The sequence below is a fragment of the Lolium rigidum genome, chromosome 3 (genome assembly GCF_022539505.1).
Source record: "Lolium rigidum isolate FL_2022 chromosome 3, APGP_CSIRO_Lrig_0.1, whole genome shotgun sequence".
Taxonomy (NCBI): Eukaryota; Viridiplantae; Streptophyta; class Magnoliopsida; order Poales; family Poaceae; genus Lolium; species Lolium rigidum.
This window is the reverse complement of record NC_061510.1, coordinates 278,578,217-278,650,305: the sequence shown is the minus strand read 5'-3', so window position 1 is coordinate 278,650,305 and position 72,089 is coordinate 278,578,217. Positions and strand designations below refer to the sequence as shown.

Here is a 72,089-nt window from a genome sequence, read left to right as displayed (position 1 = left end):
GGAAGGAGATAGCCGATGCAGCAGAGGAGGAGGATGAGTCCATGGTGGGGGAGGGCTTTTCGGTGTCTGATACTGAGGGAGAGGATGAAGAAGCAAATTACTCGATGCGGTTAAATAAAAGGGGTATAGTAGAGATTTAATGCCACGACGGTTCTCGAGGACATGGTGCCGAATCTATCAATTCACGCAGAGAAGCCGAGAAGGCGAGGCGACATGATGAAAGATTCTGCGGCAGTTCTGCTCTGCCACGACATGACCCGATGAAGAAAAGCAGAGTGATTCTGGAATTGTCATTTCCAAAACCAGGGGGGCATGTGTTATCACCAGAATTTGACCGGATCAGAGGTGGGCCGCGATTAAAGATGGGCTTGGAGAATATACGTAGAAGAAATAATGAATCGGCCTTGTATACAAAGTTTGGGCTAGTTTGCCCGTGTATCTGTAATATAGTAGGATACATGTCGGTTAGATAGAGTTTGGCTCGTGTACGGTTGGGATTATTCCCACGTTAGAAAGTCTACGGACTATAAATATGTATCTAGGGTTTCTGGAATAAACAACAATCACGTTCACCACAAACCAATCTAGGCGCATCGCCAACTCCCTTGTCTCGAGGGTTTCTTCCGGGTAAGCATCATGCTGCCTAGGTCGCATCTTGCAATCTAGGCAGTACAAGTTTATTCGTTGTTCATGCGTTGCTCGTACAGAAGCCTTGTTGATGGCGAGCAACGTAGTTATCATCGATGTGTTAGGGTTAGCATTGCTTCATCGTATCATATGCTTTCGTCCATGCAACCCTTAGACGTCTAGCCGCCCTTACTCCTATCTTAGGTGTAAGGGCGGCACCCCTCTTGATCATTATTTAGTAGATCCGATCCGTTATGATTGCTCCTTGTTCTTCAAGGATTAGTTTAATATCTGCATAGTTAGGCCTTACAAACGGGTTGAAGGATCCAGTGGCACGTAGGGTGTAGTTTGCTAGCCCTAGACGAGGATGTTCGGGGATCAACTTCATGTTGGTTTTTAGGCCTTGTCTAGGGTCGGCTTACGATCACCGTGCGTGGCCGCCGAGCTCAATCACGCGTAGGATGTTCCGATTATGTGGTGAAAACCCTAAATCGTAGTAGGTCGTTTTAGCTTTATCTTGATCAAGCAGGACCACCATGTGATCGTACACCTCGTACGAATCATGGGTGAATCGGCTCCTTGAGCCGATTCACAGGACAACCTGAGAGCCGATCGAGGCTCGTATTTAATGTTTACGTGTATGCCATGCAGGAAACTAAGCGAGGCAAATCCAACACCTTCCCGACCAGGTATAGGTCGGGTGGCACGCCCTGCACCAGCATCGGACGTGCGTGCCGAGTCTTTGCGGGCCGTCGCTCGAGGGACCAGGGCCAGCCGCAGTCCTGGGAGCCTCCCGGCTCTACTGTGTTGCCCGTCGCTGCTCGCCGGTGGGTTTCTGACCGCAACACCACTGCACGTGCTCTTGCTCACGCTCACTCGTCCTTACACTACTTCACACGCACTCTCTTCAAATAAACACAAACATACTCCGAATCAAAATAAGTTGTACATGAAAAAATGCATGTCGATTATATGAATCAATTCCGACAATGGGTTTCGAGTTTCGTTGGTCAGAAATCGTAAATTTTGTGTATGAATTTTTAAGCGAATTTTGCCAAATTCATCGCACACACTCAATCGTTTGAAATTTCCTTTGAGGAATAGGTTCATATCACCATTCCGCATGACTTTCATGTTGATAGGTATTTGTTTCGGTGCACATACACTAATAGATAAATGATTCGCTAGTATATTGTAATGTGTACATATGTGTGAGTATACTTTGGAGTACTCTTCCTCAACTTCTCGCTTTCCATCTTCATGGACGGCAACGTGATATGTGAGAAATGAGATGTGATAATCCATGGTGGTGGCGGCATGGTGATGTTTGTATTCGTGGTCGGCGACGTGGTGATGCTTGTGACCGGCGGTGTCATGGTGGTATTAACCTTCGTGGTCGGCAAGATGGTGATGCTTGTGATGGGCGTGAACAATGGCGTCATGGTGGTGTTTGTCTTTGTGGTCGGCGACATGGTGATGCTTGTGACTGGCGTGAACGACGGTGCCATGGTGGTTTTCATCTTTGTGGTCGACGACGTGCCCATTCTTGTGACTGACGTGACCGGCGGTGTTATGGTGGTCTTCGTCTTCGTGGTCGGCGACATGGTGATGCTTGTGACCGGTGCGACCGGCGGTGCCATTGTGGTGTCTGCCTTCGTGATCACCGACGTGCCAAAGCTTGTGAACAACGGTGCCATGGTGGTGTCTACGTGCTCATGCGTTTGATGGGTGAGGTAAGGTCACCATGTTGCCATATATATGAGGCTAAGAAAAGCATGGAACCACCAAACAAAGTGGCACTTAGGTACTAACTGATGCAACTCAGACAATCAAACGAAATGCCTTTTTTTAGACCGAAACGCGTCTAAAACACGAAACACGCAGGGTGTTCCACCTCACTGGCACAGACATCCCCGAATCGTATGGAAGCTACCAAACGTGCCTCTATCGACTTGTAGGCGCAGCCAATTTTTTGGCGAGCGAATCGGCCGCCCGCATATCAAGCAAGAGTTCGCTAGAATTAAAATTATGGGAGAACCTTCGTTGGTATTTACAGGTTTATGGTTTGTTATCTATCTTTGGTTGCCTTCAAAAAAGTACAAGATTATGCTTTGGGAGAAGAAAGAGTTTGAAGACCTCGAAGATTTGCTAGTATCTTTTAGACTTTATATTGTAATCGCTGAAGATAGCTCGTGTATCTCTACCATGTACTATTTGTTATTATGAATATATGTGGTATTGATTGTCAAAAAAAAAAAAAGTTCGCCGCACCATCTGGGCTGGACTACCAAAATATTGGAGCCAAATAAAACACAGCCGTGGGTCGTGGGCTTGCCACATATTTGGTCTGGCCAGCTTTGGATGAAAAACAAATGCACTCTTTAGTTCTATGCTTCTACTGCTGATGGCTTACAAGTAGTGCCAGGCCGAGGCTCCCAGAGAGGCCCAGTGGATCTCCCCGCAAGGAAATTTCTACACTAACCAAAATAATCACCCAGCTGGCAATATCCAGGGATGGTGCAGGTCAGGCATGAAACTTCCATGATACCAAGCAGATTTCATCACGACATGATCAGGTGCAGTCTTCCAAGGAAAGATGGTCGCCGCTACTGTACCCACTGCACGAAGTTTTTTCTTGATGTCTGCCATTCCCATATCTTCAGTATTATCATGTTACCGGCTTGGTGACACTGACAACCTAGAGATGGGTGCTCGGGTTTCTAAATTTCTAAGCTGGCACCGTTACTCCGCTTTCACTGGATATTATTATCGGTGCTTCAGAAAACTATATATGCTTTGAATACCACGCTCTTCCTACATCTCTCGAAAGGATACAACATTTTCCCACTCCACATATGTATGCATAAGGGTTCAACTACATATGGATTTGCAGTTGAAGGTACATGTTGATAGATGAGGTAAAATATGTTGAGTTTTATGGTTGGTATTTATTTTTCATCACTAATATCCTGGAAAAAATCATCGGCATAACTATGAGTTACTTCCTCCTTTCAGGTCCTAGCCAGCTGTGAATTTTGGTTATGAGTTTGTGACCATTTTTTAACTAGTTTAAAAAATTGACACAGTTTATCATAGATCCGAGCCACTGGAGTTAAGTTACAGAAGTTATACCAGCAAATTAAAGGCTAGAGGTTTTACGGTGGTTGGCATTTTTAATAACCATCCATTCATCCTGATCTGACGGTAAAAATTAGACGGAACCAAACGGACGGAACTAAAAATATGGGACCGGAACCAAAATTTGTGGGACCGGAACCTCTAATATGTTTTACAAACATTATAAAAAACGGGCGTCCTTTTGAGCGGCCAAATCATCCGATGAGATTGCACGAATCTTAAAGTCATTGCACGAATCTTAAAGTCACCGGTGATTTTACAACTAGTAGAACAAAATCATCGTCAACAATTCAACATGATTCCTCTCTCACTCATCCTCTCTCAATGCCGGCGCTCGTCATGGAGGGGAACCTGGGCTGGCCGCCGGCGCTAGGCGAGAAGAACCCATCGAGGATTGGGAGGATCCGCGGAGGAAGTAGGAGAGGCGGTGGGAACCTAGGATGGCCGCTGGCGCAAGGTGAGGAAGGAGCGTCCAGGATTTGGAGGATCCGTGGCGGGGGAGAAGGAGGGGTGGCTGGGAAAGACAGGGCTGCGACGGAGGGGACATGGCCAGCGAGGGGAGGAGCGGCGGCGGCGGTCGCTCGGGAAGGAAGGAGGAGGGGCGGCGCAACGAATCCGGCCACCGGAGCTAGGCGAGGAAGGAGTGGGCGGCGGCCACGCAACTTGAAATCTCTGATAAGGTCCTCCTCCTCCACTATGGGGATTGTGGTCAAGAAGTATAATAGAGGCACTGATGTGTGATACTGCGGCCAGGAGCTCGCACTTCGTCGGCGCGGTCACATGGCGTTGTAGTAGTGCCATCACTCCCGCTGGTCTCCATGTTCCTAACCATTTTCATCTTTCTCCTCTTCCGTTAATTCTCCCAGTAGTTAACTTGATTGCTTTATTGCCTGCCTGCTTGAAGAACGTGTTCACTGAATGATGATGATGCATGTATCTGAATTCTGAAACACTTCAGTATATATTGTCATTTGAGTTGAGCTCTGATGAAGTCCAATTCTGTGTCCACAAGAATGCTGATTTGAACTTTCTTATGTATTTCTGTATTCCGTCAATATAGTGATATCTATTAGACACACACATATGCTACAGTTATAAATTCATATTTATAAACTCACAAGTATATGCTTATAGTTGAGAAGATCTACTTGTTCATTACATATTTCCGTTCTTAGTCTTTTTTTCTTGACAAACGTAGTACATAGTCTACTATTTTGTATGTAGAAATTAATGCAATTAATCAGTTTCTCGTTAACTAGTGTCTTACTTGCTGCAAATTTTAAGTTACTAATCCAGGGTTGAAGATCTGCATCTTGAAGAACAAGTGCAAGTGCAAGCCAAAGTATGGTTGTATCACCCTCAGCTAGAAGTGAAGGAGAGGGCCTGCATGGTGAAGAAGAGCCACTGAATTCAGGCACCGGCAAGTTGAAAATGAAGTAATTTCCCCTCAAAGAAAGAAAAAAATGGAGTTATTAACATGGAGGATGAGGAGGATGCTAGAGTAGATGAGCCTTCAGGGAAGAGACAGAAGAAGCCACATCAGAATGTTGGCACATCATTTTTGTTATGTGATGGAGAAGGGTCATCTGTTGTCTCAGCTGCGTTTTTTGAAGCTGGTGTTTTCATGAGAACCAAAATGAATGATACCAAACTGCATCTGTCACAACAACATTACAACAAGATTATCGCCTCCTTAATGCACCAACACAGTAATGGAGATGCATTCTGCACATATTATATTGTTGAAAGCCTGAAACTAATCTACTGTTGTACATCACGTTTCCCACCCAGACCAACATCACTAATGTTTTTATGTGCATGTTTTCTGCCTGCCTGTCAGTGACCTCTGTATAATGATGGTGGTATACCGTTACTCTCAAATTGCAAATTTACACTTACAATGATTAAATGAGATGTCCTGTCCCAGAACACAAATGTCTCGCAAACCTGACAGCAACGGCTGTCATACATATGATCTTAACCAGATGTTAGAGCCTTACAGGGAGAAACACTTCAGCACACAAGTAATCTAAGTCAGAGATCACTTGACATACTCGAGAACGGCATAGAAAGGGTCCAGTAGAGTGCCCTTAGCCTGTTCATCTCCAAAGAGCTGATATTTTGCAGAGATCTGAGGCAACAATTAACATCCGTGTTTGTACTTCTTACAGACTACTCATCAAAATTCAGAAACGCACACTAAAAGCAGCTGCAACAGTTAAGAATAGAAACCTCTAGTGAACAAAGCAATCCAGTAAGCATTTCATAACCACACATAAAAGATCACTCCTACATCATCAACATGCCACAGTTGGCCAACCAGCACTCCTACATCATCACTCAGTGTGTCGCTGGCTGCTGTGCTCCTGCTAGGCCAGTGCGTTGTTGGCATGTGATCTTGCTTGCCTAGCACGTCGCCGGCCCCTGTGATCCTCCTAAGATTATAAGAACAACCGAAATAGAACTAAGATCATTAGGATGCCAAATCCAGACTCAAATCATAAAAATAAACGGGTTCATTATGTTTGTCATGAATATGGTTTATCACAAGAACTCGTGTACATTCATAAAGAAAAACTGTTTAGGAGTGCATTCAACCAAGAAATGCCACCATCACCTCATCTTGCAATGAACGGAGCGATAGCTCAAGCCTAGATTCCTAATAATCTGCATACATCCTCGTGTCAAAATCCGTCCATTCTGTGCTGCTACGGCATAAACCTGTTTTACATGATGATGGCTGACGCAGGACGAGCCCCGGTAGTAGAAAAATCCTCGTGCTCGGTGCTCAGTCTTCAGTTGCTCACCATGTGCACAACACAATGCATGAGTCATCAAGAGCTAGAAAAAAGAAAAAAGAACATAGGTTGCATAAGAAGCAGGAGCATTACCCATGAAGTGAACAAATTGGTTAACTGAATGGTAAACATACTAAATGGTTATCTGGCGCATGACATGAAAGACTTGGTACATTTTCTATCATGGTATTTAACAGACATACGCGTACAGGAGTATAGGCAACCATATAACAAGAATTAGAGAATCAGTATTGTGACACCATTGGTAGAAATAGCACTCAAACAACCATCCAACCAAAAGCTACAGACCACTTGTCCACTTCTAGATACTAATCGCTCTATAGAAATCAAGGCACTAAAAGCAGTCCTATAACTAGATGTCTGCCAGGAAGCAACATGGTACAACCAATAATTATCTCAAAATACTAGATTGTAAAAGGATAGTTCACTAACATATGAGGATCGCAACTAAAATCTGAAATTGCTAAAGATCTGCATATACATCTGCAACCCACCATAGCCCAGCGTTACTAGCAGTCTAGCAGCTAAATCAGACTCCTCTTTCCTTATCTCTTTTCTTTAAACTACATATCAGATACTCGTCGTATGGCTGCATCTATACTCAGATAGCCAACGACACATACCTGGAAGCCTCGAATTTCTTGAAGCAATTGACTGACCTTGACGAGTGGCTTCCGATCCCGTGGGCAAGGAAGGCGGCGGCCGCTGACTCCGATTCCGCTGTGGTGGCTGGCGGTCCGATCCAGCTGGTGAAGAGAGCGGTAACGCAGCAGACTTGGTCGCGGAGGAGAAGTCCTCGGTTAGGCATCGGTCGTGATCTCGCACATGAGGAGGAGGGGGCCTCCTAGCTGGCTGTGCTAGGGGATCGAAGGACTGTGGTTGATGGGAGGCGTGGGGTGGTATTCATGAGGCGCGCCTTCGATGGGAAGCACCACTCCACGGCGGTGCTCGTCGGAAGAGGTGGCGACGGTGCTATGAGGAGGCTAGTGGCGGCGACGCTAATTTGGGCATTAAACGAGATGTTTGACCTACTGACCGCTAGGATTAAAAAAATTCGACCGCTCGGTTCGGTTTAACGAAGTAAACTAAAAATTAGAAGCTGTTTTAATCAACGGCCACGAAAAATCAGATTAGATGGAACCTAAATCAGATTAGACGGAACCAAAGTTCCGTGCCAATCACCGTAAAAGAGCTCTTACTTTTTATGAGATTTGTATTGTATTAATGATTTTGTTAGAGCCCATCATTTATTTTCAATATATAATACTCCATCAGTTCTTGAAAATAAGCCCAAGTTTTGTTGGAAGTCAAACGATGTAAAGCTTGACTAAGTTTATGAAACATTGTCAACTTCTACAATTCCACAAAAAAGTATCACCAGATACATCATAAAAATATATTGTCATATTATATTTACATAGTGTTTTTTTCATTCGCAAAAAAAAATAGTGTTATCTTTTTCAAACTGGAGGTTATACCCCCAGCCTCTGCAGATCATGCACACAATTTTTTTATTAAAATTATAAGAAAAATATAAAGATCAAACCAAAGTTACCTCACTAACGACAGATATCGTAACACCTACAAGCTTAATGAGGGGGTGGCCATGTCGGGGCCTCATGTCCAAACCTCACACCAACGCAAATCATCAAAAAAACTAGAGGCCTCTCCAAAATACCCAAGAACAAGTTAGGAACACAAACCGGTCCAACAAACCCTGAAAGCACACCATTCCACACGCTTGATAAGTCCCTGCACCATCTTCCTCCGACCCATATTCAGGAAGGATCGAGGTATTGACCTTGTCGGACCATCCGTCGATGCCGCCATGGCGCCAGACAACGTTGCCACCCTGCACGCATCCATCATCACACACATGCCGCGAGACCCCGCAGTGCTACGTTGCCGATACCTTCCACAGTCGACACGGTAGATGTAACACCGTGCTTGTGACGATAAAGCACACGTCCGTTGGGAACCCCAAGAGGAAGGTATGATGAGTACAGCAGCGAGTTTTCCCTCAGTAAGAAACCAAGGTTATCGAACCATTAGGAGATGAAGATCACGTGAAGGTTGTTGGTGAAGGAGTGTAGTGCGGCGCAACACCAGGGATTCCGGTGCCAACGTGGAACCTGCACAACACAATCAAACTACTTTGCCTCAACTTAACAGTGAGGTTGTCAATCTCACCGGCTTGCTGAAAACAAAGGATTAAACGTATGGTGTGGAAAATGATGTTTGCTTGCAGAAAACAAAAGAGAACATGTTATCACCAGGATTTAACCGCGATCAGGAGGTGGGCCGCGATCAAGATGGGCTTGGAAGATTACATATGGAAGATCTATGAAGCGGCCTTGCACGGAGAATTTGGGCTAGTTAGCCCGTGTATCTTAGCATAATAGATTGTGTATCGATTTAGAAGTTAGAGTTTATCTCGTGCACGGTTTAGTGCACGCCCACATTAGAAAGTCCCCTGAACTATAAATATGTACCTAGGGTTTATGGAATAAACAACAACTCACGTTCAACCCCAAAACAAACCAATCTCGGCGCATCGCCAACTCCTTCGTCTCGAGGGTTTCTATCAGGTAAGCGACATGCTGCCTAGATCGCATCTTGCGATCTAGGCAGCACAAGCCCCACGTTGTTCATGCGTTGCTCGTATCGAAGCGCTTTTGATGGCGAGCAACGTAGTTATCATTAGATGTGTTAGGGTTAGCATTGTTCTTCGTTTAAGCATGCTTACGTAGTGCAACCCTTGCATATCTAGCCGCCCTCACGCCTATCTCAGGTGTGGGGCGGCACCCCGCTTGATCATTATTTAGTAGATCTGATCCGTTACGATTGCTCCTTGTTCTACAAGGATTAGTTTAATATCCGCAATAGTTAGGCCTTACAAAGGGGGAGGATCCAGTGGCACGTAGGGTGGCGTTCGCAAGTCCTAAACGGGATGTTCCGAGGATCAACTTCATGTTGGTTTTTTGGCCTTGTTTAGGATCGGCTTACGAGCACCGTGCGTGGCCGCGAGGCCCAACTCTGGAGTAGGATGATCCGATTATGCGGTGAAAACCCTAAATCGTCGTAGATCTCATTAGCTCTATCTTGATCAAGCAGGACCACCAAGTATTCGTGCACCCCGTACGAATCATGGGTGGATCGACTCTTTGAGCCGATTCACAGGATAACCTGAGAGCCGATCGAGACTCGTATTTAATGTTTACATGTATGCCCTGCAGGAAACTAAGCGAGGCATCCCCATCACCTTCCCGACCGGGTATAGGTCGGGTGGCACGCCCTTGCACTTCGCATCGCCGCGTGTGACCAGAAGAGCATTGCGGGCCGTCGCTCGGAGGGGTCTCAGCCCGGCCGCAGCTCTAGGCTCTTCCCGGCTCTACGGTGTTGACAAGGCCGCTGCCCGCCGGTGGGTTTTGGCAGTCAACACATTCTGGCACGCCCGGTGGGACCATCGTCTACATCAACCACATCGCCATCTACATCTGAGATGGCGGACGGCACGCCAGTCACCTACGAGGATCTGCCTGACGAGCTCAAGAAGCAGTACAACGAGATCAAGGCCACCCTCGAAGCCGACCTCATCGGCTCTTTTCGCAGAACCCGTACCCATGGCATCGGATGGAAGGGATTCTCACCGCAAGGTGCGCTCGATGGGATAGACCTCTCTACCCCGGTCGGAGGAACGCACCGGGGTCGCGGCGCAGGAGATCAACTACACGGTGGCTCACTCGCTACACCGCCACTCCGAGAACTTGGTCAACGTGTTGGAGCGTGTCGCTCGCGCGTGATCCAGGAGATCATGAGCCACCGGTACTCGCCGTCGAGACCAGCTCTCGGGACTCATCAAGGAGAGTTGCCATTCCAGTCCCGACCACCGCTGCCATATGCGTTGGCGGCACCTCGCCGAAGTGCCGACTACACCGGCATTCCTCGTTTACGGGATTGGTGGCGACCCTAGTGACTACCGGTTCTTAATGGAGGCGCCTAAGGAGATCCCTCAAGGATACGCGTGCATGTATGTGCCGGATTGTGGTGACCGGGCACTCACAAACCAGGCCACAACATCGGGGACTCCGGCGAAGACGGGAAGAACGTCGGCGGCAGAGCGTGACGTGGCTAACTAAATACGCCACACCGACGAAACTCCCGAGCCCGGCTCCCGCAGATGGCTCGGAGCTGGAAAAGCAAACATGGCAGGCCGAGTACGCCACCCCGGCGAATCTTCGGAGTGCAACTCCTACGGCCGGCACAGCGGATCGGATCGAGCACCATACCGAGAGACCGGTTCGGCATGATGCCGAAAAGAAGGGCGATCGGCTATTCCAAGCCGTACCACGACGATTACGAGATGATCCCGTCTGCCACCTAAATATTGGCTCCCCGACTTCTCCAAATTCGATGGATCGGATGGCTCCAGCTCCATCGAGCACGTCGGCCGATATTTGGCTCAACTAGGACCGGCTTCGGTGTCGGATCAGCTACGCGTGAGGCTCTTTTCACAGTCCCTCACGGGATCGGCTTTTGGATGGTACACCTCCTTGCCGGCAAACTCCATCCGAGTCTTGGAAGCAATTGGAAGAACAGTTCCATATGCAATACCATTCGAAGCTTCCGAGTCCGGCATTGCCGATCTAGCACAACTACGTCGAAGCGCGGGGAAACGGTGACGAGAATACATCCAGCGCTTCGGGAATCTTAGGAACCGATGTTATTCGGTTCGTATAACTAAAAAGGAAGCAATCGAGTTGGCAGTAGCAGGCCTTGCAACACGGCTCAAGGACATGGCCTCCCAAGCGGATTATCCTTCGCCGGCGCACATGGTTCGAAACTATCGGCATATGAACAACGCCACCCCGACCTGTACCAAGACAAGTTCAAGCGTGCAGTAGTTATGGTCGACACAGAGGAAGATGAAGTGCTTGCGGGAGACCAAGAAATAGCAGTGGCTGAGTGGACTCGGGGAGGAACCCCCGTGGCCTGCAAATGGGTAAAGCCGCCAGGGCCGCCCAGGGGATTTGATTTTGACGTGACCAAGACTGAACAAATCTTCGACCTCCTGCTCAAGGAGAAACGGCTTGACGGTTCCCGAAGGTCTCAAGTTCCCCACGGCGAAAGAGCTAAACGGAAAGCCGTACCGCAAATTCCACAACTCGCTTTCCCATGCCACCAATGACTGCCGGTGTGGCGTCAGGCACATCCAAGCGGCGATAGAGAAGGGGCGGCTAATTTTCAACCAAGTACGCCATGAAGGTCGACACCCAACCCTTCCCCGCCGTTAACATGGTAGAAATCACCTACCCTGAAGGTTGCCAGCCGGGTCCCTCATTCGACATCAACATGGTAGGACTCGGAAACCACTGCGCGAGAGATGGAGATGAGGGCAGCTGCTCTCATAGCAAGGATACGGAGGAGGCCGCTCCACGCGATCGGTTCCGTCATGATGGCAAGCGCTATGTCACGAGAGGGAGAGGTGAAGAATATAAGATATCAGCGACCCCTCTCTCGATCACCTCCTCAACAAATATGTTAGTCGAGCATGACCAACGCCGACGGTCCAATTACGATGATAGAGGAGATCGTCTGGCTAGAGAAGCCAGAAGACATCATCGGCAGAATCGCGATGAGGAGGAGCACGAGCGCCGTGCCACGGAAGCATCAAGGGAGCAAGATGACAACGCCAGGCATTGGGACTGCCCCTTCTTCGGACACCTGCCGGGATTCAGGAATGAGCCGATTGCCCACAATCGGCAATTGCCTAGCAATGCAATCGAGAAAAGAAGGAGGCAGCCAACGTGTCCGTGTTCGAGCGCCTAGGGCCTCTCCCGCCACAAAGCAAACGCGCTGAGTCACCTCGTTGGGCAGATCTTGAGGATTCAGAAGACGAGGGAGAAGTGGGAGAAGATAGGTACCACCGGCCGAGGTGGTGCCCTGACGGACTCAGCCGTTCCCAAAAGCGCAGGGTTCAGCGATTGCGCGGCCTGGAGGAAGCCGAAAGGTTATACCTGCATACGCTAAGGAAGGCACGACCTGATCCGGCTGCAAAGGTTCAGCGAACCCCGGATGAAGAGGGTCGTCCACGGAAAATGGAGTGGCGCCCTAAACGAGAGGAAAGCCGATGATGAGACATCGGCTGGCACAAACATGGTACTCGTCTTGCCGACGAGCTTAGCCCTCCACGACTCTACGGAGCACTCAAGGTGGACGACAGCAAGCGCATCAAGTCGGAGGTTGGGTTGGTTTTATCCAGCCGACCAAGTAGCAAGATCAAACCAACGAGCAAACCGAGGGAGGCTGATCCTTGTGATCGGCCCCAAAAAATTTATGAAGGGAACTTACAAAACCTTCAACGAGCAAGCAACGTGGAGGCCGATTCCAACAATCGGCCAAAATTATCCTCACCCACCATTCTCGCTCGGGTTCAACATGTTATCCAACGGAGCCGATACCATCAATTCTCTTGACAGAATCGGCTCGGGGGACACCTGGTAGATAAAATACGAGGATATGCAACGGAAGCATCTCATCTTCTGGTGATGGGTATTGGAATATGGGGGCCGATGCACAGGTCGGCCGTAAAAAACAAAAAGGGGGGAAAATTCGGAAATTTTCGAACACAACCGATGCAGCAGGCATCGACTTAAGGATGACTTAAGGATGTAACAACCGATGCATGACCATCGACTCAAGGGAGGTTTCTTCAAGAACAATGTCAGGAGCAGCATGGGCGTGCGGATCAGGTCAAGGATGGATTGCATCAGGTTCACCAAAGGAAAGAAGCCGATCTAGCCAGCAAGAACTAAAGAAGCTCGGGGGGCAGCTCACCTTGAAGGCTTTCCGCTTAGAGAAGCCGATTTGTGTTCAAATCGGTCGGCGCTGCATAAGGAACTTCCCCACGCACGATCAAGCCCAGGTCTATGCAGCTCATTTGTGTATCCTCGTCTCGTTTTGCCTTGGCTGAGACTCGGGGGCAACAGGCACTGGTAGGTGCTCTATTGAAGGACCGATTGAAGTACCATCGGCTGATCCTCGTTGCAACCTTCTTCACAAAGCGATGAACGCTCGCTAAGGAGTTGAAGAATGGAAGGATGAATGTCGAAGGACCGATGCGTTGTTATCGGCTCATTACACATTGGCAAAGGGGACGAATCGGCAAGGTCGGTAGGAGAGGTAAATCGGCTCAATCAAACTCAGAGGAAATCGGCAAAATCAGATTGGGGAACAGGTTCTTCATTGATAGGCGAGATTTCTTACATAAAGAGCTAATTGCTCTCAAAAGGAAATACTAGGGGATACATTGCCCCATCGCGCTACTATCGACCCTATGCTAGGGGTCCTATCTACGGGCCGTCACGCTCTCGCCGTCATCCTCGGAGCTCTCATCGGCACTCGCTGCCGATGGGCTCCTCGTCGCTACTCCCGTAGCCCTCCACGGGGGCTTCGTCTCCGTCTTCGTCGTCGCCGCTGCGTCGTCGTCCCACCACATGCGAAGGCGCTTTGCCGGTGGGTAGCCCTCGAGGGAGTCGTCGTCGTCGTCGTCCTCCTCCTCCTCTTCTTCCTCCATCACCCCCTCGGAGGAGGTGAAGTCGTCCCGGAGAAGCGATCGTCATCGCTCTCCTCCTCCGGTTCCCGTCGGCGAGGAAACGGAGGTCGCTCTCCCCGTCCGGTCGAGGACCTGGTCGTCCTCGGACCGGATGGAGAAGTCATGGTCCGACTCCTCCCCGGCCGCAATGGCGCGGCGGGTGTTGGCCGCATGGACCGCCGCCGGGTTGTGCTCCGGCGTCGGCTCGCGGGACATGGAGGACTCGGCTGGAGGGGTCCGATAGGGCAGAGGAGGAAGAAGACATGATGGTGCGAGGAGGACTTTGGATCTGCTAATGCGAGGATGCAGAGCAAAACTGTTCATAGCGGTTAAATAAAAGGGGATATGGTGAAAATTCAATGCCACAGCAGTTTCCGAGGAAGTGGTGTTTGAAAGAAAGAGAAAAGACTGCCAAATCACGCGGAGAAGTTGAGAAGGCAAGTCATCATGGTGACGGATACTGCGACGGTTCTGCCACGACATGACCCGACGGAAGCGTAATGATTTTGGAAATACCATTTCCAAAACCAGGGGGCATGTGTTATCACCAGGATTTAACCGCGATCAGGAGGTGGGCCGCGATCAAGATGGGCTTGGAAGATTACATATGGAAGATCTATGAAGCGGCCTTGCACGGAGAATTTGGGCTAGTTAGCCCGTGTATCTTAGCATAATAGATTGTGTATCGATTTAGAAGTTAGAGTTTATCTCGTGCACGGTTTAGTGCACGCCCACATTAGAAAGTCCCCTGGACTATAAATATGTACCTAGGGTTTATGGAATAAACAAAAACTCACGTTCAACCCCAAAACAAACCAATCTCGGCGCATCGCCAACTCCTTCGTCTCGAGGGTTTCTATCAGGTAAGCGACATGCTGCCTAGATCGCATCTTGCGATCTAGGCAGCACAAGCCCCACGTTGTTCATGCGTTGCTCGTCATCGAAGCGCTTTTGATGGCGAGCAACGTAGTTATCATTAGATGTGTTAGGGTTAGCATTGTTCTTCGTTTAAGCATGCTTACGTAGTGCAACCCTTGCATATCTAGCCGCCCTCACGCCTATCTCAGGTGTGGGGCGGCACCCGCTGATCATTATTTAGTAGATCTGATCCGTTACGATTGCTCCTTGTTCTACAAGGATTAGTTTAATATCTGCAATAGTTAGGCCTTACAAAGGGGGAGGATCCAAGTGGCACGTAGGGTGGCGTTCGCAAGTCCTAAACGGGATGTTCCGAGGATCAACTTCATGTTGGTTTTTTGGCCTTGTTTAGGATCGGCTTACGAGCACCGTGCGTGGCCGCGAGGCCCAACCTCGGAGTAGGATGATCCGATTATGCGGTGAAAACCCTAAATCGTCGTAGATCTCATTAGCTCTATCTTGATCAAGCAGGACCACCAAGTATTCGTGCACCCCGTACGAATCATGGGTGGATCGGCTCTTTGAGCCGATTCACGGGATAACTCGAGAGCCGATCGAGGCTCGTATTTAATGTTTACATGTATGCCTCTGCAGAAACTAAGCGAGGCATCCCCATCACCTTCCTCGACCGGGTATAGGTCAGGTGGCACGCCTTGCACTTCGCATCGCCGCGTGTGACCAGAAGAGCATTGCGGGCCGTCGCTCGGAGGGGTCTCAGCCAGCCGCAGCTCTAGGCTCTTCCCGGCTCTACGGTGTTGACAAGGCCGCTGCCCGCCGGTGGGTTTTGGCGGTCAACAGAACAGTGATTGCAGTAGGTTGTATTTCAGATGTAAAAGAATGGACCGGGGTACACAGTTCACTAGTGGTGTCTCTCCAAATAGATAAATAACATGTTGGGTAAACAAATTACAGTTGGGCAATTGACAAATAGAGAGGGCATAACAATGCACATACATATCATGATGACTACTATGAGATTTACTTAGGGCATTACGACAAGAACATAGACTGCCATCCAGCATGCATCTATGCCTAAAATGTCCACCTTCGGGTTAGCATCCGCACCCCTTCCAGTATTAAGTTGCAAACAACAGACAATTGCATTAAGTACTGTGCGTAATGTAAATAATACAAATATCCTTAGACAAAGCATTGATGTTTTATCCCTAGTGGCAACAGCACATCCACAACCTTAGGGATTGATGTCACTCCCCCAGATTCAATGGAGACATGAACCCACTATCTAGCATAAATACTCCCTCTTGGAGTCACAAGTATCAACTTGGCCAGAGCCTCTACTAGCAACGAAGAGCATGCAAGATCATAAACAACACATATAAGATAGATCTATAATCAACTTGACATAGTATTCCATATTCATCGGATCCCAACAAACACAACATGTAGCATTACAAATAGATGATCTTGATCATGATAGGCAGCTCACAAGATCTAAACATGATGGCACAATAGGAGAAGACAACAATCTAGCTACTGCTATGGACCCGTAGTCCAAGGATGAACTACTCACGCATCAGTCCGGAGGCGGGCATGGTGATGTAGAGCCCTCCGGTGATGATTCCCCTCTCCGGCAGGGTGCCGGAGGAGATCTTCTGAACCCCCGAGTCAGGGTTGACGGCGGCGGCGGCTCTGGAACTGTTCTGGTATTATGGCTCTCGGTACTAGGGTTTTCAGGGACGAAGGAATAAATAGGCGAAGGGGCAGCATCGGGGGAGCCAGGGGGCTCCCTCCCCACGTCTCGGCGCGGCAGTGGGGCCCCCCGCGCCGCCATATGGGGAGGGCCCCCTGCTGGCCTTCCTCGACTCCTCTTCGGTCTTCTGGAACACTCCGTGGAAAATAGGGCCGTGGGCTTTTGTTTCGTCCAATTCCGAAAATATTTGTAAAACAACTTTTCTGAAATCAAAAACAGCAGAAAACAGGAACTGGCACTGTGACATCTTGTTAATAGGTTAGTCCCAGAAAATACATAAAAACATTATGAAGTGTGAATAAAACATGTAGGTATTGTCATAAAACTAGCATGGAACGTAAGAAATTATAGATACGTTGGAGACGTATCAAGCATCCCCAAGCTTAGTTGCTACTCGCCCTCGAGTAGGTAAACGATAAAAAGAATAATTTCTGAAGTGACATGCTACCAACATAATCTTGATCAATACTATTGTAAAGCATATGAGATGAATGAAGTGACTCAAAGCAATGGTCTATAGTTTGCTAACAAAAAGATAATGACTAAACAACTGAATTATATAGCAAAAACTTTTCATGAATAGTACTTTCAAGACAAGCATCAAAAAGTCTTGCATAAGAGTTAACTCATAAAGCAATAGATTCTTAATAAAAGGGTTTGAAGTAACACAAAGGAAGATTTAAGTTTCAGCAATTGCTTTCAACTTCAACATGCATATCTCATGGATAATTGTCAACACAACGTAATATAATAAGTGCAATAAGCAAGCATGTAAGAATCAATGCACACAGTTGACACAAGTGTTTGCTTCTAAGATAGAAAGAAGTAGGTAAACTGACTCAACATAAAGTAAAAGAAAGGCCCTTCGCGAGAGGGAAGCGGGGATTAAATCATGTGCTAGAGCTTTTTAAGTTTTGAAATCATAAAGAGAGCATAAAAATAAAGTTTTGAGAGGTGTTTGTTGTTGTCAACGAATGGTAGTGGGCACTCTAACCCCCTTGTCAAACGAGACTTTCAAAGAGCGGCTCCCATGAAGAACGTTATCTCTACCAGACAAGGTAGATCATCCCTCTTCTCTTTTGTTTACACATGTATTTTAGTTTTATTTATAGATGACACTCCTCCCAACCTTTTGCTTTCACAAGCCATGGCTAACCGAATCCTCGGGTGCCTTCCAGCATTTCACATACCATGGAGGAGTGTCTATTGCAAAATTAAGTTGCTTACTGATAAATCAGGGTAAAACATGTGAAGAGAATTATTAATGAAAGTTCATTAATTGGGGCTGGGCACCCCGTTGCGAGCTCTTTTTGCAAAATTATTGGATAAGCGGATGTATATGCCACTAGTCCATTGGTGAAAGTCTGCCCAACAAGATTGAAAGATAAAACACCACATACTTCCTCATGAGCTATAAAACATTGACACAAATAAGGAGTAATAAAGTTTTGAATTGTTTAAAGGTAGCACATAAAGTATTTACTTGGAATGGCAGAAAAATACCACATAGTAGGTAGTTATGGTGGACACAAATGGCATAGGTTTTGGCTCAAGGTTTTGGATGCACGAGAAGCATTCCCTCTCAGTACAAGGCTTTGTCTAGCAAGATTGTTTGAAGCAAACACAAGTATAAACCGGTACAACAAAACTTACATAATAACATATTGCAAGCATTATAAGACTCTACACTGTCTTCCTTGTTGCTCAAACACTTTTACCAAAAAATATCTAGACCTTAGCGAGATCAATCATGCAAACCAAATTTCAACAAGCTCTATGGTAGTTCTCCACTAATGGGTTTAAACTACATGATGCAAGAGCTTAAACATGATCTACTTGAGAGCTCAAAACAATTGCCAAGTATCAAATTATTCAAGACAATATACCATCTACCACATGAAGCATTTTCTGTTTCCAACCAAATAATAATAAGTGATGCGGCTTTCAGCTTCCGCCATGAACATGAAAAATAAAACGAAGAACACAAGTGTTCAAATGAAAAAGCGGAGCGTATCTCTCTCCCACACAAGCATGTTAGGATCCGATTTATTCAGAAAACTAAAATAACAAAACAAAAATAAAAGCACACGGACGCTCCAAGTAAAGCACATAAGATGTGACGAAATTAAAATATAGTTTCACTAGAGGTGACCTGATAAGTCGTTGATGAAGAATGGGATGCCTTGGGCATCCCCAAGCTTAGACGCTTGAGTCTTCTTGAAATATGCAGGGATGAACCACGGGGGCATTCCCAAGCTTAGAATTTTCACTCTTCTTGATCATATTATATCATCCTCCTCTCTTGATCCATGAAAACTTCCTTCACACCAAACTCAAAGCAATCTCATTAGAGGGTTATTGCATAATCAAAAATTCACATGTTCAACAAGGACACAATCATTCCCAACACTTCTGGACATTACTCAAGGCTACTGAAATTTAATGGAGCAAAGAAATCCATTCAAACACAGTAAAAAAGGTAATGCGAAATAAAAGGCAGAATCTGTCAAAATCAGAATAATCCGTAAAGACGAATTTTTTCAAGGCACTTAACATGCTCAGACGGAAAAGCTCCAGTTGAATGAAATTTGCGTACATATCTGAGGATTACTCATGAATTTTTTCAGAATTTTTAGATTTTTTGAAAGAGAGAAAAGCTCAAATTCATGACAGCTAAAAATCTGTTTCTGCGCAGAAATCCAAATCTAGTATCAACTTCCTATCAAAGACTTTACTTGGCACAACAATGCAATAAAATAAAGATACAAAGGTATTGCTATAGTAGTAACAAGCACCTTGACTCAAATATAAAACAAAAATTGCAGAAATAAAATAATGGGTTGTCTCTCATAAGCGCTTTTCTTTAACGTCTTTCAGCTAGGCGCAGAAAGTGAAAATCAAGTAACATCAAGAGAAGAAGCATCAACATCAATTTTACCAAACTTTTCCTCAACAGATTTGTTAAAAGCAGTTTGTGTATTAATAAATTCTTTAAGCATGACTTCAAGATCAGAGGGTACACTCCTACTATTGTTGTAAGAATTATCATAAGAATTATCATAAGAATTACCATAACCATTACTACTATTAGAAGGATATGGCCTATAGTTGTTGTTACCAAAATTATTCCTATAAGCATTGTTGTTGAAATTATTATTTTTAATGAAGTTCACATCAACATGCTCTTCTTGAGCAACCAATGAAGCTAAAGGAACATTATTAGGATCAACATGAGATTTACCATTAACAAGCATAGACATAATAACATCAATCTTATCACTCAAGGAAGAGGTTTGTTCAACAGAATTTACCTTCTTACCTTGTGGAGTCCTTTCAGTGTGCCATTCAGAGTAGTTGACCATCATATCATCAAGAAGCTTTGTTGCAGCACCCAAAGTGATGGACATAAAAGTACCTCCAGCAGCTTAATCCAATAGGTTCCTTGAAGAAAAATTTAATCCTGCATAAAAGGTTTGGATGATCATCCAAGTAGTTAGTCCATGGGTAGGGAAATTCTTTACCAAAGATTTCATTCTCTCCCATGCCTGGGCAACATGTTCATTATCCAATTGCTTAAAATTCATAATGCTACTTCTCAAAGATATAATTTTAGCAGGAGGATAATATTTTCCAATGAAAGCATCTTTACATTTAGTTCATGAACTAATACTATTTTTAGGCAAAGATAGCAACCAATCTTTAGCTCTTCCTCTCAAGGAGAAAGGAAACAATTTCAGTTTTATAATATCCCCATCTATATCCTTATACTTTTGCATTTCACAAAGTTCAACAAAATTATTAAGATGGGCAGCAGCATCATCGGTACTAACACCAGAAAATTGCTCTCTCATAACAAGATTTAGTAAAGCAGGTTTAATTTCATAAAATTCTGCTTGTAGAAGCGGAGTGGAGCAATAGGAGTGCATATGAAATCATTATTATTTGTGCTAGTGAAGTCACACAACTTAGTGTTCTCAGGAGTACTCATTTTAGCAATAATAAAAATAAATAAATAAACCGAATTAAATAAAGTAAAACAAGTAACTAATTTTTTGTGTTTTTGATATAAAGAAAGCAAACAAGACAGAAAATAAAATAAAGCAAGACAATAAACAAAGTAAAGAGATTGGGTGTGAGAGACTCCCCTTGCAGCGTGTCTTGACCTCCCCGGCAACGGCGCCAGAAAAGTAGCTGCTTGTGACGGTAAAGCACACGTCCGTTGGGAACCCCAAGAGGAAGGTATGATGAGTACAGCAGCGAGTTTTCCCTCAGTAAGAAACCAAGGTTATCGAACCAGTAGGAGATGAAGATCACGTGAAGGTTGTTGGTGAAGGAGTGTAGTACGGCGCAACACCGGGGATTCCGGTGCCAACGTGGAACCTGCACAACACAATCAAACTACTTTGCCCCAACTTAACAGTGAGGTTGTCAATCTCACCGGCTTGCTGAAACAAAGGATTAAACGTATGGTGTGGAAAATGATGTTTGCTTGCAGAAAATAAAAGAGAACAATGATTGCAGTAGGTTGTATTTCAGATGTAAAAGAATGGACCGGAGTACACAGTTCACCAGTGGTGTCTCTCCAAATAGATAAATAACATGTTGGGTAAACAAATTACAGTTGGGCAATTGACAAATAGAGAGGGCATAACAATGCACATACATATCATGATGACTACTATGAGATTTACTTAGGGCATTACGACAAAGAAATAGACCGCCATCCAGCATGCATCTATGCCTAAAATGTCCATCTTCGGGTTAGCATCCGCACCCCTTTCCGTATTAAGTTGCAAGCAACAGACAATTGCATTAAGTACTGTGCGTAATGTAAACAATACAAATATCCTTAGACAAAGCATTGATATTTTATCCCTAGTGGCAACAGCACATCCACAACCTTAGGGGTTGCTGTCACTCCCCCTGATTCAATGGAGACATGAACCCACTATCTAGCGTAAATACTCCCTCTTGGAGTCACAAGTATCAACTTGGCCAGAGCCTCTACTAGCAACGGAGAGCATGCAAGATCATAAACAACACATATAAGATAGATCTATAATCAACTTGACATAGTATTCCATATTCATCGGATCCCAACAAACACAACATGTAGCATTACAAATAGATGATCTTGATCATGATAGGCAGCTCACAAGATCTAAACATGATGTCACAATAGGAGAAGACAACCATCTAGCTACTGCTATGGACCCGTAGTCCAAGGATGAACTACTCACGCATCAGTTCGGAGGCGGGCATGGTGATGTAGAGCCCTCCGGTGATGATTCCCCTCTCCGGCAGGGTGCCGGAGGAGATCTTCTGAACCCCCCGAGTTAAGGTTGACGGCGGCGACGTCTCTGGAACTATTCTGGTATTTTGGCTCTCGGTACTAGGGTTTTCGGGGACGAAGGAATAAATAGGCGAAGGGGCAGCATCGGGGGAGCCAGGGGGCTCCCTCCCCACGTCTCGGCGCGGCAGTGGGGCCCCCCGCGCCGCCATATGGGGAGGGCCCCCTGCTGGCCTTCCTCGACTCCTCTTCGGTCTTCTGGAACACTCCATGGAAAATAGGGCCGTGAGCTTTTGTTTCATCCAATTCCGAGAATATTTGTAAAACAACTTTTCTGAAATCAAAAACAGCAGAAAACAGGAACTGGCACTGTGGCATCTTGTTGATAGGTTTGTCCCAGAAAATACATAAATACATTATAAAGTGTGAATAAAACATGTAGGTATTGTCATAAAACTAGCATGGAACATAAGAAATTATAGATACGTTGGAGACGTATCACACCGCTCCACCAACAGTCCCTCCAAGCGTCACGTGTTTCAAAATGATGCCACCCAGATGGTAGGCGACACTGAAAAGGCCACCATTGCCTAATCCGGGAAAACCACATTTAGAGTTTCCCCTAAAACATCTCGCAGGAAGTGGGAGATACGCAACCATGAAACCTTCAACAAGGTAACGACGACTGAGGATGCCGCCATCAGTAGCTCTGACATGGTCGAAGCCCGACTCTCACCAGTCATTCGCCTCGCAAACCCGCACATGTAGCCCGAGATCCGATGGGAAAAGGAGGAGGACATCTCCACGCTGTCCACCATCGATCCGTCTGGAGAAGACCACCATGCCTCCCGCAGCGCTTCCGCAGATCAGCGACACCCTGATGGAGTGCGACCTAGTCACCCGGGTCACCAAGTGGAGTGCGACCCATCCATACCTTTGTCACTTCTTGAGTCATCGTACGCAATTGTTTCTTGATGTCTGCCATTCCCATATCCTCAAGCCTTCAGGACATCTATTATGTTATAGGCTTGGAGAAAACACAAGAGATGCTCGGGTTTCAACATTTCAGTCGGCAATGTAAATCAAAAATTTCAAAAAAAATAGCAGCAACTGCTATTTTTTTAAAAGGGTTCTGTCTACTCTATTTTTTTGGTGATCCCCAAGAAATACACTTACCACACCCTATTGGCCTCTCTTGAAAGAATATAACAATTTTCCACTCTGCACATATTATATAATAAGGGTGTTGTGAAGGCAGCGGTGGCGGGTGAGTGAATGTTCAACTATGTATTGGTCCAGAGTTGTATGTGTTGACGAGCATAAACTAAAGTTGAGTTTGGTGAGAAAATTTATTTGGAATCAATAATCATTTCACATTATTAAAATTTAGTCATGAGTTTAATCTTTTTTACGTCTTGTTGCGACATTATGACTACTTTTCCATTTATTCGATAAAAGATGTTTTATTACTTAAGTTTTAAGCATTACATCCGGTCTCTGCATAGTTAAGATGCACATAGTCGTACAAATCCATAAGTTGCAACTAAATACCAAATGAGGCCCTCTACAAGTACTCATGATAGAAAAATGTATGAGCTCCTAAAGCGAAGGAGAGCCAGTCTGTAGATTACATTGCCATCAATGTTGGAAAAAAATATCACTGGCCGTATCCTCCAACCGTGTAGACACCTCTATAAACAGGTCACGTTTTAGAGACGAGAACGAACAGAGTGTAGTTGTGCACCAGTAGATGGCATGCATAAGAGAAACATTTTTATGATTCAACCTTTGTCATTTTTACATAGCCATAGCGACCAAATAATGGTAATCACTTCCACCCTAATAAGTAGCTTAAACCTAGAATTCAGGTCACTAAACCAGTTGCCGAAAATATTCTCGATGCTTCGTAGTGGATAAAAGGTAGAACCTATCTTGATGACTAGACATGTAGATCTAACAAATTTATATTGGAAGAATAAGTGTTGTATAGTCTCGTCATGTTGGAAGACACACGTTTTACTTCCCTGCCAATTACGTTTTACAAGGTTATCTTTGATAAGAATTACCCCGAGATGAAGATACCACACAAACACCTTAGTTTTAAGTGGGATCTTCATCATCCAAATTTTCTTATTACTATCGACTTGTATCTAAGGTTGGACTAAAGCTTTGTACATAGAATCCACCAAGGATTCCCAATATTGTGAAGATTCCAATGAAATACATCGAATCTCTGCGTCAAATGTACCCAAGCAAGATGTTGTAGCAAAGCATTCCAAGATAATTGTCTAGGACCAATGAGACTTCTTCCCCATGATACCTTTGGTTGAAAAGTTTTCATCACCTTATCGAATGTACCACTTGTGTGCCGCACACTGCTGCACAATGTCGGTTATTGTTCTTGGAGTGTGGCATTGCCTAGCTATTTATCCTACCAGAACCTAAGTTATAATTCATCCCTAATTGAGAAAGACCCATATGGGAAGAAAATTTTCTTCTTTGCCATAAGACGACCCTAGAAGTGCGAGTCACCAGGTTTCCAGTAAACCTGAGACAACACACATGAACCAATATACTTTCTCCTAAGAAGGGTTTGCCAAACCCGCGCTTTAGCAAGAAGCTTAAAAGCCATTTATCAAGGAGGGCTATGTTCTTAACCTCAATGTCATGAATCGCAAATCCTCCTTGATCTTTAGGGTGGCAAACCACACTTCACTTAGTCAATCGATATTTTCTTTTCTCACTATTACCCTGCTAAAAAAATATTGATCAAAATTAATCCAATCATGTTATATAAGGGGGTTGTGGAGGCCGTAGTGGGCCATGGTGGGAAAGTAAAGCTTCAACAAAATGTGGTTCCGTAGTTGTACATGTAAATGGGTGTAAACTAAAGTTGAGTTTGGTGAGAAAAATTATTTTGCATCAAATATAGTTTAAAACTCCCTTCAACTTAATCGTGAGTTTAATCCACTTTTATGTCTAGTTGTGACATCGTGACTACTCTTACCTTATCTAAAGAGGTTTGTCACATTTTACCACTTCTTTCTGAATTTATAAATATTCGCTATGTTATCATTTTCCTCGGACCAACAAGTTGGACCCAATCATCACTCGTCAGTACGACGTGCAACTGACTAAACGCCTAATGCATGAATGTGTTTGTTGAGGGCGTATCCGAGGTGGCGCCAAAGTAGTGTTCTGCAGCTAGTTCAGCTGTACACGCTCATGCATTCGTGGGACCGCATCCAACCCAAACCATAAGATTGTTCTAGCTAGTCCAACCGTGAAACAAGTGAAATTGCAGGAGATGTGTAGTTTCCTCTTACCATGTATTCTGTGATGCATTTGTTCTTCTTTCCATATGTATGCACGTGTGGCTCCCGGGCATCCTTGGCCGCGACCGCCGTAGGTGCCGGCGGTGGCAGTGCCCTGGCCACCAAATTAAAGTCGGCGAGGGTGAGATTAGAGCCCTCTGCTTCTCCTCTTCGCACGGAGAGGTGGAGTAGATGGGACGCACTGGACTTGGCATGACGCCTGGTGTGATGGCGGGAAGCGGTGGTCGAGCGGCTTCGGCTGACGCGCCCCCGCCATGACCATCACCGTCCTCGTGCAGGCATGGCGGTCAGAGTTGTCCTTGTCCTGCCAGCTTTTCCTGTTGGCTCAGACGGTCGGTAATACAAAGATCTGCTTGATGATGGCCGGATGCGTGAGGGCTTGGCCTGAATAAAGGCAGTGGTCCTAGGGTTCCTCTCAATACAAAGATCTGCTTGATGAATGTCCTCCGGAATCTGGCCGGAGTGTTGAGTTCTGGAAGGCTCCGCCAGCGTACTTCCTAGTGTGCCTTATGCCTAGAGATTGCTGGATCGGATGAGATTTGGTCACGCACACATTCATGTTTTTTTCGTGATCGTTTGGTTCTGAAGGGAGTGATGTGAAGCTCTGCTATCTGTTGCCATCAGGAAACATGTTTTTGGTCCATGTGGTGAAGTTAGAAGCGGGAAATTTCGTGGAATCTGGGGTTTGAGAACTAGTAATGGTGGTTCGAGTCTTTACTGACATGAGGAATTAGCTTAGTGTTTCAGGGTTTGTTGCAGCGGTATGTAAGGGGGGCAATAAGACAAGTGAAGTTCAAAGTCTTATCTTTCGAGGTGAAAATTCAAGGTCTGGCCTTAATTGATTTTGTCTACCAATAGCCTTGTTGAAGACATTGTTTTAAGATCAGAGACTATCTTCAGGGTGAAAAAGATAAGATTTTTTATCGGGCGACGACGGTGCTTGTGCAATGTTTCTTTCTTGGAGGCGTCGCTTTTGGAGAACATGAACTTCAGGTGTTGTTTTGGTGGTGTTTGTGTTGTTGCTGCAAATACCGAAACGTTGTAGTGGGGCTCTTCTTTTTTAGCCGCTTCTTTTTTTGGATATGTGGATCCGTATTATCATTAAGGCACTGCGTCGTTGCATAAGTTAAATGTAATTGGTATCTTAGCGATATTGATATATTCTCTCTATAGAAAAAATATCAAACCAATAGAAGTTAGAGGATCGATGATAATAATTATTCTTTCTAGGCCACAAATGGTCCTTTTAAACATCAGTGACAACATGATCACGGAAATTCAGCATCCTTCTTGGAAGTCTGCAAGGATGAACCGCATCCTGCTTAGTCTTGGATCCATGCCTGTCGTTGCCTATTCGACGGTGCCTCGGAGGAGGGATCCTCACGAGGGGGAGAAGAAGTAGGGGCCATATATAGGGCGGAGAGTCCTCGGGACGGTGGTACGCGATTTACCCAGCTTCGGAACACCTGCTCGAAGACAGGGCCTACTGCTGCGTGTCTGTAATTATATGGGCGCTTTCGCGTTGTTACAATGAGTTGTGGTTGTGCCTCTAGGGCTCCCAGGATCCGGCTTATAAAGGTGCACGAATCTAGCGTTTACATGGAGAGTCCTAGCCGGATTACAGGTTGCCTAACTACGGTACAATGTCTTGCCGTGTACGTCAAGGATCCGCCTTCCATCTATGTTGTACTAGATCCGGGTTCCTCATGGGCCTCCACGGATCCGGCCTCCTTCGTAGGTCGGTTGGGATCCGGCTCTCTGATCATGGGCTGGACTTCATCCTTCATGATCAACAGAAACTAGGCCGCCCGATGGGCCACATGCCACATCACCATCTGTGGGCCACCCGGGCTTACCGGATCTAGGCACTGTCGATGGTACACCTATGAAGTATACCCACAACAATGCCGCTGCTCACCAAGCACTCGCTAACATCCAAATCCGCCTTTTTCGTGAACCGCCGGTTCCGGCACATCCAAGCTAACCTTCCACCGGATCGAAAAAATTTGTGCAGTTTACCATCTATTGGGATTTGGGAGAACATTCATCATGCTTATTGTTGAGCAGCACCCAGCTAGCACCTCAAGGGTGGTTGCGGCCCCTCTTCAACGCCACACCAAAGCCAGCCTCCAATGCCTCCCCTCCCTCGCCGTCGCTTGGCAATGCCTGTGCAGCGTCGGTGGCGGCGGGGTCCTCCTCTCCCCTTCGCTTGGCGGGCAATGCAATACGCCTTCTCTGGCCAGGACGCGGTGCTTAGCAAGGGGCACGACAGCTGTGTCATGCGACGGCGGCACTCGAGGGCGAAGTCTTGCAACGATGACGCGGAGGAGTCCTTGTCAGCTACGTTCTCGGGGTCATCCCATGATGACCACGGGCGGCGCGGGTCGCTGGTTCATCCACTGGTAGAAAGCGGGTCTTCCATCCCGGTTGGTAAGGTCCTTAAGTCCCGGTTTTCTAACCGAGACTAAGGAATCGGGACTAAAGCCTCCCCCTAGTTCCGGTTGTGCTACGAACTGGGACTAAAGGGCCTCCACATGGCTGTGCTCCGGCGCTCGGGGTGGAGGGGCTTTAGTCCCGGTTGGAAGCACCAACTGGAACTAAAGTCCTCAACGCGTCAAGCGCTCAGCCATTGCCGTTTCTTTGTCGCGGCAGAGAAAATGGTCGTTTCTCTGCAGCGGCATAGGTTTAGGGTTTTATGTTTTTCATTCAACTCGACGCTATTACATACATCAATCAAGGAAGCATTACACAACACCGTCATGAATATAGACATTGTCATGAATACACTAATGCATATACAATATAATTAAGTCCTCTTACGATCCATATAGTCTAAATACAAAGTCCCGATGTTATTCTCCATTTGAAGCAATGTACATCGACATATGCGTTTTATCAATGACAGATGAAAGGATAACATTTTTAACCTCTATCGAGAAGGAAAAAAGGGGAGAAAGATTAGGTGTGGATCGGGCACTTCATGTCATATTTGTATTTTGTGAACTCAAGTGGCATAATGCTCTCGGGCATTTCATCGAGCACCTCTTGTACATAAGAAGGGAAAGCAAGCCAACATACACCTCTTGTGCTAAGAAGGGAAAAAAGCTAAGTGTGGCTCATAATTTTGGGCATGGCATGGGGTATATATAGAGATGGACCTTTAGTCCCGGTTGGAGACACCAACCGGGACTAAAGGGGCTCGCGACCTGCCGCAACCCCTTTAGTCCCGATTGTGGTCTCCAACCGGAACTAAATGTACCATCCGAACTGGGACTAAAGGGTGGCCGTGAACCGTGTGGGGTCCCCACCACTCGAACCAGGACTAATGTGAGCATTAGTCCCAATTCGTAAAGCGGCCCGGACTTTTGCTCCCAGGGCCTCCGAACGGAATCCCTGTTTTCTTCTAGTGCTCGGTCTGTCTGGGACTCATCGCCTAGGTCCAGTGGGGGATTGGGGTGGGAGGACTTCGCCGGCGGAGTGGCGTTGTGGTGCGGCTAGTGAGCCATCAACGTTTAAGGTTTCCAATCTGATCTAGGCATCATGGCCCGATCTGGGCCTCACGGCTATTCGGGACCTGCGGTCACGTGGAGCCGTCTTCTTCTCTATGACCAGTCCGTTAGGGAGTGGACTGACGACGAGGGGGATTTCCGATCTTGCAAATAAAGATGGAGGTCCTAGGGTTTCTCTCACACCATTGACGAAGACCTGCTTGATGTTTGCCTTCCTTGATCTGGCAGAAGTGTAGAGTTTTGGAATGCTCCCTCGGCGAACTTCCTTGGGCGCATCATGCCTGGAGATTGCTGGATCAGATGGGATTCATCGTGCACACCCATGTTTTTTTCCCACCGCTTGGTTTCGGGAGGGAGCGGCGTGAAGCCTGCTATCTGTTGCCATCATGGGACATGTCCTTTTTGCTCCATGGTGAAGTCAGATGACGGAGAGTGTCATGGAAGTTAAAGTCGATGGACTAGTTATGGTGGTTCAAGTCTTTGAGGCTATGTGGATTTTGCTTGGTGTTTATGATTCCTTTTGTAAGTGGGGAAGATGCTAGGTGTAATTGGTATCTCAACGATATTAATATATTCCCTTTTATCATATATTCCATTTTATCGAAAAAGCACCTCAAGGGTAAAACCGTCGGGCAGGGTTAGATCTTGTCACCCGCTAAGTAATCCTGGCACGATCGTTTTCAGACTACAAAACGACAGATACGCTGCCGATCGACTACAAACACCTCATCCTTCGCCGCCTCCAGCGGCGTCCTTCCCCGCCTACATCTCCCCTACTGCTCAAGCTGCCGGCAAAAGCCACCTGCAGCTGGTGGACTGCCACTTGCCTTGCCACCCTGCCCTGCGGATATCACCAGCTCGGCGGTGTCTCGCTCTAGGCTCGCCGTCACAGTTCTTTTTTATGTTGCCTTAACAATTTTAAGTTGATGAACATCTATGTATACAAGTACTAGTATATTTTTGTTAAGATCGTAAATATAGCATCACCATACATTTTGGACCTTATTTTACACCATAGGCCAAACCGTTGAGCCAGTCAAACACGCTGGCTGCTTTTTCTTCTCAAGGATAAGCTTTCCTCTCTTTTCATTTGAAGTTCCTTCTTTGGTGATGACCAATATCTCAAAGAACATATACTGCTGCAATTACTTACATGCCAAGGCTACCATGTGCGGGACAATAATAAACTTTGAACGGCACGACTAAATTAGTAACACTAGGGCCTGCATCCGCTAGAGCCTCAGCGCGCCTCGTATTCATATTTCCCGTGATTCAAGCCTCGTGTTGTTTACCATTGAATTGTTGGGACTGATTTTTGGTGTGAGCTAAAGAGAAACTAACGGCTGACTTCTAGCGTTGGAATACAAAGGGCAACATCCATCCGTGCAGTAGTCACCCGAGCCACCAACTCGACTGCTTCAGTTGCAGTGCGTCGTCACTACTGGAGCCACTACAGGCAATTGTTTCTTGACCTCTCCCATTCCCACATCTCCAACTCTTCTGGATATCTAGTATCATTTTATTTGGTTGGAGAAAACCCACGATATGTTCAGGTCTGAAAATTTCAGTCTGTAATGTGACTCGCGTTTTCCACAAAATAGCAGCAATTACTCTCTTTCTTCACAGGACACTATCTACTATTCCATATCCCCTCTGCCGATCCACAAAACTACACTCGCCACACCCTGTTGGCCTCTCTTGAAAGAATATAACAATTTTTCTTTCCGCACATATTATATAGGGGGGTTGTGAAGGCAGCCTCGTAGCGGGTGAGTGAAGATTCAACTATGTATGGGTTCATAGCTGTACGTGTTGATGAGCATAAATTAAATTTCAGTTTGGTGAGAACATTTATTCGGTCTCAACAATCTTTCTGAACTAATTTGAATTTGATCCTGAGTTTAATCCATTTTGACTTCTTGCTGTGATTTTGGGACTACTTTTACCTTATTTTAAGACATTTGTCGCATTCCATTGTTAGATGTGAACCTTTTCTATTTATTATTTTCCTCGGACTAATAAGTTGAACTCATTATTATATCCTATATAAAGGCTAAATAGTTTAGCCTATCCTTAACTGATTTGGCTACTATCCTTTTGTTCCTCCAGTCCTTGCCTGATGCGTGGCCTTCTTCATTTCTTCATTGAGTCAATTTGATCGGTTCGGTGTTTTTCCTTGCCTCCTTTCGTGGCAGAGGACTACCGGTTACCGGTTACCGGTTTCCTCTATGTACTGCTGAAATCTCCTCCCAGTGACAGTGTTGTTGTTTAATCAGTTGATCGTGTGTGTCCACTGTCCACTATATGTGTGAGTAGCAACAACTCGAAGTACTAGAGCTGTCAAGTGTTCCCTTTCCTTTCTTTGGGTGTTTGGTTTAGTTTAGTCAAAGCGGTGCTAGAACCCTCCACCGAGCTATCGAGTTGTTCTGGATTGGATTCGTGGATCTCCAGAATATCTCTCTAAGCACGATCTCTACCTCCATCCGCCTCCGATGGAAGTTTCTCCCGACCGAGATCCTTCCCGTGGAAGCACCGCTTGGGCTGAACAGTCGAGAAAGCTCCTGAATGGATCTCCCCACCGACCAAAGTCTGGCCGATACACTCTCCATGTCCCTAGCCCGTGTGCTTTTAGGGCATGGCGAGGCACCACCGCCGGCAATCGATGCAAGACCGTGTTGGGGCTGCACCTCGCAGCCCCTGATCTTCTTCTACCTCTCAACTCTCTTCTTTCTCTCATGAACGCACACAAGAACACACACACAGAGGAGCAGAACACACACGCAAGGAGGAAGGAACACAGCAGCTTTGCCACACGGGAACACTTCCTTGGCAACTACACAGGCTACATCTTTCCTCTGCCCGCAGGCCCCTCTCTTTCTCATTCGTTTGTTCAGACTTATATAGCCATACAAGGTACGAACTCACAAGCTAACAGCCTAAGCACCACGCCGGCCACTCACGGCATGCACTAACTACCACGATCCACTAATCTCTCCACTAACTAGCTGCATGCTCACACACTTTCAGCACTAGTGCGACTCCTCCAACGGCCACACGACTAGGCCAAACACAATGCGCCTTGCATATAGCCAGCTAACTAACACTGACACATCAGCTTGCATGTAACCCAACGTATGTACTTGCCGCAGCCTATGTGCTATCTTTGATCTAATACATGCATGAATTAAAATCAGACGCTAACTAGTTCCAACAGACCGCGAGCCATTGCGACTTCAGTACATCCGCTTCCCGTCTGGTCGTGATCTTTTCCTTTCTTCTTTCATCAGGTTCTGATTTGTTTTTTTTTTCTTTTCTTTTTGCGAAAGCGGTTCTGATTTGTTGACGTTCTGATTGATTGGATTTTGATCTCCTGTTTTTTCTGCGTTGGGTAGGGATATGTTTTGCTTTGTTGATTTTCCTGATGTGTTTTTCTGCGATTCTTTCACTCCCTCATCGGTTCCAATTTGTTTTGTTCGGATGATTTTTCCGTTTCTTTGGTTCTGTTTGTATTTGATTCTACCCTTGCCGTATTGTTTTCTTTCTCTTACAATGTGTGGTTTCGTTTTTGTTGTAGGTTTTCTTATGAGTGGCCGTTGGCGAGGTTGGCCTCCTTTTGCACCACATTCTCCAGTTGTGCGTCAACGTCTTTGTCTTTTCTATCCTTGGCGATCATATACCACTTTGTGTCTTTGGGTGCAGGTCCTCTAGTTTTGTTGCTGTCTCATCCATTGCAAGCGGCCTACCGGGTTGAGGTCCTTCTACTGTCGCCGAGGAGCTCCGACAGTCGCCCGGTCCAGCTTCTCCGCCACAGCTCCTCATCTAGACGCAGCCTTTATCCCCCCCCCCCCAGTGACCCAGTCCCACACCATGCCTTTGGGCTTTGGCGCCCGACGACCAAAAGAGCTGGCGACTGCTCCGGCTCAGAGAGCATAGCGTGGCTTGGAACCCGCCCACCTGTAACATGGATGACCAGTTGACCACCAGGATGCCTGTGACGCCGTCGGCAAGCAGGAGTGCAGAGGACCGTGGCAGAGGACGGACCATGTAGTAGGTGCAATGCAATAGAATCGCAAGTGGAGTTGGCAGGTAAGAACGTGTGCCAATGGCGTCGGGCACAGGTGCGGTGCTCCATGTACGGCGATTTACACAAAAATAACCCAAAAGTGGAAGAAAAGCACAGACTGACCCTCCGGCGAAACTATTTCACCAATCTAACCCTTTTGTGTGGCGGCCCTCCCACGGGCGCCACACATGCCCATGTGGCGGCCCTCCCACGGGCGCCACACATGCCCATGTGGCTCCCCTCCTGCCGGCGCCACACACCCAGCCGACGTGGCGCCCTGGCCGCTGAGCTGGTGCGCCCATCCGACGTGGCAGCATGTGTGGCGCCCCTCCCACCGGCGCCACACATGCACTTGTAATCCCCCAAACCATACTGTGAGACAATTCCTCTGGGACTTAGCCGTTTTGCGAGGCTCGATGTGTGGCGCCGATGCCACGGGCGCCACACTAACCTGTGTGGCGCCGATGCCACGGGCGCCACACATAGAGGCTCGCGAAAACGGCTAAGGACTTATCGTCCGGAGCCCCTGGATGTTTTGGACCCAATAGTTCATATAAGTTGGCATGTGTGGCGCCGATGCCACGGGCGCCACACTAGCACTTGTGGCGCCAGTGGGAAGGGCGCCACATATGGACTTGTGTTGAAATCATGAAAAATCCTACCAAACTCCAACAGTTACGAGTACAACATTGGACACAACAAGTAGCAATTTCATGACATACACATATAACACTTCATAGGTCACATTGTAGCACGTAGATTCAAACAACAAGTAGCATTACAGACCATGGTTCGAAATGACATAGGGTTCACAAATAGATACTTATGAATATAGAGTTCACAACAACACGTAGCACACATCCTAGTAGCGTCCTCGACGTGCCGTCCTCGTGGGCTGCTTCCGGACGGCCATCCTCTTCGTCCGCTGCCTTGGCTGTTGTTGCTGCTGCTCCTGCTGCTGCTCCTGCTGCTCCTGCTCCTCCTCCTGCTCCTCCTGCTCCTCCTCCTCCTCCTCATCTGAAGAGAACGGCTCGTCGTTCCTCATCTTCGACAAAGCTGATCTCCGCGGCGGCCCGTCATCCTCCTCAGTGACAACCTTCTTTCCTCGGTTGACATAATCTTTCGGAGTGTACCGGTTTGGAGCCTTGCCCCTTGGCTTGAACTGGTAAGCTGACCGTGGGGCTTGCTTGGAGGTATGCTTTGGAAGTATGCCTTGACTCAGAATTAGGTCGTCCTCAGGAGGAATCTTCACAAACATGAACACATGAGATTATAAAAGTTGAAATTAGTAAGAACATGTTTCACAGCAACAAAATAGTCCATACCTGTTCTTCAGAAGAGAAGGATGTAGGGATTTCTCCTTCGCGGCAACCTAGCAAGTTCGCTAACCGCCGCATCTTTCGTGCAGTGTTCTGCGTCATGGAACTCATGGTTACAAAGCCACCAGAACATAATAGTGTACATTCAAAGTTGGTGATCATACCTTAATGAAATTCCGCAACGGTCCGACAGGCTTTTCATCTCTCCCGCTCTGCTCCCACATAACCTCGCACTCCTCACCTGTTTTTTGGATCTCCTCCCGCTGTGACAAACATAGCATACACAATTTAAGCGAGCACATGGCAATCTAGATGATGTACTAGTTAGTGAGAGAATCCATTACCACGAAGTTCAGCTCGGAAGCAATAGAAGTCGATCTCCTCTCGCGAGCAAAAGTGTCGTGCCGGCTTTGCCCAACCTCATCGAACTGGATGGGGTCGTCCAAGATCTCCTCACAATACGCGCGCTTCACTAACTCGATACGCGTGTTCTGATGGAACCACTCGAGGTAGTTGTTGAAAGCGGTGAAGTCGTGAGGCACAATCTGCTCAGGGCCAGCATTCCGTGCCGCTTCCAAGCAAGTGTTGGAACGCTGCGATGTGGCCGCTATGATGGACCGGCCAATTTGTGATCTTCCTCTCGCCGCTGCCTATCAAGCCTGCAAGAATCAACAAGTTAGTTTGTACCTCTTCTATCAAGAATCTTCCATCGCATGATTCCAGAAGTTTACCTATGAAGCGCCTTGTCCGTGTCTTGCCACATTGGTGGGCACTCCTGATACAGCCCAAACTGTCTCATCACTCTTTGCGGCTGGTGGTGTTCAACAAGCCACATGCATATGAGTGGGCAGCGCATACGCCAGAACCGCGCCTCCTCCGTGCACTTGTGGTTCAGGTCAGCCATCCCCGCGCCAATATGGTAGTAGCTGCCATATGGCTCCCATTCCACTCGCAGCATACAATTATTTAGAACATGCCAAGTAGAATCAATCAAAACTAGGATTGCAACTCCGCAGTGGTCGGTTACCCGCTCAGCGGTAAGAGTGTCCAACTCCGCAGATGTACTGCCTCGTACATGACCATTGGATCGCTCGTCATCTCCGAGACATTGTCCCAAAGGTATGCCCAAGTGGGCTCCCGATCAGGAAAGTGAGGGTGATGAGGCCATGGCGTCTCGTTGAGTACCCTGGGACGCCCAACTGATAGGCGGTCCCAGCTCCATACGGAAAGTAGGAGCATGCATCCACCAATACCGCCGCTCTCAGTCCTGCTCCCAGTCCTGCGACAAGCTTCGTCCAACTGCGTACATAAGATATTTGGTTACTACTTTGTCTAGCGCACTACTATAGGAAAATAGTACATAGAACAAATCATCACCTGCCGGTAGAGGTAGGCAAGTGCCGCTGTTCCCCAACTCCACCGGTCGTCCAACACCGTAAGCGCCTTCAGCCAACACCAATGGGCCAGCTTACCCCCACTATCAGGAAAGAGAGTCCTCGAAATCATGTACCATAAGTACACGCGGGCGTACGTCCTCCGAGTGTCCTCGTCGGCCTCTATCGGGCATTCTCCAAAGTTAGTCCTGATCCATTCGAAAGACGCGCCGGCGGGAACTCTCTTCTTTGGTTCTGTTGGCAGCGGAGGAGCCCCGCCAATAAGCCCCTCCATCCGCTCGGCGCCACCCATCAGAAGCTGTGTTCATACACAGTGGCTCGCCCTGAATAGGTAGTGCAAGGATCATGGAAACATTCTGGAGAGTAGGGGCCATCTCGCCGGCCCTCAAGTGGAAGGTGTGAGTCTCCGGCCTCCACCGGTCGACAAGGGCGGTGAGTGCCGAGGGGTTCATGTGTGGCCCCCCACGGCTTACAAGGGATATGAACGGCATAAGACCGGTAGGCCGGATGAACTCCGTGTACCTCTCGTCATAAGGTATATCCGCTGTGCCATGGTAACGAATCTTCAAAGGGTGAAGATCCGTTCCCCTCTCCGTCATATGAACAGCCCGGTGCTCCCTGTCGTACTCTTCATCCAGAAGCCACACCATCCTACATCTTTACACAACCATGTTATGAGTCATTCCACTAACAAAAATGAGCAACACATACATGAGAATATCCAAATACATGAGAGTTCATATCCAAATACATCACACATATGAATTTCGTAAGACATACCATTTCTAGGCACATAAAAGACATATGTTAGACAATAGAATAGGCATTTGCTAAGCTCCAATTTTGCCTTTCACTACATACATACATATGTAAGACAATATATCTAACTTTCGAATCACCCATACATACACACATTTGAGTGCAACAAGTTTGAATAGGCATTTGCTAGGCATATGTAACAAATTTGAATGCATTTACTAGGCAAATATTACACATTTCAACACATACATACATAGGATTTCAACACATACATGTAAAATTTCATATCTAGGGCTCCAACAAATCTTTGGTTCAAACACATATACTACAATGTAGGTTCCACCAACATAAATTTCTACATATCCAAATCTAAGAAATCTACCAAATCTAGGGTTCATACCCAAATCTACCAAATCCACCAACACTATTGGATGAATCAGAGGGAATCGAAGGGGAATACCTTGAGGAATGGAGGAGGAAGGAGTTGGCCGGATAGATCTGATGATTCCTTGGTTGATTTGGTGGGGGGGGGCGAAGGGGAGGCGTGCGGCGGCGGCGGTTGGGGAGGAGAAGGATAGAGGAAGAGAAAGAAGAAAGAAGGGTCGGGCTGGGCGCGGGCGCGGGCGCCACACTTAAGTGGATGTGTGGCGCCCGTGGCATCGGCGCCACACATCGAGCCTCGCAAAACGGCTAAGTCCCAGAGGAATTGTCTCACAGTATGGTTTGGGGGATTACAAGTGCATGTGTGGCGCCGGTGGGAGGGGCGCCACACATGCTGCCACGTCGGATGGGCGCACCAGCTCAGCGGCGAGGGCGCCACGTCGGCTGAGTGTGTGGCGCCGGCAGGAGGGGAGCCACATGGACATGTGTGGCGCCCGTGGGAGGGGCGCCAGACAAAAGGGTTAGATTGGTGAAATAGTTTCGCCGGAGGGTTAGTCTGTGCTTTTCTTCCACTTTTAGGTTATTTTTGTGCAAATCGCCTCCATGTACGGCAGCTCCAGTCCTGGGTGCCATGTCGCAGAGATGCAGTGGGGAGCGGTGGTTTGTGGAAACAGAGTGATGCGGCGAGTTCTGTTCGTTCATCGATGCTCCACACAATTATGGAGGCGACAATGGCATCGACTGCAGGGAACGCTTGATCCTGGCATTCCTCCGCTGCACGCTTGATCTGCAGTACATATGTTCGCTTGAATTGGTCAAATATAACTGGAAGGTGAAGTAATGATATTGCTCAAATATTCTTTAATGTTTTTGCCTGAATGGTACTGATTCTAACTTTTCTAAGGTTTGCTACCTGTAACTGGAATTGGTCAAATATAACTGGAAGAGTGAGGTAATGATATTGGTAATTATATTAGTTTTCTTGCTGGAGGTACAGTACATGCTTTGGTTTAATTCGAAGGCTGCCTGCGTTCTTTTCTTGGCAGGGGGTCCTTGGTGATGATTCCTGTGTTACTCTGGGTAATAACTGAAAATTCAAGGAAAATGTCAATTTAAAGCATGATATTTTTAGGTAGTATTTACTCGAGCATAAACCTTTTATGTGTTTCTCTTCTTTCTGTACAATTTTAAGGGTTTAATTCATGCCTCAGTCTTGGTTACGGAATGCAGAGTTCTGGGAATGGATATCGAAAAAATGGACATCTAACGTTGTATATGATGCCCCCCATAGGGGGGCTCACAGCGCTCAGCGCACGCGAGTCGTCCGATTTTGACTCTGTCCAATCTCAGCCGTCTATTCTTACCAAGAGAGCCCGTGTCTTCGTTTTGACAGTGTCTCCAGGGTGCGAGGCCCTCGTGCGGACCCGCATTTTATCCATGGGTCGGTAAAAAGCCCGCCCGGCCCGGCGTCTCGCAAATCGGGGAGAGCGCTCCACCAATCCCTCGCACGCCCTGCCCAATCGCCCCGCGCGTCTCCTACCAATCCCCTCGCGCCCTCCTCCCCCAATCCGCATTCTGCCCTTCTCCTGCCGCGCTCGGCGGCGCCGCTCCGCCTCCCTGGCCACCACCCTCCCTTCTCCTCCTCCCAGGCCTCGGCTCCTCACCTCGCCGGCCGGCCTCCTCCATGGAGCTCGATTGGCCATCGTCGACGAGCTCGAGATGGAGCAGGGCCGTCGCCCATGTCGTTTCCCTCAGTTTTTGACCTTTTTCGCGGATCCGGTGGAGACGATGCGAGATCTGGTGGCGGAGACCCGAGATCCGGTGGCGGCGATACGGTCGCCGCGGAGGTACCTCGTCCCGGGGATGCGCACCTGCACTCCGGATGGGTGGTGGACCGGGCCATCGTCGCCGAGGACGAGTGGCTCGTCATGATCCGCTTCAGCCATGACTGGTAAACTTCGCGGTGATCTGCCTATGGCGCCTGATTCTACAGGTCTGAATACATGCCTGTACTTCTTGTTCATGTACTCCCCTGCACATGACTTCATGCGCGTGGAGTAAAACTATTCTATTTGGAGTGGTACTGCATGTTGGTTAATTGAAAATTGTTCTCATGACACACTTCTGTTTGGAGTAGTATAGTCTTTGATTATCTCTTCAGAGTACTAAGCACTAAGTAGTGAATCTTGATATGGCTTGAGCTGAATAATTTTGATGAAAAAGAAGTGTCAACACAGCAAGCCAGAAGCTTTTTTGGGTCTTTGATTATCTCTTCAGAGTACTAAGCACTGAGTAGTGAGTCTTGATATGGCTTGAGCTGAATTGGGTCTTTGATTATCTCTTCAGAGTACTAAGCACTGAGTAGTGAGTCTTGATATGGCTTGAGCTGAATAATTTTGATGAAAAAGAAGTGTCAACACAACAAGCCAGAAGCTCTTTTGTTTACCAATTATACTACTCATATGCAGCACACTCAGTAGCTTGTTACACTCAATTTACATCTACCCAGAACAATTATATGCTGAAATGATGCCTTGAATATCAACCAAATTTTAGAAATGTTATCCAGTAGGCTCCATATTCACGACTGTTTGGTAGGAGTCATTTTTAGCTAATTTTCTTACTTGCTAAAATTGTATGAGGTACATGCTGACTTAGTTTTTTTTTGTCTATTCAGCAAATCGATTGATTGGATTAGTTTCATATACATCGGTGAAGTGCAGGTTGAGCTGTGGTTCTCATATAAGGAAGAGTGTCATAGCTATTTTTAAATTTTAGGTGAGAACCGTTAACCTGTAGGTGTATTTGCACCTACGTTGTTTGGCAGTACTAGTGATAGCTTTGTTAGAAAACAAAATGAAATTGCACTCACGCATAGGAACAATTACATTAATTATGTTTCATTCCTATCAACTAGCCAACTTTGTGTACGTGAAACATGATGCTTAATCAGATCTCCGTTTTATTTACCTTTATGCCATGGAAAATTTGTTTTGGTTCTTCACCTTTTGGTCTTCATGTATCTTGGACTTACTTCTGGGCCTACCAGACTTGCCTCTGTAGATAACATGGTTTGATGTGATCTATCCTTGCACTAATATAATCATGTACCAAGCCACACACCAAAAAAGATCAGATCCTTTGCACTTGACAAAGTTAAAATTTGGTTTATTATTACCAGAAGTGATCTTGATTCGGGGGTTGAAAGTTAAATAATTTTAGCTATATATTTGGTTTATGTACTTTTAGGTCAGGGTACAAATGCTTGCTGCTATAATAATGTGGTAAAAAATAAATAACTTTTCTATTTTGTGCTTCAGCCTCCTTCGCTTTGAGATGGCCAACTATTGTGTGTTTATGAAGAGAAGTGCCTAATCTCAAGACCAAAGGTGCTACGAGGTGATATTTGTGTCGTGAAACTTATAAGAAGCAGTACATTACTATGCCTACATGTGATATGTGATGTTGTTTGATTTCTTCCTATTTTTCCGAGTGATCCTTCATGTGATGGAAGCAAGCTTCCTCTCAAATCCTTCTCAGACTTGTGGAATGCTTTTATCATAAGTGATTTTGTGCTTATCTCATAAGGTTAAGTCCTAGGTTATGTACATTTGATGTAAATACTTTGTTTATTACAATAGAAAATCAACCTTCAGGTATGCATTCTGTTTTAGAGCATCGACCTTCTGTTTATGGATATCTCATATAATTTCAGAGAGCAGTTGTGGCCAGATACCTCTCTAGCAATTTATAAACCAGATAGAAGAATATGCACAATAAGTACCTTGGTTTTACCCCTGTGGTATCAGCATGAATGCACATATTTACTTATATCTAAGCATACACGGCTTCTGGTATTACATTCTGTAATTAACATTGTCTCTGGAGTTGTCTGACATTGTTCTATGTGGTTTTGCAGGAAGAAGTACAACTGAAGGTTACTGGATTTCTGAATACACTATTTTGCTCTGTATTTAGTATGTAGTCAGGTGGATATGACTACGTTGAGTCAGATGAAAGACAACGACCTCGAAGATACTATATAAGCACATGGTTAATGGGATGTTTAATGATTACTGTTCCATTCCTGGCTTTTATTACCTCTTATGGTCGGTGGGATGGTTAGTGCTTATATTGTTTTATTATTACACTCTACTGGTTCCTGTGATTTTGTATGTGAGGTAGTATGACTTGTGAATATGATATGATCATGGTCTATGTTTTTCTCTCTGTGCAAAGAGCCTTCCTCTCTTGGTGGTAAGTGCATTTAACCTATATCCTTGTATTTGTTTTGATTGGAAATTAAATGATAGGAGTTATGGGAGGATGTTTTTTCTTGGCTGTTGTTACGTCTGCTCAGCTGCACTATGAGGAAAGCATGTGTTTATTGTTTATCTGTAAGTAAACAATGCCCCCTCTAAATTTTCAAGTGTGTAGTTTCTGGGAATTTGTGCCAGCGAATCCTAGATTCAAATATAGAAATGGAGCCTATCGAATCCTAGATTTCACTTCTCATTTGTTTTCGGTTATTACATTGTAATGAGGCCTTAAGCCTGTTTCTAAACATAAAGTTACCATGTAATATGTTGAGTGAATTATGTTTCTTCATGTTTACTTCATTGGGCAGAAAAATGCACTTTATTTACTTGTCTTCTTGCTTATTTACTCATGGTTATTACAGATGCTACCTATTTTATTGATAGGAACCATGGAATTCTAAACCACGCAGCCTTTCCTTGCTGATGGTTGATGGTCTCAGTTTCAGCAAATTTTAATTCATGAGAATATGAGATGATGTGAGAGGTGTTGCGTAAAGGTTATATTTCTCAATTTTGTTCTTGTGTTAATAGATAGCGTACTGACCATAGTATGCAGAAAGTTTGACTATAGAAAGGACAATTAAATATGACATCATTGCTCTCACTAATATAGCTTAATGACAGTAATTGAGAAAGCACTGAAACTAAACCATTACAAATAAACTGAGAGACGGTCTTATAAATTATTTTACAAGCTGCAGTCTTTATTGCTTGTTATACTTTCGTTGGTTGTACAGGAAGTTGTTTTAGCATATCAAAGCAGGTTGACTAATGGACCTGCTAGGAATTTTGTTACATTAGGCACCGAAGAACATGTTTCAAGATACCTTCCAGAAGCTGCAACTTAGATACCTACCAGAAGCTGCAACTCTCATGTTAATGAATATTTATTCACATGATATAACACAATCGGGTAAGATTAATTAGGAGGGCAAGCTGCAGTAACTTTACTTGAAAATGTTGATACTTATACATGAGAGAATGACCTACCTCGATTATGGAGTAACGGTTTTCAGGCTGTGGCTAAGACTACTATTTGTTGTATGTAGTATTAATGATCATGCTTGCATTGTTAGGTGATAAATTTACCAAGAAAAGGAAGTCAAGATAGCATATCCGATGGCAATGTTCCATGCAATTGTTTTTGACAACTTCTGGTTGGCTGCTCAATCTGTTATGTGGTACCAACCACCTAGCTACGTGCTCAGTAATTGTGTTTCAGTAGTTTAGCACCACAAACTGCAAAATATTGGTTGCTATCAATTTGATAGTTTTTAGCCTATAGTTGTTGCCTTCATGAGTAATGCACAGTCAACTGAATATCACTGATGACTGCTCTAATTTTTGTCTCAATTAGTTGCCCCTAGGTAGTAGAATTACTTCGAAAGTATAGTCAGTAGCTTACGTTCTGATGTCCCAAAAAACACCATCCTCGTTCGTCGGCACACAGGAGGTTGCAGGTGTGTACACAACGTGCTTGCGTAAATGTCAATGGGCAATAGTGTTAGTTTTTTACAAGTATTGGTTGAGGAGAGTGAAATATATGCAGATTTAATGTCATATAGTTCTTAGTTTCTTTTTACATATCTCAGGCTGTAGTATCCCGATGGTTCAATTTCTGCCTCACCACTTGACCTCCTGTATATTGATTTTCAGGATAAGCTGATGGATGTTGGATTTGGGCAGACATTAGATGAAATTAGATAAGGTTAGATGACACCTATTTCATCTTATATTTCCTATTGTAAACTCTTTGGCTTACTTATGATTACCACATATCCACATTTTCAGTTGTCGATCCATATTTGGTTAACAGAGACCATATGGGGCCAAATAATTCAGTTTCTTTTTTCGAGAATACGTCCTGGAAGACGTATCAATCACATAGAAGAAGAGGCCGACGGCCGATACAACTCCACACACACCCAAGATGATACATAGCCAAGCGGCTTACAACACCCCGCTACAAACGACCCGATGAGAACGACCCGCCCCCAACATCCTACCAAAAGAGGTGAGGAGATGGAGCACGGAGCCACCGAACCGCGTCACGAACCAAGCGAGATACCACCATAGCACGACCGCGACTCCAAGGCAGCCCGGACCAACGTACCTCCCCTCATGAGCCTAGAAGAGTCGGCGAGGAGAAGGCAGGATCCTTCGGACTTGGAGAAGCAGCTGACTAGGTTGCAACCACCACGTCGTACATAGCGCCTCGAAGCCCCAAGCCCTGGCCAGCAGCCAACACCGGCAGCGCATCGCAATGTCCAGCCTCCAGTAATACATCGGCCTCTCCCCAAGTAGCCTCGACAACGTCTTCAAGAAGAGAACGACGCCGTGGCGCCGCCGCCGCCTTGCCCGATGGGCTGGACATAGGGTTTCCCCTGGCACAGGAAGGAAGCGGCGCCCTCGGGCGTCGCCGTGATCCGCACCGGAAGCACCGGGCAGGGCTTTCACCCTGGTCCTTCACCGTATCCCCGATGCCGCCAGCGGCGAACTGGAGACGATGGACGTAGATGCAGATGCTGGCTTGGACCACCACCAGAAAGGCAAGAAGCCACACCGGCCTCACCGTCGCCGAAGAGGAGTGCCGGCCACCACCGGCCTCACCGGCGGCCAGCAAGAGCTCGAGGTAGGAAGCCACCCTTGCCGGCCAACCACCACTGCAGCTGCGCCCACGCAGCACGCCGGAGACAAAGCTCCTCGCGCCGCCACCACGCCCCGAAGCCGCGGCCCGCGCCGGCCCGCACAGGCCCAGATCGAGCCCGGCCGCCATGCACCACCACAGCCACCACGCGCAGCTGCAGCGGCCACCACTGCCGCCTCCATGTGCGAGAGGACGCCCCTGACGTAGCTCGCCGGCCGCTGCCGCTCCAGGCCCCGCCGACCTCCGCCGAGATGCACCGCCGCCATGGATCAGCGCCGCCCCGCACGGCCCGCCACGCACCGGGTAAGGGAAGGTTCGCCGCCGCCGGCACCGCGCGGGCTTTGCCCGGCGGCACAGGCTGGCGGCGGCAGGGGAGGGAGGGGAGAGGGGGAGCGGGAAGGCGGCGCTAGGGTTTTCTCCCCTTGGGCCGCCGCGGGGGACGACCAGGGGAGAGGAAGGGGAACCTCTGTGACTCCCCCAAATAATTCAGTTTCGTTCTCTTCCTCTTTCAGATGTTGGTGGCATTTTGTAACTGCGTCTATCTTCCACGGAAGCAACAGGTAATGCAAGGCTAACACCATGTCAACACCCGGATTTTTAAGTCCAGATGCCTATTATGCCATACATCACAATCCCAGGAATATTGTTGTTGCGAGACATAATAGTTGAATATCATAGAGTCATCATTTATTACAACACATAATCGTCTTACAAAGGTAGATCACATGATCTAATATTACAATAGTAGTTGATCTATCGATCAACGAACATCACAAATAGCGGAAGCGAAGTAGTAGTGGCTATCTAATCCACAGGCCAACGCTTGACGTCAGGAGCGGTCCTAGTTGTCGTAGACGTCCCGCTGTCCATCTTCCTCGTACTGCTGTTCACCTTCATAGTCTGGCCATTTGAATAGCCAGGGACAAAGCCATGAGTACTTTTAAAGTACTCGCAAACTAATACTAGTGTAAGCACTATTAATTCTAGTAAGGGGATACTAAGCTCTAGGTTTATTTGCATAAAGCCAAGTTTATTTCATAAACATTTAGAAAAGACTCTTCATTTGCTAAACTACTCAAGTGGGAACATTAGTGTCATTCCCACAACTCTGTTGTGATTCAATTTAAAGTCACCATTCACCTTTCAAATTCAAGTCCCAATTCATATGTCACTTTTTTTGAAAATGGTCTGATGACGGAACAGTATGGCCTTTCCAACCGTCCATAACCGTGGACACGGCTATTCGAATAGTTCTACACTCTGCAGAGGTCGTACACTTGTGCCACAATATTTGCAATAATCCGTCGTGGTTAACGGCCCCGATTTACCATACTCCGTATGCGGACTACCAACCATAACCTTTCACTTACATACTCTAGTATAGGCACCTCTCCCCATGAGCTTGGCCTCCCGGTGAAAACCGCAGATCAACCCGGGAACCGCACTGAGGCTTGGGCCGGACATTCACCTCATTCCACATCATATCGTATCGTTTTGTTTGTTGTAGAGGCAGCCTTCGGCCTAACCCCGATGACGCTTGTTCAGAGGGAACCCATACTAAAGCACATAAATTTCTAGTTAAGCCCTTACCCATATTGGGTATTGTGGGGGTACTTTCAAATTGGAATGGTATCGCATCCGAACCCAACCATCAGTTTTTGTAAAATTCACCAAGTCATTCACAAGTCATATTCACCTTCAAAATCTTTCAATAGAATGAATCATCATTCCAAGGTTTTCAAAGTCATTTCATTTCACAAGTTCCCAACTAGAGTAGTCACTTTTAATTTAGCACTAGCATCTATGTATGAGGGGTGCTAAGTACTTTGTCTGTGCTTCTAGGCTAACCTTGATACTCTTGTACTAATCCAGTACTAACCAAGTGAATCATAATTCAAAAAGTACTTTGATAAAACAAAAGTAAATAAAGCTTGTAAAGTAAAACTGGGAAATAGGATCATAAGCATAAAGTAAATGGGGTAATGTCTTGCTCATGGTGAGCTTTGCACTTTGCAAGAGTATTATCTTGCAACCAAAATGGTTTGCATTAGTCTAGCTTGCATTGGTAATAGCTTGCCTTGATTGGTGAGGTGATCAAAGTTTTCTGGCTCTTCCTCCTGGTAGAATACCTCCTCCTCTTGATAGTCTCCTGGTACTAGCGTCTATAAACGAATACGAGGATACACAATCACCAATCAACACTTAAGTAATCTTAATTAGCCTTATTGGCTCACCCAATTGATCTAGTATCACTACTTAACATTTATCCAAAAATTATTCTAGGGTTTCCTTATTTAATATTAGGAAAATAATTTCCTCTCATTAAAATTTAGAATTAGGGTTCCTCTTTGGTTTGGGAGAAATAATTTCCTCTCATTGAATCCTTCTTAAGATTTAATCTTCTCAAATAACCAGGGATGATCCCATGTTGACCAAGGTCAACACTTCACACTTAGTATTTGAGAAAAGTGATTTAAATGAGATTCATCATCTCATGTGATTTAAATAACTAGTGCAATTTAAATACTATTTTGATTTAAATTCTACAAGTGAGCAAGTATGAACCTATGCAGTAGAAGTCATCATATTACTTCATATCACTTGAGAAAGGGTTTTAAATGAGGTGCTATACCTCATAGATTTAAATTCCTAAAATTTGGGTATAGTTTAAATGGGCTAGTAGTGACTACATAGCCAATATTTTGATTCTAGCCCATGATCATGCAAAACAACTATGCTATATTTTTGCATAAACAATTAGATTATATCAAATGTGATTTATTAGAGTTGGAAGCAACTTAAAATCATTTATAGATAATTTCTAATATTTATTTGAATTCAGAAAAGGTCCTGCCTTGTTATTTTTATTATTTAAATTTAATTTCGAAATTGGACATGAGGCCAGTGGCATTGTGTTGATAATTTCATGAGCTTTCCAAATATATAAGATTGGTTAAATTTGGTGTAGTAGATTTCAAAATATTCAAATTTGAAGTGGGCAGCAGTATTGGATTTGAACCAAATAGATTTAATCATATTCGAATTACTGGGCTTGGCGGGAAATGCTAATGGGCCGCAGAGGGGTTAAACGGGCCAGCCCAGTGGGCGGCCACGCTGGACGAGCGGGGCTGACGGCGGGGTCCACTATCAGCCAGTGGTTTCCCAGCCCGAAACGGTACGCGAGGAGGGCCGTCGGATCAAAAGACGATCGCACGGCTGCGGGTCGTCCTCATCCTCGACATGGCTCGCCGGAGAGTAAACCCTACCGGCGGCCAGAGGGTCGCGAAGAGGGGCTTACCGGCGTCCAGCGGGGTCGGCGAGGCGGGCGAATGACGTTGTCGATGACGCTGAGTCGAATGGTGGTCGAGGGAGAAGCTAGGGTGGCGCCAATCGTCGTCGCCTTCTTGCTACTGTCACGGTGGTCGGCGGTGAAATTAGAGCTACTCCGGTGAAATTGGGAAGGGAGAGGTGGTCAAGGAGATCAAGGAGAAGGAGGGGAGCAGGTTCTGTGTGGAGAAGGGAGGCTGAAATGGTCTCTATTTATAGGACGGGAGGTGACTGTGGGGTGCTGTGGAGGTCGTCCATGGCGCGGCCGTCTGAAGCGGCGAAGGGGCAAGCTAGGGGGCGCGTCTTGTAGGCGACGTCTAGGCGGAGCTAGCGCGCGTGATGACGCGTCCAATTATGGTCTGTGGCGAGCTGGCGACGTTGGGGTACTTGCAGTACCGGCGCGGCAGGGTGGCGATCATGGCGACGGTACGGGAGCGTGCGCGAGCTAGGGAGAGTGTCTAGGGTGTAGCTGGGGTGGTGGTGATCATGCGTGCCAAGTGAGAGAGGGAGAGGAGGTCGAGCGAGTCCAGGCGAGGGCTTGTACTGGCGCGTCCAGGGTTGGGTCGGGGCGCGGTCACCGCGTGTCTGGCACGTCGTGGCGAGGTGCTGGGCGCGTGCGGGTTGGCTTCTAGCGTGCGTCTCTTTGCTTAGGGGTAGTACGAGCGTGTTTAGGGTGATGCAGGGAAGGCAGTAGACATGGTGTAGGGGAGAGTAGGGGCTCAGGTCGCTCGAGTGCACGGTGGCCGGCATGGTGGTGTCCTTGGGCTCGGTATTGTGAAGTTTTTGATCATGCCACCACTCCACTCAGTGCAAACTGGCAGGGCTTGATGCAGGGGAGGTACAGGAGGTTGATGATCACATATGAAAAGGGGTAGAGGCTAAAATCCAGTGGTTTATAGCATGTAACATGAATTCCAGATTATGCACACAAGGTGCTCGACACAATGGCCGCATGAAGATTTTTGTGGAATTTTGGATTTCTTTTTGGTACAACTCAAACATATAATTAAAGAGAAAGAGAGGTGGTGGTGGTGGTCATTTTGGTGGAGATTTGCAAGATTTTCAAAATGGGGTTATCTACACTTTGTTTCAAAGTCCTATTTTGTCAAATCTATACTGGTCAACCTGGTCAACATTAGCACTAATGGTCAACATGAAAGTTGTTCACCATCACTTGGTCTTGGATGACATGGCTTTGGTTGACCAAAGTTGGTTGAGGAAACAGGAGATAAATGGGGGCAAAGTGGTGAAGAAAATAAAATGGGGACATATGACCATTATCACATGTTATTGAGATTTGATTTTTCCTTTGGTTTGATTCTGGTTTCTTTGTGTCAATTGTGTTTGTTTTTGATATATAAGAGTTTTACAATCAATGGCACAAGCCAAAGTGGCCTTGGTTGAGGTTTTGCAAAAAGGGCTAAGTGTGTGTGAGTGAAAAAATGATATTTTCTCACATTCTCATTTCTCTCCATTTGATTTTGGTTTCAATGATGCAATTGTGTTAGTTTATCATATTTAGGTATTCTACAATCAAGAGGGCAAGCAATTATGGCCTAGAGTGAAGATTTGTAATTTGGCATAATGTGTATGTGAGTGAATTTTGGGAATTTTCTCCCTATTTGATTTCCCTCCAATTGATTTGACTTTTATTGACTCTAAAGTGGTTCTTATTATTGGAGACATTTTCCAACCATTGAATCCATTTCAAAAGGTCTTGGTCAAAGATTTGCAAGATGGCCATAGCACATAAGAGGTGATGTGTCAATTTTTATTATTTTTGAAAAGGGTTCATCTTGCTTTACTTGAACATGGGTTAGGGTCAATTTAGTGTTATAATAGGTTGAGAGATGGTTTCCCAACATTTGGTCAAGGTTTAAAGTCATAGGGCAAGAATTGGGTATTATGGCTATGTGTCACATATGCCTCTATGCATATGTAGCATTTGATTTTAGATTTGACTTGGCTTGACCCAATTGGTGTGGTTGAGTGTTGAAATGGTATATAGGAGTGATCCCTCCATTCATAACATGTATTAGGGTCAAGATTCTTAAAATCACAATTTGCTATTTTGCTCTCATATGCCTCTATGGCATTTTTAGTTCCTTTTTAATTTTCTTGGAAACCACTTGAAATTGGTTTGATAGGTACTAGGTATGGTGTATGAAGGTTTTCCAAATCTCTAAGCAAAGTAGAAAAGCTTAGGGTAAGGTTTTATAAATATATCCATAGGCACATATGCCTCTATCTTATTTAATTTCCTTTTATTTTATTTTAACTAGGATGGTGATAAGAGGGGTGAGGTTTTAGGGTTTAAGATCACTTCAAATACTAATAACAAGCAATCATAGCAATAACACAAGAATTAAGCAAGATCACTATGTATCATATTCTATTTAATAAAAGTTTTTGTTGGTTCCAAAATTTGGAACTAGTGAAATTCATTTGTTTTATTTTGAAATTCTTGGGATGTTACAAACCCTTCCCCTTAAACAAATCTCGTCCCGAGATTTTAAGAAAAGTTAGGTTCCTAAGAGAGATTGAGCATTTTATTAACAGGAAGACATACTTGGCATGGTCCGTGGTGCTTCCCGAGCTTCAAGTGGCGCTCATGTGGTAGAGGCGGCCGTTGTTGTTGTTCTGGTTCCTTCTATCGGCGAAGCGACGCTGTTGCTGGGCAGGTGCAGCGGTGTTGGCAGCAATCTTGGCAAGCTTCTTGGGACACTCATTCGAGTAGTGGCCCACAACTCCACATTCATAGCAGTTGATCGTGGATTTGTCCTTGGGGTTGACGGAAGCAGTGTTGCTTCCAGTTATTGGGGCAGTATTGGGTTGTTGTTGTTTCCATTTTTGTTGCTGTGGTTGGGGTGGTTGTTGTTGTTGTGGTTGTTGTTGTTGTTGTTGCCTCCGGGCTTCGGGGATCCTCCGTTGTTGTTGGTGTAGTTGGGGCGATTATTCTGGGCAGGGGGCTTGTTGTATCTTGGGGTGAATCCTCCAGACGAGTTATTGCGGTACTTCTGGGTATGGTGGGGTCCATTCTGGTTCATCATTCTGCGCTTGCGGTTCTCATTGGCCTGATGCAGCTTTCCTTCCATCTGTATGGCTGAGTCTACAAGGGCTTCTAAGTCAGCGAACGGAATGTTCACTAACACAGCTTTGCATCTCGTCATGCGATCCGTTCGGAAATCTTTCCTTCCTCTTCTCGTTGGTGTCGGTCTCATCCGGGCGTACCTTGACAGAGTGAGAAACCTGTCGCGGTATTCCACCACGGACATCCTTCCTTGCTTGAGTTCACGGAACTCGTCTCTCATCTTCTTGATCAGTCCTTGGGGCACATGATATTTGCTAAACTTCAGCTTGAAGTCTTCCCAGGTCATCATCCGTCCCGCATTCATTGCACGGGCACTTGTCCACCGGGCTCCGGCAGGTCCCGACAGGTAGTGGGTGGCGAACAGTACTTTTTCTCGCGGCTTCAACTCCCGCAACTTCGAGGTTGTTCTCCATGGTCCGGAGCCGCTCATCGGCATCAAGGGGCTCTTCGGTCTTGTTGAATACCGGAGGGTTGGTGTGCTGAAAGTTCTTCGGTTTTGATCCAGGGTGATCGTTGTTTCCATGGCCTTGGTTGTTCCGAGCTATCTGTTGCAGTGCAGCAATGTTTGCTTGGCGTTCAGCTCTCTCGACTTCTCGGTCTGCCATCATCGTCTGCAGCAGTTGCATCATGGCATCCTGGGTGGCGTTGCGGGTTGGTGGGGCCATCTGAATATTGAGGTAGATGATAAGATAAGAGGGAAATTTCTAGGGTTTGTTTTGTGAAAATTTTATAAAGTTCATAAATTGAAAACTTGAGTAGTGTTGCGGGGGTAAAAACCAACAACACTTTTTCATTCATACCAAACATCACATATTACAAAGCTAACACACCGTTGGTTTGAAGAACCATTCATGCGCTCTACGATACAAGGGGATCCCGATACAACTCACACCTACTTAAGTGCTTAGGTAATACTACGCTTCGTGGTGGAATTCTTCGTCTTCACGGGTAATGTGCTTGGCGAGAGGCGAGGGCGTTGTCCAAATCCCTGCGGGTTTTGTACCGCTCGAAGTCCTGAGGTGCTTCATAGGGGTTCATCTTTGGTTGTGGTGGGGGCATGGTCATCGGTCTTCCCATGGAGTCATGTCTTGGGTAGTAGATGAAGCGAGTGTTCTTGATCTTGTCCTCATTTTGTCCACACAGACGGGAAATTGCTTCTTGCATAGCTTTGTCTAGTCCTTCCTTCCAATTGTTTCCCGTTACAGAAAACCATATGGTTTCCCATACTTGGGCATCAAGCTTCCTTCGTAGATCAGTAGAAACGTCCCACCGAGGTGGTTTTCCTAACTGAGCTTTGAGGGGTATTCCGAAGAACTCGGGATACGGGTGCTCTAGATAGTCCACTAGTTGCTTCAACTCCTTTTCGAACCTTAGGTCGCCTCCGGAACCAAGCTGATAGGACTCCCATTGGTACTTCATCTGTGAGCAAGTAAGTTAATGAAGTGATCAAGTGTGCAGAATTTTATGTACAATTATGAAGAAAAGTAGAGCATGGATTTATTCTTTTGAAAAGATCTTAAGATAAGGGTGAGAATAAGTTTTCAGAAATATTCACTTTCTTTGTTTTGAAACTAAGTTTTTAGGACGTCCATTCTAACTAGGGTCTCCTAAGGTCAAACAATGGCTCGATACCAACTTGTCAACACCCGGATTTTTAAGTCCAGATGCCTATTATGCCATACATCGCAATCCCAGGAATATTGTTGTTGTGAGACATAATAGTTGAATATCATAGAGTCATCATTTATTACAACACATAATCGTCTTACAAAGGTAGATCACATGATCCAATATTACAATAGTGGTTGATCTATCGATCAACGAACATCACAAATAGCGGAAGCGAAGTAGTAGTGGCTATCTAATCCACAGTGCCAACGCTTGACGTCGGAGCGGTCCTAGTTGTCGTAGACGTCCCGCCGTCCATCTTCCTCGTACTCGTTGTTCACCTTCATAGTCCGGCCATTTGAATAGCCAGGGACAAAGCCATGAGTACTTTTAAAGTACTCGCAAACTAATACTAGTGTAAGCACTATTAATTCTAGTAAGGGGATACTAAGCTCTAGGTTTATTTGCATAAAGCCAAGTTTATTTCATAAACATTTAGAAAAGACTCTTCATTTGCTAAACTACTCAAGTGGGAACATTAGTGTCATTCCCACAACTCTGTTGTGATTCAATTTAAAGTCACCATTCACCTTTCAAATTCAAGTCCCAAGTCATATGTCACTTTTTTTGAAAATGGTCTGATGACGGAACAGTATGGCCTTTCCAACCGTCCATAACCGTGGACACGGCTATTCGAATAGTTCTACACTCTGCAGAGGTCGTACACTTGTGCCACAATATTTGCAATAATCCGTCGTGGTTAATCGGCCCTGATTTACCATACTCCGTATGCGGACTACCAACCATAACCTTTCACTTACATACTCTAGTATAGGCACCTCTCCCCATGAGCTTGGCCTCCCGAGTGAAAACCGCAATCAACCCGGAACCGCACGGGGCTTGGGCCGGACATTCACCTCATTCCACATCATATCGTATCGTTTTGTTTGTTGTAGAGGCATCCTTCGGCCTAACCCCGATGACGCTTGTTCGTAGGGAACCCATACTAAAGCACATAAATTTCTAGTTAAGCCCTTACCCATATTGGGTATTGTGGGGGTACTTTCAAATTGGAATGGTATCGCATCCGAACCCAACCATCGCTTTTGTAAAATTCACCAAGTCATTCACAAGTCATATTCACCTTCAAAATCTTTCAATAGAATGAATCATCATTCCAAGGTTTTCAAAGTCATTTCATTTCACAAGTTCCCAACTAGAGTAGTCACTTTTAATTTAGCACTAGCATCTATGTATGAGGGGTGCTAAGTACTTTGCTGTGCTTCTAGGCTAACCTTGATACTCTTGTACTAATCCAGCACTAACCAAGTGAATCATAATTCAAAAAGTACTTTGATAAAAAAAAAAGTAAATAAAGCTTGTAAAGTAAAACTGGGAAATAGGATCATAAGCATAAAGTAAATGGGGTAATGTCTTGCTCATGGTGAGCTTTGCACTTTGCAAGAGTATTATCTTGCAACCAAAATGGTTTGCATTAGTCTAGCTTGCATTGGTAATAGCTTGCCTTGATTGGTGAGGTGATCAAAGTTTTCTGGCTCTTCCTCCTGGTAGAATACCTCCTCCTCTTGATAGTCTCCGGTACTAGCGTCTATAAACGAATACGAGGATACACAATCACCAATCAACACTTAAGTAATCTTAATTAGCCTTATTGGCTCACCCAATTTATCTAGTATCACTACTTAACATTTATCCAAAAATTATTCTAGGGTTTCCTTATTTAATATTAGGAAAATAACTTCCTCTCATTAAAATTTAGAATTAGGGTTCCTCTTTGGTTTGGGAGAAATAATTTCCTCTCATTGAATCCTTCTTAAGATTTAATCTTCTCAAATAACCAGGGATGATCCCATGTTGACCAAGGTCAACACTTCACACTTAGTATTTGAGAAAAGTGATTTAAATGAGATTCATCATCTCATGTGATTTAAATAACTAGTGCAATTTAAATACTATTTTGATTTAAATTCTACAAGTGAGCAAGTATGAACCTATGCAGTAGAAGTCATCATATTACTTCATATCACTTGAGAAAGGGTTTTAAATGAGGTGCTATACCTCATAGATTTAAATTCCTAAAATTTGGGTATAGTTTAAATGGGCTAGTAGTGACTACATAGCCAATATTTTGATTCTAGCCCATGATCATGCAAAACAACTATGCTATATTTTTGCATAAACAATTAGATTATATCAAATGTGATTTATTAGAGTTGGAAGCAACTTAAAATCATTTATAGATAATTTCTAATATTTATTTGAATTCAGAAAAGGTCCTGCCTTGTTATTTTTATTATTTAAATTTAATTTCGAAATTGGACATGAGGCCAGTGGCATTGTGTTGATAATTTCATGAGCTTTCCAAATATATAAGATTGGTTAAATTTGGTTTAGTAGATTTCAAAATATTCAAATTTGAAGTGGGCAGCAGTATTGGATTTGAACCAAATAGATTTAATCATATTCGAATTCATCGGGCTTGGCGGGAAATGCTAATGGGCCGCAGAGGGGTTAAACGGGCCAGCCCAGTGGGCGGCCACGCTGGACGAGCGGGGCCGACGGCGGGGTCCACTCGTCGCCCGTGGTTTCCCAGCCCGAAACGGTACGCGAGGAGGGCCGTCGGATCAAAAGACGATCGCACGGCTGCGGGTCGTCCTCATCCTCGACATGGCTCGCCGGAGAGTAAACCCTACCGGCGGCCAGAGGGTCGCGAAGAGGGGCTTACCAGCGTCCAGCGGGGTCGGCGAGGCGGGCGAATGACGTTGTCGATGACGCTGAGTCGAATGGTGGTCGAGGGAGAAGCTAGGGTGGCGCCAATCGTCGTCGCCTTCTTACTACTGTCACGGTGGTCGGCGGTGAAATTAGAGCTACTCCGGTGAAATTGGGAAGGGAGAGGTGGTCAAGGAGATCAAGGAGAAGGAGGGGAGCAGGTTCTGTGTGGAGAAGGGAGGCTGAAATGGTCTCTATTTATAGGACGGGAGGTGACCGTGGGGTGCTGTGGAGGTCGTCCATGGCGCGGCCGTCTGAAGCGGCGAAGGGGCAAGCTAGGGGGCGCGTCTTGTAGGCGACGTCTAGGCGGAGCTAGCGCGCGTGATGGCGCGTCCAATTATGGTCTGTGGCGAGCTGGCGACGTTGGGGTACTTGCAGTACCGGCGCGGCAGGGTGGCGATCATGGCGACGGTACGGGAGCGTGCGCGACCTAGGGAGAGTGTCTAGGGTGTAGCTAGGGTGGTGGTGATCATTGATGACCCACAAGTATAGGGGGTGTATCGTAGTATCTTCGATAAGTAAGAATGTCGATCCCAACAAGGAGCAGAAGGTGTTGACAAGCAGTTTCGATGAAGGTTTCACTGTAAATGCTCACAGACGAGTATTCAGGGGGTTTTGATGTAACAGATGAAATAAGTACGAGTAAGTAAAATGCGAGAGAAATAATTGCAGCGAGTGGCCCAATCCTTTTTAGCACAAAGGACAAGCCGGTTTTTTTACTTATAATGACCAAACGTTCTCGAGGACACACGGGATTTTAGTCTAGTGCTTTCGCTACATACAGCTGATTAATCTTCATTGTTTTGATAAGTGTCGTGTGGGTGAACCTGTGCTAATGTACCGCCCTTCCTAGGACTAATACATACTTGTGATTATACCCCTTGCAAGCATCCGCAACTACAAGAAAGTAATTAAGATAAATCTAACCACAGCCTTAAACTCTGAGATCCTGCGATCCCTCCCGCATCGATATACCAACGGGGGTTTAGGTTTCGTCACTCCGGCAACCCCGCAATTGGCAAACGAGTACAAGATGCATTCCCCTAGGCCCATAAATGGTGAAGTGTCGTGTAGTCGACGTTCACACGACACCACTAGAAGAATAACACCACAACTTAAATATCATAACATTGAATATTACTCAACCATAGTTCACTACTAACAATTAGACTTCACCCCATGTCCTCAAGAACTAAACGAACTACTCACGAGACATCATATGGAACATGATCAGAGGTGATATGATGATGAATAACAATCTGAACATAAACTTGGTTCAATGGTTTCACTCAATAGCATCAACAACAAGTGTGAATAGATACCGGGAGAGTTTCCCCTATCAAACAATCAAGATCAAACCCAAATTGCTACGGCGGTGACGAGGTGCTGCGGAGGAGATGGCGGTGATGATGGTGAAGATGATGATGATGGTGATGGAGATGATGTCCAGCTCGATGGCGGTGACGATGGCGTCGATTTCCCCCTCCGGGAGGGAATTTCCCCGGCGGATTCCCGCCCGCCGGAGAGCTCTTTTCTCTCTGGTGTTCTCCGCCCCGCAGAGGCGGCTGTAACCCTTCGTGAGGATTCCTCCGTGGCTTAGGTCTTCGGGACGAAGGGTTTCGCGAAGAAAAGGAGGCGAAAGGGGTCGTGGGCCCCTCACACCACATGGCGGCGCGGCCAGGGCCTGGGCCGCGCCGCCCTAGGGTGTGGGCCCACCCTGGCTCCTCCCGGCTCCTCCTTCTGGCTTCCTTCGTCATCTTGAAAAATAGGATTTTTGGTATAATTCCCTTCCACAGTTGATCTTCCGAAATATTGCGTTCTGACGGTGCTTTTTCCAGCGAGAATCCTGGCTCCGGCGTTCGATCCTCCAATAATGATGAAACATGCAAAATAGATGAAATAACATAAGTATTGTGTCCCAATATGAAATATATCAATGAATAACAGCAAATTATGATATAAAATAGTGATGCAAATTGGACGTATCAACTCCCCCAAGCTTAGACTTCGCTTGTCCCCAAGCGAAACCGAACTCCGTAAACAGGTCCACATGTTTATGGAGTGAAGAGTCGATAAATAAAATACGGACAAGAAGCATCATATTCATTCACACAAGACATTATAGTAAACAACTTCCTCATATAACTCAACTTGAAACAAGTATAAGGTAATCACAAATAAAGGTGCATAAGGAATCATAGTTGGTGATGGCAAACTTTGTTCTTGGTCGTGAGAACATTTAACAAATTATATTCATCTATTGAGCAGCGCTCTCATATCAAAAGCTTATGGTAAACTTGCATACTCAATCATATTAATCATTGATGACTTTCAAAGTTATATTCATTCAAGGTAAAACTTGTATTAAACAAGAAAGAGTAAAGACATGATGAAGCAAATCACAATATAATAGTTTAATCACAACAACTCAAATGCTTGCTTGAGATGGAGGGAAATAGGTTTACTGACTCAACATAAAGTAAAAGACGAGCCCTTCGCAGAGGGAAGCGAGAGATTAAATCATGTGCTAGAGCTTTTTCAATTTTTGAAATCATATAAAGAGAATAAAAGTAAAGTTTTGAGAGGTGTTTGTTGTTGTCAACGACCGGTAGCGGGTACTCTAACCCCCTTGCCAAACAAACCTCCAAAGAGCGGCTCCCATGAAGGACGTTATCTCTACCAAGCAAGGTAGATCATCCCTCTTCTCTTTTGTTTGCACATGTATTTTAGTTTATTTAAGGGTGACACTCCCCCCAACCTTTGCTTACACAAGCCATGGCTAACCGAATCCTCGGGTGCCTTCCAACAATCTCATACCACGGAGGAGTGTCTATTGCAAAATTAAGTTGCTTACTGATGAATCAGGGCAAAACATGTGAAGAGAATTATTAATGAAAGTTGATTAATTGGGGCTGGGAACCCCGTTGCCAGCTCTTATTGCAAAATTATAGGATAAGTGGATGAAGCCACTAGTCCTTTAGTGGAGGCTGCCTAACAAGACCGAAAGATAAAACACCACATACTTCCTCATGAGCTATAAAACATTGACACAAATAAGAAGTAATAAGTTTTGAATTGTTTAAAGGTAGCACATGAAGTATTTACTTGGAATGGCAAACAATACCATGCAGTAGGTAGGTATGGTGGACACAAATGGCATAGGTTTGGGTTCAGGTTTGGATGTACGAGAAGTATTCCCTCTCGGCACAGGTCTTTGGCTAGCAAGGTTAATTAGCAAGCATAAGAGTTGAGGTGAAACAAACAAATATACATGTGATAGAAACAACCATGCATCTTACTTGTAAACACAAACAGTTTTAACTTTAGAATACTAAGCTAAGAACTGATAAGAAAGATAATAATATCTTCTACATGTACTTCCTCTATTCATCTAAAACTCAAAGTGTTGTTGCTATTGACCACTGCTAAGTTTGCCAAAACAAAATAGATTAACTCAATGCTCCCAAAGTGGCACCAATACTAAAATCAAGATAAGTCATATAGCAGAAATTGCAAACTAAAATAAGATGTGCAATACGTAAATGATAAGACTTCTCATTAATATTCCATAACGATAACTCACACCAAGGGATACATAGACAAACTAAAGGAGAGATACTCCACACCGCAACCCATCTCATACGATAACTTCCCTACTCATGATATGACACTACTTGATAGTAAAAAGTAAAAGGTAATGATAATGTGATACCGCGGCACTCCCCCAAGCTTGGAACAAACCAAGGGGATGCCAATACCGATGATGGATTACTCCTTTGGTGATGGTGGTGATGAATTCTCGTCAAGCTTCTCAATAAGCTCCCGAAGCTCATCAATCTCGTATATGAGGTTGCGAATCATCTCCGAATTGTGCTCGACGCGGTTAAGAAGTCCGTCCGACGACGAGTCCCAACTCTTGGAGTTATTTCCCCAACCTTCAGCCTTCGGGCTCCGTCTTTCCTGCATTGTTAGAACGATCTATATCCCAATTGCTAGGCAGTGCTGCCTTGGGAGTCCTTTCAATTTGATTATTGTAGATTAGATTGTGGAAAGGATGGTGAATGCCTGAAGAAGATGTCCTTGGAGCTAGATAATGGTGGGGAAGTCCTCCTCCGGTCCTAATCCGTGCGCTCTTCTTGGCGTTGAGCGAGTTTGTCACCACTTCGACGCTTGCAATGGTGGTGCGTGGATGCTCTTGCGGAACTTCTTTGACTTCCTCTTCATCCTCCTTTGCTTCTTCCTTGACGCTCTTGTCCTCTTCTTTCCACTCACGATCCTGATTATCTTCATCCGGAAGCTCCTTGCCCTTGTTCTTGGAGACCATGGTGCCTCTAAACCGAAAACAGATCCCGGCGTAAACAGCTCGAAACAAAACACGTCGAGAAAACGATATACGGACCTCCGGGGGTCCGGGGATTTTATAATAAAAAATTTCAGAACAAACGGAAAGTACCGGATCGAACCGTAGTCGGAAAGGAGCGACGAGGCGGCCGGACCATAGGTCGGCGCGGCCGGCCGGGGCCCGCGCCGGCCCGTGGTTTCGCCCCCTCGTGCGTCTTTTCCACTCCGTTTCGAACTCGTAATTTTTCATATTTTCCAAAAACAACAAAAATAATGTTCGGAAAGTAAATCGCGAACTTTTCGTTACCAGTACTGTTACCTATTCAAAGTTGAGTTACGCGGACTCGTCAATTTGTCCCTTGATGAAAGCTTCCGGTGTTTCCACTCGAATAATATCAACATCAACATTATAAGAATCACCTGAGATATAATGCTTGAGTCTTTGTCCATTCACCACTTGCGTGGCATTACCTTGGAGAGAGCTAATTTTAATTGCTCCCGAACGATACACCTCCTCAACAACATATGGTCCTTCCCATTTCGAGAGTAATTTCCCGCAAAGAATCCGAGACGAGACCGATACAATAGGACTTTATCCCCAATATTAAACTCTCTTTTGATGATCCTCCTATCATGCCATTTTTTAACTTTTTCTTTAAAGAGTTTAGCATTTTCATAAGCTTCACTTCTCCATTCATCTAGAGAACTTAATTGTAACAACCTCTTATCACCGGCAAGTTTAGGATCTCTATTTAATTCTCTAACAGCCCCGATAAGCTTTGTGTTCTAGTTCTAAAGGTAAATGACAAGCTTTTCCATAAACCATTTTATAAGGTGACATTCCCATGGGGTTTTTATAAGCAGTTCTATAAGCCCATAGTGCGTCTTTCAATTTACTAGCCCAATTCTTTCTAGATTTATTAAAAGTCTTTCCCAAAATAGATTTAATTTCTCTATTTGATAGTTCTACTTGGCCACTACTTTGAGGGTGATAAGCAGAAGCAATTATATGATTAATACCATACTTAGCAAGAGTTTTTCTAAAACCTCCATGAATAAAATGAGAACCTCCATCAGTCATAATATATCTAGGTACTCCAAATCTAGGAAAAATAATATCTGAAAGCATTTTTAAAGAGGTCTCACCATCAGCACTTTTTGTAGGTATGGCTTCCACCCATTTAGTAACATAATCAACAGCAACAAGTATATGAGTGTTACCTTTTGAAGAGGGAAACGGTCCCATGAAGTCAAATCCCCAACAATCAAACGGTTCAATAACAAGAGTATAATTCATAGGCATTTCATTGCGTCTGGAGATATTACCAACCCTTTGACATTCATCACAAGATAAAATAAACTTCCTTGCATCTTTGAAGAGAGTTGGCCAATAAAAACCTGATTGTAGAACCTTTTGCGCGGTTCTATCTCCGGCGTGATGTCCTCCATAAGCACTACCATGACATTTACTCAATATCTCTTGTTGTTCATATTCGGGAACACACCTTCGCATAATACCATCCACTCCTTCTTTATATAAGTGTGGGTCATCCCGGAAATAATGCCTCAAGTCATAAAAGAATTTCCTCCTCTCGCTGAGCTGAAAAGGTTGGAGGCAAGTACTTGGAAACAATAAAGTTAGCATAATCAAGCATACCAAGGATCTGTCTCGCGAGCTCACCTTTATTACAGCCAATTGTTCATTTGGAAAACTATCATTAACAGGAACATGATCATAAGCAATATTTTCCAATCTAGACAAATTATCAAGCAACAGGATTATCAGCACCTTTCCTATCTACAATATGTAAATCAAATTCTTGCAAAAGAAGTACCCATCTAATAAGCCTCGGCTTAGCATCTTTCTTTGTCATAAGGTATCTAATTGCAGCGTGATCAGTATGAATTGTAACTTTTGAATCAACAATATAAGATCTAAATTTATCACAAGCAAAGACTACAGCTAACAATTCTTTTTCGGTAGTAGCATAATTTCTTTGAGCAGCATCAAGAGTCTTGCTAGCATAATGAATAACATTTAATTTTTTATCTACTCGCTGTCCAAGAACAACGCCTACAACAAAGTCACTAGCATCACACATAATTTCAAATGGTAAATTCCAATCAGGAGGTTCAACTATAGGAGCAGTTGTTAAGGCTTTCTTTAGAGTTTCAAAAGCTTCCTTACAATCATCATCAAAAACAAAAGGTACATCTTTTTGAAGAAGATTAGTAAGAGACTTTGAAATCTTGGAGAAATCTTTAATAAATCTCCTATAAAACCCAGCATGACCAAGAACACTACGAATACCTTTAACATCCCTCGGATAGGGCATCTTCTCAATAGCTTCAACTTTAGCTCTATCAACTTCAATACCTCTCTCGGAAATTTTATGTCCCAATACAATTCCTTCATTAACCATAAAGTGGCATTTCTCCCAATTAAGAACAAGGTTAGTTTCTTCACATCTCTCGCAAAACTTTATCAAGGTTTCGCAAGCAACTATCAAATGAATTCCCATAGACAGAAAAATCATCCATGAATACTTCCACAATACTCTCACAAAAACCATGAAAAATAGCAGACATGCATCTTTGAAAAGTAGCAGGAGCATTACATAAACCAAAAGGCATACGCCTATAAGCATCGAGTTCCATAGGGACAAGTAAAGGTGGTTTTCTCTTGATCTTTAGCTTTAACAGACAATTTGTGAAAACCCGTAATAACCATCAAGAAAACAAAAATGAGTATTTTTAGATAACCTTTCTAGCATTTGATCAATAAATGGTAAAGGGTAATGATCTTTCTTAGTAACTTTATTAACTTTTCGAAAATCAATGCACATTCTATACCCTACAACTACTCTTTGAGGTATGAGCTCATCATTATCATTAGGCACAACGAGTCATTCCTCCTTTCTTAGGAACACAATGCACAGGACTAACCCATCTACTATCAGCAATAGGATATATAATACCAGCTTCAAGAAGTCGTAATACCTCATTTCTTACCACATCCTTCATCTTGGGAATTAGACGACGCTGAGGTTCAACAACAGGCTTCGCATCATCTTCCATATTAATGGCATGTTGGCAAATAGAGGGAGAAATCCCCTTCAAGTCATCAAGAGTATAGCCAATAGCACCTCGATGTTTCTTCAATATTTGCAATAATCTTTCTTCTTCAAACTCTGTAAGCTTAGAACTAATAATAACAGGATATATTTTCTTATCATCAATATGAGCATATTTAAGATTATCAGGTAAAGGCTTTAAATCAAAAACAGGATCTTCCTTTGGTGGCGGTGTTGTACCCAAGTCTTCCACCGGTAAATCATGCTTGAGAATAGGTTGGCGAAGAAAAATCTCCTCAAGCTCCTCTCTTTCCTTCCTAAAAACTTCACTCTCGCTATCCTCCAAATGTTGCTCGCAAAGGATTATTAGGAACAAGAACAATAGATGCACACTCGCTCCATTTTAAAATCATTACTAGGCAAATCAGCTTTATAAGGAGTTTTAGTAAATTTAGAGAAGTTAAACTCATAAGATTCACCAGCAAATTTGGTCAAAATTTTCTCTTTCTTGCAATCTATAATAGCTCCACAAGTATTTAGAAAAGGTCTACCAAAAATGATAGGACAATAATCACTAGCAAGCAGTAACCAAGTACCAAAAAGTCAGCAGGATATTTAATCTTACCACATAGAACTTCCACATCTCGAACAATACCAATTGGTGAAATATTTTCTCTATTAGCCAGCTGAATAACCACATCAATTTCTTCAAGTTCACAAGAATCAATTTCGTGCATAATCTCCGTATATAGCTCATAAGGTATAGCACTAACACTTGCACCAATATCACATAAACCATAATAGCAATGATCACCAATTTTAACGAGATAGCATAGGAACACTAGCTTGTTTGGGTTTATTAGGATGTGAAACAATATTAGAAGCATCTTCACGTAAAATAATATGACCATCCTCAACATTTTCAGTCACAAGATCTTTAACTATGGCAATAGCAGAGTTCAACTTTTATTTGTTCTTCAGGTTCTATAGGTTTCTTTTCACTTTTATGAACCGCACTATTTATAACAGAGTACTCTTTCATTTTAGCAGAGAAAGGAGTTTTTTCAATATAAGCTTCAGGAATAACGCGATCAGCAGTTTCAACTACAACACACTTATTAATAGATGAATCAATTTTATCTTTATACGGTTCATGATACTTATCAAAATTCTTCTTAGGCAATTCATAATGAGAGGCAAAAGCTTTATAAAGGTTTGTAGCAACTTGAGAATCAAGGCCATATGTAGCACTAATATTACGAAATGTATCAGTATCCATAAAAGCTTCAATGCATTTATAATCATAAATTATACCTGATTCTCTATCTTTGTCGTTCTCCCATCCTTCGATATTTTCTTGGATCCGATCAAGAAGGTCCCTTTTAAACTCTTCTTTGTTGCGTGTAAATGATCCGGAACAAGAAGTATCCGAGCAAGGTCTTGTCTTGAAAAGAAAGTCTTGCATAGAAATTATCAATAATAATGTTACCAGGAAGCTCATGAATGGGGCATTTGAGCATTAAAGACTTCAATCTCCCCCAAGCTTGGGCAATACTCTCTCCATCATGAGGCCAGAAATTATATATGCGGTTCCGATCTTTGTGAATTTCACTTGGAGGATAAAATTTGGAATAGAATAAAGGCACAATGTCCTCCCAATCAAGAGAATCACCATTCTTAGCAATTTATACCAATGCGCCGCTTTGCCAGACAGCGATATAGAGAATAGCTTCTTCCTAACTTCATTCATAGCAATACCTGCACATTTGAATAACCCGCATAATTCATGCAAAAACAGTAAATGATCACCAGGATGAACAGTTCCATCCCCTTCATAGCGGTTATCCATAACATGTTCAATAATTTTCGTAGGTATTTTATATGGTATTACTTCCTCACCTGGCGCCTCATCCACTACCGTTGCAGTAGTAGTAGATTTCCCAAATAGAAATTGAAGAGAAGATCTCTCCATAATGACTTATAGCAGCAGGCAGTAAATAAAATCAGCACAAACAAGTAAAGGTTTTCCTTACCAATTCCACTTACCAATAGCGCTTCACTCCCCGGCAACGGCGCCGGAAAATAGTCTTGATGACCCACAAGTATAGGGGGTGTATCGTAGTATCTTCGATAAGTAAGAATGTCGATCCCAACGAGGAGCGAGAAGGTGTTGACAAGCAGTTTCGATGAAGGTTTCACTCGTAAATGCTCACGGACGAGTATTCAGGGGGTTTTGATATAACGAGATGAAATAAGTACGAGTAAGTAAAATGCGAGAGAAATAATTGCAGCGAGTGGCCCAATCCTTTTTAGCACAAAGGACAAGCCGGTTTGTTTACTTATAATGACCAAACGTTCTCGAGGACACACGGGATTTTAGTCTAGTGCTTTCGCTACATACAGCTGATTAATCTTCATTGTTTTGATAAGTGTCGTGTGGGTGAACCTGTGCTAATGTACCGCCCTTCCTAGGACTAATACATACTTGTGATTATACCCCTTGCAAGCATCCGCAACTACAAGAAAGTAATTAAGATAAATCTAACCACAGCCCTTAAACTCGAGATCCCGCGATCCCTCCCGCATCGATATACCAACGGGGGTTTAGGTTTCGTCACTCCGGCAACCCCGCAATTGGAAAACGAGTACAAGATGCATTCCCCTAGGCCCATAAATGGTGAAGTGTCGTGTAGTCGACGTTCACACGACACCACTAGAAGAATAACACCACAACTTAAATATCATAACATTGAATATTACTCAACCATAGTTCACTACTAACAATTAGACTTCACCCCATGTCCTCAAGAACTAAACGAACTACTCACGAGACATCATATGGAACATGATCAGAGGTGATATGATGATGAATAACAATCTGAACATAAACTTGGTTCAATGGTTTCACTCAATAGCATCAACAACAAGTGTGAATAGATACCGGGAGAGTTTCCCCTATCAAACAATCAAGATCAAACCCAAATTGCTACGGCGGTGACGAGGTGCTGCGGAGGAGATGGCGGTGATGATGGTGAAGATGATGATGATGGTGATGGAGATGATGTCCAGCTCGATGGCGGTGACGATGGCGTCGATTTCCCCTCCGGGAGGGAATTTCCCCGGCGGATTCCTGCCCGCCGGAGAGCTCTTTTCTCTCCGGTGTTCTCCACCCCGCGGAGGCGGCTGTAACCCTTCGTGAGGATTCCTCTCGTGGCTTAGGTCTTCGGGACGAAGGGTTTCGCGAAGAAAAGGAGGCGAAAGGGGTCGTGGGCCCCTCACACCACATGGCGGCGCGGCCGGGGCCCGGGCCGCGCCGCCCTAGGGTGTGGGCCCACCCCGGCTCCTCCCGGCTCCTCCTTCCGGCTTCCTTCGTCATCTTGAAAAATAGGATTTTTGGTATAATTCCCTTCCACAGCTTGATCTTCCGAAATATTGCGTTCGACGGTGCTTTTTCCAGCAGTAATCCCGGCTCCGGCGTTCGATCCTCCAATAATGATGAAACATGCAAAATAGATGAAATAACATAAGTATTGTGTCCCAATATGAAATATATCAATGAATAACAGCAAATTATGATATAAAATAGTGATGCAAATTGGACGTATCAATCATGCGTGCCAAGTGAGAGAGGGAGAGGAGGTCGAGCGAGTCCAGGCAAGGGCGTGTACTGGCGCGTCCAGGGTTGGGTCGGGGCGCGGTCACCGCGTGTCTGGCACGCCGTGGCGAGGTGCTGGGCGCGTGCGGGTTGGCTTCAAGCGTGCGTCTCTTTGCTTAGGGGTAGTACGAGCGTGTTTAGGGTGATGCAGGGAAGGCAGTAGACATGGTGTAGGGGAGAGTAGGGGCTCAGGTCGCTCGAGTGCACGGTGGCCGGCATGGTGGTGTCCTTGGGCTCGGTACTGTGAAGTTTTTGATCATGCCACCACTCCACTCAGTGCAAACTGGCAGGGCTTGATGCAGGGGAGGTACAGGAGGTTGATGATCACATATGAAAAGGGGTAGAGGCTAAAATCCAGTGGTTTATAGCATGTAACATGAATTCCAGATTATGCACACAAGGTGCTCGACACAATGGCCGCATGAAGATTTTTGTGGAATTTTGGATTTCTTTTTGGTACAACTCAAACATATAATTAAAGAGAAAGAGAGGTGGTGGTGGTGGTCATTTTGGTGGAGATTTGCAAGATTTCCAAAATGGGGTTATCTACACTTTGTTTCAAAGTCCTATTTTGTCAAATCTATACTGGTCAACCTGGTCAACATTAGCACTAATGGTCAACATGAAAGTTGTTCACCATCACTTGGTCTTGGATGACATGGCTTTGGTTGACCAAAGTTGGTTGAGGAAACAGGAGATAAATGGGGGCAAAGTGGTGAAGAAAATAAAATGGGGACATATGACCATTATCACATGTTATTGAGATTTGATTTTTCCTTTGGTTTGATTCTGGTTTCTTTGTGTCAATTGTGTTTGTTTTTGATATATAAGAGTTTTACAATCAATGGCACAAGCCAAAGTGGCCTTGGTTGAGGTTTTGCAAAAAGGGCTAAGTGTGTGTGAGTGAAAAAATGATATTTTCTCACATTCTCATTTCTCTCCATTTGATTTTGGTTTCAATGATGCAATTGTGTTAGTTTATCATATTTAGGTATTCTACAATCAAGAGGGCAAGCAATTATGGCCTAGAGTGAAGATTTGTAATTTGGCATAATGTGTATGTGAGTGAATTTTGGGAATTTTCTCCCTATTTGATTTCCCTCCAATTGATTTGACTTTTATTGACTCTAAAGTGGTTCTTATTATTGGAGACATTTTCCAACCATTGAATCCATTTCAAAAGGTCTTGGTCAAATATTTGCAAGATGGCCATAGCACATAAGAGGTGATGTGTCAATTTTTATTATTTTTGAAAAGGGTTCATCTTGCTTTACTTGAACATGGGTTAGGGTCAATTTAGTGTTATAATAGGTTGAGAGATGGTTTCCCAACATTTGGTCAAGGGTTAAAGTCATAGGGCAAGAATTGGGTATTATGGCTATGTGTCACATATGCCTCTATGCATATGTAGCATTTGATTTTAGATTTGACTTGGCTTGACCCAGTTGGTGTGGTTGAGTGTTGAAATGGTATATAGGAGTGATCCCTCCATTCATAACATGTATTAGGGTCAAGATTCTTAAAATCACAATTTGCTATTTTGCTCTCATATGCCTCTATGGCATTTTTAGTTCCTTTTTAATTTTCTTGGAAACCACTTGAAATTGGTTTGATAGGTACTAGGTATGGTGTATGAAGGTTTTCCAAATCTCTAAGCAAAGTAGAAAAGTTTAGGGTAAGGTTTTATAAATATATCCATAGGCACATATGCCTCTATCTTATTTAATTTCCTTTTATTTTATTTTAACTAGGATGGTGATAAGAGGGGTGAGGTTTTAGGGTTTAAGATCACTTCAAATACTAATAACAAGCAATCATAGCAATAACACAAGAATTAAGCAAGATCACTATGTATCATATTCTATTTAATAAAAGTTTTTGTTGGTTCCAAAATTTGGAACTAGTGAAATTCATTTGTTTTATTTTGAAATTCTTGGGATGTTACAAACCAGCACATTATCCACCTCTGCTTTGTGACAGTGTGACACCGATTGGTTTATGCATTCAAAAAGTGGTCCAGCATTTGCAATAGACTTTATTATGATAGTTTTATGGTTCTTTTGACATGTGTTGCAGACCTCAGTTAATATAGTTAATATTAGGTGCGTCTTTTGAGGTCATTATCTGCGAATATTAGATGCGTTTTCATTTCAAAGATTTTCTAAGCATATTTAAGATATTACATGATTTCAGTGGATGGTTGGTCTATGATAGGTTAACTCTATAAATGCATAATTTTACATATAATAGTTTTTTATACAAGGTTGATATACTGTTTTACAAATTGTTTCTCAATGCGAAAAGCCGGGAGCCGCGTTCCAAGGCGTGCACCAAATATTAAATTGATTGCTCAAAATTGTCAACCTTGAATGAAGATGAGCCTTGAATTATATTTTGAACACCATCTTGATAATTAGTATTTCTCTGCCACCGGTGAATAAGAGCAGAAACCCTTTTATAAGGAAATTAATTTTACTCTATAGTGTCCATCTTAGTTTGCAAAATAACAAAATTCATTTGCTCTTTTTTTTCGACACCACTGCCTACTCCATAAGAATACATATAATCGGGATACACAATTTGTTTATATTTAATGTCTCCCTTTAGGTACTTGCTACTTTTTGGGTAGCAAGTTAGGGTGGTCTAGCAGTGCCTGCCGCTTATTATGCGCAGATTGATCATATATTTCCTAGGTTTTTTAGTAATTCAGGTTTTCCCACATTGAACATACTGAATCAAATGAAAGAAGCCTGCATAGTTATATGATAGTTTGGTTTGCTCGAAAGAATTAAAGGTTAATAAAATGCTAGACTACTAGGACTACATTGTGTATATCTAATGGTTTGGCTGGTCTCTCATGCCTATATTTTTTTAATCTACCTGCCTTGACAAGGTTCATAGCATAGTTCGGGTCCAGCCAGGTAAATAGCTGAGTACCATTTGTAACATGAATGCATTTTATTTTTGCTCTTGTCCTTCATCACCTATTGCTGGTCCAAGTTCCATTTCCTGAATTGCTTAGTGTTGTATAGTTGAGGACATGCAAACCATCTGGAAGCTCAGTTATGTTTAATCTTACATGTAAGATTTGCAGGTTTTCGGCCACGACTTTTACCTACACGGCTTGCTGCACGCTAGGACCTAAAGTTACCCTTGATTTTCTGGCTTCATCAGAGAAAGTTCTTGGAAGGTTTGTAGTAATCATTTGTAAAACTCGCATAGATCATCATATCAGAATCGATGCAGTGCACTACAGAGTATGAATACTTGAGAAAATGTGTTTTTGTTGATAGGTTTTTAATATAATTGGTGTGATGACTTGAACATAGAAAAGTATATTATGGTACAGGGTATATCTAGAACCATACCTGTTAATTACTTCAACCATTTTGGTTGACGAAAGATAGGAAACAAAGCTGAGTTAATTGGCTAACCAACTGAACCAACAGCTAACAGTTCTATTGAACCTATTGGTAATTGATATGTGCTTCGGATCTTGATTCATGTGTAGTGGTATCTACCTTTCTTGAACTTGTCTTTCTCGGATGGAATATATTGCCTTGTTGGAATTAAAAAGTTAAATGAAACCACTGTTCAGATCCATTTTCCATGTGGTCTGATATCAGGGCGGTAACCGTAGAAAGACAAGCTAGGTGTTCATGAATATAATTGGGCTCTATAAGTCTTTGATGTACTGGTGAATAAGTCTTGCATATAGTAAGCCTATCTGGTTCATTTCCATGTCCTATGCTGATTCAAGTGTTGTGTAAACCATTTGCAGGCAGTTGTCGCATAAAGCTCAGGCGGATGTGGCGGCCAAGAAGAAGAATGCCTAAATAAAAAGCAGGTATAATATCTAAAATGAGTTCCATAAATTTTCTTGCGTCTGGCTTTGCATACTCTTGCAGTTTTAAATAGGTTTCTGTTTCTCATAGGAAGTACATGTTAATTCTATGCTCTCTACTGTATATATATTAGGTTTCAGTTATGATTTATGACTGGTTGCTTTATGGTTGCCTTTTAGGGGTCTTTCTTTTGGTGACACAGATTGCCAGTAGTTGTTTCCTTTCAGTTATTTACTTACCGTGAGATCCGATGGTCGCAGTCCTCCCCTTTGTAGTTGGCATGTAAATATGAACTAAGTTCCTGATGCAGCGATTACCTTGTGCACCTCGTGTGTATGCTTGTTCTACCGTCTCCTAATGCTAGCCATGTGCGCATGCTTTTGGTTCGTGCTGCTATCAGCTGCTTCTATGTAATTTGTTCTATCATGTAATGCCTTGCTCAGAAAAAGAACTATTGTAAATTCCTGAAACAATGCTACTTTATACTTAATAGTGTGCAGTTCGCTCTAGGCCATGACTTGCGCAAGGTTAAATTTTCTGCATCCACTGGTTTGATCCCACTATCTACTTATCATTAACGTTCTTTTATCCATGGTTTCCCACTGCCACCGGGCCTTCCTCAGAAAAAAAGACTGTTCTCTATTTTGGGTTTGAAGCAATTATCTGTTTATGGACATGCTTTTATTCATATTTGTTTTATGGTGCGTGTGTGCCTTCAGTGTTATCTCTATATTTCCTTATAGATCTTTTCTGTTATGCTTGTATGACCAAGCCCATATAGTTTGTTGTACTGTTGTTTATTACCTTTTGCATTTCAGCAATTTTGATGATTGTTGTACACCATGTAGTTACGGCGTTCTATAAAATGCTTGATAATGTGAAGCCCAGGAAACGCGCGCCTGGGCGCTCTCTATCATCGTTATACAAACTGTAAATCAGTGCGAATTTCACGGGATCGTGCGCCAAGGCGCACATCTAAATCTAGTGTACTTAAGTTTTGATCGGTGCCCTGGAGCTGAACTCAGTTTATGAATGGTCTAAGGAAGTCAATCGTGGATTCTCTGTAATGTATCATATCTAGCCTTTAGATTCATATAACTTGCAAGTAATACCTTCTTCCTCTTTCATGCACTTTTTATATATGAGGATTTTTACGGTACCCTAGTACTCTAAAACTATGCGGTGGAGTACCAGGCAAAAAAAAAAACACAGAAATACCCCCTACGTGGGGCAGATAGTATCGAGGAATTACTTTTTACCCCTCCGATGTAGGTACTCCACGAGTTTTCGTGCGATTTTGAGTCGGTGCTCCTGGTGGAGTACAACCGCTCAGCAGCCGCTGGATCGGCCAAATTGGATGGCTCATTTTAACTTCAGGGTTACGTAAAAGTCCTCATATATACTAGATTTAGATGTGCGCCTTGGCGCACGATCCCGTGAATTTCACACCTATTTGCATTTTATATAACGATGATAAAAATTAGGCAAAATATGATAATATTTTTTTAGGTTCAAAGCAAAATAAATATGATGAAATTAGGATAATCGCATTATATTCAAACAGAGAAACAAACATCTTAAGATGGAGTCAAAATAGGTACTGGTTAAGCTAATATTAATATTTTTCTAAGCCTGTTATATAACATAGCCGATAAAATTCTTGTGTACATTCTGTGAAAATCTAGCCAAGGTCTAACTGCTAGCAGGGTCCTCCAAGCATAGCTAATGGTAGAAAAACATGTGAGCACCATCTACAGCAACAGGAACTTCAGGGAAGTAGCTCGGATGGATTCTATCTGCATGCATAGCAAAAGAAGGCCGCAAGAAACCTGCATCACCAAGAGCTAGCTCTACTGCAAACAAAATGAAAAAATAACCAGAAGTTATTTCGTCAACCAAATAGATGGCAAGACTTTATCGAAAAAAATAGATGGCAAGAATATGAGGTTAATTCAAGTTCAATACAAAAAAAACTACTCATGAACCTTGGTGTTTCATCTAACATAAGTAATGCTTCCTCTTTTTCTCCAAATGTATAAGAATATGATTTTTTTTTGTTTCTTCGTAAATAATCTTCTTACTCGCCATTACCATTTTCTGCAATATTTTTTTTGGAATGAATCCACTTTTCGAAGGAGATAGAACATGTTACATAAACAACTATAAGGATTCTGGAAACAAAAAAAAAGTGTATTGCACATGGCCACAACACCCGTGACCAGTAGCTCGCCTTGTACAGCTGTACGCACAGGCACACTGTCGTTTTTTCCCCTCTCTCTGGATCCCCTTTCTCACCTCTCTCTCTCTCTCTCTCTCTCTCTCTCTCTCTCTCTCTCTCTCTCTCTCTCTCTCTCTCGTGTATAGCTCCAGCGCCGCCGGCGTCAATTTCTGTTCTCCCGTGCTCCAATCGGCGCCGCTGGCCGCACCTTTGTACTCCCCTCGTACTCATTCAGTGATTCCCGTGCATCATGACATTGCATGGTGGAACTCTTCCTGGGCAAAACCGGATCCATGCTTAGTTTGGACGCCGGCACT

General features: G+C 44.5%; 3 long non-coding RNA genes across 7 annotated transcripts; 2 read left to right on the top strand and 1 right to left on the bottom strand.

Moving 5' to 3' along the window:
- The first annotated feature begins 38,507 nt into the window (after positions 1-38,507).
- LOC124703472 lies at positions 38,508-41,087 on the top strand. Of its 4 annotated transcripts, none has more exons than XR_007003124.1 (3): positions 38,508-38,808; positions 39,535-39,635; positions 40,178-41,087. It is a non-coding gene; the product is annotated as an uncharacterized LOC124703472 (long non-coding RNA). The 4 variants fall into 4 exon arrangements; XR_007003123.1 differs by having other exon boundaries at positions 38,508-38,850; XR_007003125.1 differs by lacking the exons at positions 38,508-38,808; positions 39,535-39,635 and adding an exon at positions 38,832-38,850.
- Positions 39,050-39,916, bottom strand: LOC124703473. Its single transcript, XR_007003126.1, has 2 exons — positions 39,828-39,916; positions 39,050-39,243 (listed from the first exon to the last, which is right to left on the bottom strand). It is a non-coding gene; the product is annotated as an uncharacterized LOC124703473 (long non-coding RNA).
- A 488-nt stretch (positions 41,088-41,575) lies between the features above and the next one.
- Positions 41,576-70,063, top strand: LOC124703471. Of its 2 annotated transcripts, XR_007003121.1 has the most exons (6): positions 41,576-42,089; positions 42,833-42,884; positions 44,336-44,404; positions 67,662-68,899; positions 69,491-69,556; positions 69,734-70,063. It is a non-coding gene; the product is annotated as an uncharacterized LOC124703471 (long non-coding RNA). The 2 variants fall into 2 exon arrangements; XR_007003120.1 differs by having other exon boundaries at positions 41,576-42,884.
- The last annotated feature ends 2,026 nt before the right edge of the window (positions 70,064-72,089 follow it).